Source organism: Cygnus atratus, chromosome 7 (assembly GCF_013377495.2).
Source record: "Cygnus atratus isolate AKBS03 ecotype Queensland, Australia chromosome 7, CAtr_DNAZoo_HiC_assembly, whole genome shotgun sequence".
NCBI classification, from domain to species: domain Eukaryota; kingdom Metazoa; phylum Chordata; class Aves; order Anseriformes; family Anatidae; genus Cygnus; species Cygnus atratus.
This window is the reverse complement of record NC_066368.1, coordinates 32,348,262-32,420,350: the sequence shown is the minus strand read 5'-3', so window position 1 is coordinate 32,420,350 and position 72,089 is coordinate 32,348,262.

Genomic DNA, 72,089 nt, shown 5'->3' with positions numbered 1-72,089 from the left:
AGATTCCTCTTCCTCTGAGGGAAGAATAACTTATAAGGAAAAAAAAAAACAAAAACCTCTAATACTGATTATACTGATTTTAGTGTTTTTTTTTTTTTTTGTACACTTGATTTGAATTTTTAGAGTTCACACATTTAATGTGCAAAACATTTCATTTCTAAAAGATGGTGTGTAGCATACTCATGCAGTTACCATTATAACTTGGCTAGTAACATTAATCTTCAGCACACTTAAAATGAGGATAATGCAAATGTGCATACAAGTAAATTCACATTATGTAGGACTTGTATAACATTTATAATTAGGATTCATTTTAAAAGTGCATGAAAGTGCCTTTAGGAAACTTAAAGAGACATGTATTACTATTATGCAAATCCAGTACTTACTAAATTCCTTATTCTTTCACTAAAATCTGTTATCTAAATAATTGCTTCACAACTGTAAATTACCACCAGAAGCCAAATTCTTGTCCCTCTTCCAACCCTCCCCTTCATCGTATTTATTCAGTAATACAACATCATTCAGCAGTGTTTATAAACATGCTTAGTGTTCATATGGTTAAGCTTCAGTACACTGAGCTTCTGAAATGAGCAATAATTGGTTACAAGGATGCAGTATGTAGTGCAGTATATTAAGCTACTCTACTAAAACCTGAGCTAAAAGAGCAAAGATCATTTCAAAACCTGGTTGACATTTTAAACTTTTTTTTTTTTCTTGGGAATGTCACTAGCTTTTACTTGAGTTCATAAATCATTGCTAGCCCAGTGTAGTACTGAACCTTATATTTTGCAGTAATGACTACTACTAGTAATCACTACTTAGCAGCAAGAACACAGATATCCAGACTTAATTATCAGGACAGGTCATGGTGACTTCAGTTCCTCAACAAGTGAAAAGGAGACCAGATCCTTTTAAAAGATAACTTTAGATGGAACAAGTTGAGACTCTTTTGAGACTTTGATGTAGGTAATGGTGACTTACTTCCTAACACATGGGGCTATTACAGGTTTGTATAGTGAGGTCTTAGAGTTCACCATTTAATCTTTTCTTCAAAAGCAATCAGGAGCTGAATTCATTTGATATGGACCTTGGTTTCAATTTACTTGACTCTCTTGCTGGCATTTACACAAATTTCATCTGAACGCATGCAAGATTGAACAGTAATGACTTTTTTTTTTTTTTTTTTTTTTTAACGAGGTACCAGTGGGCATATCGGTGGAACACATATTTGTGGCAAAGTAATTAGAGGAAATTTTGCTACATGTGTTCTCCAAACAATCGTAGGTAAATATTCCCAATAATGAACTGCCTGAATTATTTTAGTTATGTGAAGTAGCAACAGCTAGCCAAGTTTCAAGATGTATTTACAAAATATCAGATCATATTTCTAGATGATTGGCCTGGTACTGATCCCACTGATATCAGCATAGGTCTTGCATCCCTGTTGTTCTGTCTCACACAACTCCAGCTGTTATTAGTTCACCATACCCACTTTTATAACTATATCAGCAATAACGAATATTACAGCTGAATTATATTTGCATATCTGAAAAGGTACAATTAAATGGGAAAAATGTGCCAACCAGTGTAGGAGACCAGGATCTATCCCATTACTGTTTTGCAATTTCTTCATCCTCTGACTAACAAAGACAGAAATTTTGCCACCATTTACATATTTCCAAAAGAAAATATGAAATAATTTCTCAGGTCAGTCTAGGTTAATTCTAACCACTGAGACAAACCCTTTGTACTTGGTTATAATCTACATTCATGGTCTTTCAATATAGCTCTGATGACATGGTTCTGTTGCTATAACTGGAGAAGCTAAGCACATCTGCTATATGAATCTGGAATGGAAAAAAAATGTAGCCTTGTACTTCCCAGAAAATACTAGCACCTACTTCTACTACCTCTGTGTGGAAAAATGCTGTAGACCTGGCTTAAACTCACTTAATGCTAGCTAAATGTAAAATGACTATGAAGCCAGTCTAAATCATCTCATTTATTTCATGCCTAAAGACATAAAGAAAGAGAGAGAGAGAACTCAGTATGTTATTCATCCTATTGTAACATGCTGTTCAAGATTAGTTCGCTGTATTATATTCTTTAGGTAGTCTTTTTGCATTAACTGTAGTGGGACCCCAGTTCTCCTAGAGAAGCCCCTTGAAATACATTTGGCTACAATTGGATGAGATGATTCCCAGCCTATTTGTCTTTATAGTGCCATGGATTTCTGTTGGGTTTGTCATGAGTAAGATGTCATTCAGACTCAGTAAAATATGGCCCTACGTCCATTATTTAACAGTAGACAAGTTAAAGGGAAGATACTCTTATGTCAAGAGGAATATATTTTTAGAGGAATAGCATACAGCATATATTTGTTAGCAGGTTCTTTCTCCTAGAAGCCGAAGGTAATTTCTTAAATTCTTTAAAAATATATGTATTTTTTGATGTCTATTTTACTTCATATTGCATGTTACAACTCTACCAGGAGGAGGGTCCAAAAAGACAAGCCACTGTCTTTCTCTCTGTCATCCTTCCTGCTCTTGGTAACTGCATATGCAAAGTGAAAAACATGACAAAAATGAAGGTCAAAGCTGTCTGGGAGTTCTGAAGAAAAGTATGTGCCAACCAAAAGAAAAAAAAAATGAACATGCTGCAGCTCAACATTTCTTTTCAGTTGCCACAAAACTCATCCTCCTTTCCAAACAGTATAAATAGTAAGTATTCACTGACAGAAGGTAATTTCAGAAGCTAACAACTTCAAGACAGTTGATTCCTTAATGGCACCAAATGGAGCTTCAGTACAAGTTGGTCTGCCAGTTCAGAAATGTCACATGATGCAACCCCCTCATCTTCTTACACAAAATAAAGGATGAATAACTGAATTCTGTTAGGAATTGGGTTTTAAAATATCAACACAATGTATAACTTTAATAGAAACTCAAATGTTTTTCTACATTTTGGCATTTAATTTCACTCTGTGTGGTCTATAATCAAATTTAGGTGTTAATATGATTTAACGTTTAACTTCCTAAATGATAATTTATTCTGTGTGCATGTGTATGTGTCTTTGTGTATCTACCTGTCATTTGTTCTTTCAATATATTTTTTAAAGTTGATAGTCAATTTCAGTGAAATTGGATAGAAAGCTACAAGTCTCAGAGAAACTCAGTTCCTGCAACAATTAGCTAAGGAGAGAGGGAGAAATGGGTGGGAGGGAGGTGTTGGAAAGAGGAAAGGAAGGAGGCAGAGGGGAGGGACAAATAGATTTTTGTGGAAATTTACTCCTCAGGATACAAAACACCCAAGGCATCTTATAGAATTGTGTTTCTAATATGTGCCAATAATAACATTTACCCAGAAAGTAAGACATGCTAATAATTCAGTATAAAATTGGAAGGGAGGACTAAGGACAGGGATGGATCATTCTGTATTTGTAGGATTTCTTGAACTTGTAAGATAGTAAATACAATTCAGCTTCACAATGATGGGTGGGAGAGCTTCAAATTTCCATGGTAGATAGGCACAGCAAAATATAATATACATAGTATTTCTAACATATATAGTATTTCTAATTTCAGTAAGGAAGTTTACAGAAAGAAAATCAACTCAGCTATGCACAATATAACATTTCACAACTCAGTGCAATCATAAGCATGTTACTTGTCCAATGAATGTAAAATTATTCAATTTTGTAACCAATAACATTTGCATAATCTATGTTTGGTTTGCAAGGGGTTTATGCTACCCACCCATTATGGTAAACTACGTCTTGTCCTTTTAATATATAAACACATTATTCATATTAAAAATTCATTTAAAAATGTTCTAAGTTACTTAACTTGTATTTTCTTTCTTCATTGAAATCAACCATTGGAAACTAATGAAAATACTCTTTTTATGAGTAAATCTATGAATTTAAGATATAACATTAAGCAAATATACCTTAGAAGATAACATTGCTTAATAGTCAATAGCCTGACATAAAGACATAGCATTTTATGATAGATATTTTTCACCACGCGTTCACAAAACTTTTTAACTTCCTTTTTAAGATCCATAGAATAACAAGGGTACATAAACTACTGAGGGGAGGAGCAGTACTTTAAGTAACTGAGATCTGTAATTATTCCCTTTAGCAGGTATGTTCCCTTCATTTCCTTCAAGGTCAGTGCATTTAGCTACATTCAAATCCTTTTATGTTTTTTGAATTCTAAAATGTTGTATCATTTCAGGAGTTTCAGGAATGTATCTGCAAAAAAAATGTATCTGTAATTCTGAGGAGTGCTGCTATCTCAGCCAATGCAGTCATCTAAACTGAGGCGTCCAAAGACAACTTTGAGGGGCTCTCAGTCATGCTGACCCCTAAAATTCAATAAGCATGATATATTTGAATTAGAAATTTGAAAAGTGCCATGAGCATGATATTCCTGAGCATCCTTGCCAGTCCTGAGAAACAGTCATAGAATTCTAGAATGGTTTGCGCTGGAAGGGACCTTAAAGCTCATCTAGTTCCAATGTCCTGCCATGGTCAGGGACACTTCCAACCAGAGCAGATTACCCAAAGTCCCATGCAGTCTGGCCTTGAACACTTCCAGGGATGGGGCATCCACAGCTTCTCTGGGCAGCCTGTTCCAGTGCCTCACCACCCTCAGAGTAAAGAATTTCTTCCTAATGTCTAATCTAAATCTGCCCTTTTTCAGTCTGAGAGAAAAAAACACAATGTGGCTTACTGTATGTCCCCAGAAATCTGTAGAACTGTCTGGGTTTGTCTGCCCTAGAGCTGTTTCAACTTCTGTCTAGATAGAGTCCTAAGCACTGGGAAAACCTCAGTGATTTCATGTCATCATCAAATGTTATTTCTCCTCATAGTTTCCAGTGGGAAAAAAAAAAAAAAAAAATATGTAATTATTATTAAAGCTTTAATAATTAGATACATACATTAAAAGATTAAATTTTAATTTCTGGCACTTAATTTTTTTCTTTATCTATTTTTCTTTAAACATGCAAAGAGATTTTCATAAAGACTGATCAGTTATGATATTGCTTAACAACTCCTCTCGGTATTTTTGAGGCATACAAGCAATAAGCTTAGTAGGGTTTCAAATACAAGATCAATTAACATCTTTATCAGCTAAACAATTATTCCTATGAGCTAATGTTTCTATATCAATTAAAGGTTTTCATTAATTGATTAAATTTATTGGTTAAAATTAACCAAAACTTTGAGAAAATCTTGTCAGACTGTTGTTGCCTAAAAAGACAGGGTTTTATAATTGATTAGGAAGGATTTTTATTTCTCAAAATTTAAAGGCCAAATCTTACATAAATATTTTCTTGTGAGTATATTTAGAATTGTATTAACTAATTTGTTTGGAAAGGAATTATCAAGTGTTGACACGAATTATATTTTACTGTCCCTCTAACCACGTAATAGTGTAATGGCATAAGAGCTGGCTAAATTTGAGTTTGGCTGTATAGCAACATGTCAGGAAAAAGGATCTAATGGAATGATATTAGAGAGTCTGTGCATATATTATGACAACTGTAGCCTCAAGGATGCATTTCTGCCATGTTAACTCATTTCAGATTTCATTCACTGTATGGGTAGCCTACAACTTAACTTGTTGTAGCTAAGGTCCATCAGTCTTGATATACAACCTTTCTCTTTGCAAATTAAACAAGGGAGAACAATGAAAATAAACTACCTGAAATATGGAAGGATCCTTTGTAATAGTAACCTGGTTTCTTTCTCTCTCTGTCTTCCCTCTTCCCCTTTCCCTCCATTATTTTTCCTTAGAACATTTCTAACACATCATTTAATAGTAATACATCTATTTAAATAATTGGATGTCAAATACTTGCCCCCAAAAGTTAGTCTTCTAAGAAAATTTGCGTTATGTGCTGGGAAAACAAAATCATTACCCTCTGGATTATGTATATCCGCTGTTTAAAAGAGTGGTAGAATCTGGTTCAGCAAAATAAATGGAAAAAGGAAATTGATGAGCTGGATCTTGAGTGGTACAATTCAGTGGAGTCTGATTAAAAGCAAATTAACATCACAGATGATCTGGCCTATAACAGATTGTGAAACCATGCCTCCACCTTTACTTTGTAAAAAAAGATTAGTAGTGGGAATTGACAAGGAGGGTTTCTGACAAATATTGACTTTTTCTAATGGTAACTACTGCAGAGGCACTTTGAAAACACCTAAAAGAAGCATCTGAACACAATGCTCTCAGGAGTTGATAATACAGCTTGTGCTGTAGCTGTATGTAACTGTGACTGGTGTGGTTCTGCACTAGTAGCTCTGAGTTTTGAATGAGAGTTGGTGCAAAGAACAGGATAAATATAGATAACTCCGAGTGTTGTAGGTTAGCCTTACTGTAACTTATTCACACTGAAAAACAATTTATTGCAAATCCTGGCTTCTGTCTATGCAGATGTTTATACTGAATAGAAAAATGATTTCACTTCTAATGAAGTACTGCAAAACAGTTTTATTGCTACAGAAAAATGCTCTATAAGGCTTCAGTTATCAAAGAGTAATTGATACAGTCAAATTACACTGGACTTTCCTTTTACACGTGTACACAGCAATCACTTATAAGGTCACTTACAGGCCAATACTTATTAAACAGGAGATCTGGAATGCCCTATTTCCTCCATATGCTTGCTGTACGTTATGTATGTAAGCATCCTTCCCTAAGATGCTTCACTTGCAATTCATCAGGCCTAGCTTCTGTGGCTTAAATGAAAACTCATGCAGGTTCAGAACCTGAAAAATTAAAAATACACCACAATAAAAGAATGAGTAACCACTTGAATATCTTCTTGTTTAACACAGCAGTTCGAGGCAAGGAGGAATATCACTGTAGCACCTCATTTGCTTTATGCTATGCATCTTAAAGAGGAGATTTTGTTCATAACATTGGTCCTTACATAACAAGCATCAGTTTAATAAGAGCTGGCAAGGCTGAGGGACCATGTGAACAGATCTCTATTGGATGCCAGAGAGAATACAGGACTCATCTGTTTCTGTGAAGTTATACAGCATGTTTGTACCTAGATATACTTTTCACTTTTCAAGTAACAGTTTTTGGAAAGGTTTTGGATAATATTCTTTGGAGTAGCTGACCAAAAATTTCCTCTTACCTTTAATGAAATAATAAAATAAGCCAGGCATCAAAGTTTACAATTATTGCTCTGGTGAATGAAGAGGAAAGTGAAGGAGATTTAACTTTTTAAAATGTATTTTATAGTTATACTCTAAACTTTCCAAGTGTTAAATGGAGGATTAAATTCAGTATTAGAACTCAAAAATATGAAATTTTATCAAGTTATTCCTTCTGTCTAAAGACTCAAGTAAATCCAATTCTATTTGATTTCTGAACTATTTTAAGATTTATACAGTTTTTGATGCATTAGGACATTAGTTAGTTAGAAGGGTGGTCCTATTATTCTGTCTCTGTATCTTATGTAAATTATGACATTTTTATGGTGACCACTGTAGCAATAACACTGCAATTCTGAACTTATATTGGAATTCTTATATATGAACTATGAATATGCTTAAATATGTGGGAGGATTATTAACTCCATGTGAAGAAAGAGAAAACTTTGGAGACAAATAGGTTAAGCTGGCATACTCAATATAATTTGAGAGAATTAGCAATAAAATACAGGATTTAATTCTTATGTCCAACTATGAAATATGTAATGTAAGCCACTGCTTACAATATGGCATGATAGCGCTGTCTTGGGAGATGTAAATATTAAGTGTTACATTTTTTATTATTGCATTTTAAAAAACAAAACAAAAAAAACAAACAACTAAAATTAATTGCAATATAATAGTGTAATGCAGCCATTGCTGCTCTTGTCTGAATCAGAATATTATATGGCCTCATCAACATAACATAGAAATATACGGTCTTCTTGGCATTACATTGCATTTTGCAGAACTGGTGTCATTCTAAAAGTCAGCATTAATGACTCTGGAATATAAGTTGTACTCTGCATCTATGGGGATAAAATATGTCTTAAAGATGCTGTCCCAGATTCAGAACTGTATGGTTTACTTCTGAACTCTGACCTCCAAATTTATCAATGCATAATTGGGAATTATACATATGCACCAATTTTTACTCTTCATGGATTATATTGTGACTTTGCTGATAAATGCAAATACTTATGAAGCACAGCTTACAGTTTTACTGTTTCCAAAAACAGTTTGGCAGTTACTGCCTATTTCTGAGTTGCTCTCCAGTGCCAGAATGTAAGGATACCAACATCAGTGCTCTGCTCAAATACCCCTTCTGATATACGAGATATTGCAGGTGTAAAGCTGAGCTGTTTACACTGCTCATCTGATTTATCTTTACATCTTCTGCTTGTGGCTGTGTTACTATTAGAGACTTTACTTATTACTACTGTCACAATGCAAGTACTGTGTGCAAGGCTATAAGGTACCTGAGTCCCCTTACCAGCAAAAGTCATTGTCTAATTCTGCAGGGATAGAAGGAAGAATGAACTACAGATCCAATTTTTTTCTGCCATACAATCATGTATCTACATCCTTTTTCAGTCAGCTATTAGGATGTTGTAACAAAAACACACATAATATATCTGGTCAAATGTTTTACAACAAAGAATGTACCTGACAGAATTAACCTCTTTAACCTCTTTACTTTTTTTTTTTTTTTGGCTTCTGCATATACTTCAATGTCAATTCATCTTCTCATCCCTCCGAAATAGTTGTGTTAGAATAAGTTTGTACCTAGGTATGACTTTGCAACTGTTTGTACTAAGTAATATTTCTCTAGGTAGTAATTTAAGTCATTGATTGACTTAAATCCATATATTTTCTCTGACTGGGTGACTAAGATTCCACAAGTTGTAGTTCCTTCTGACATCATCACGTTCTAAGCTGTACTTTCATTTAACCTGTATAACTGGCTACAGTTCAAACCTCACAGCATGGATAGTGTTGGAAAGAATCATAGGGTTTAGGGCTCCTATAACTCTAGCAAGTGATACTCAACGCTGGTTTCACAGAAGATGTTGTTAAAAACAGTATGCACGAGATATTTCATACTAATGCCCATATATTGTTTTATTACTTTTAATAATAAAATAATTCAACCTATGTATGTATGTGTATACTTATATATATAAGTGCATGTATATACTTATATACATAGGCCAAATGTATAGTAGGTAGTGATCTATTTTATAACAGTCTGAATATCAGAGAGTGGATTTATAGTGGATTAATATTCCATCTTCTGAATATTAGGCAGATGATTTTCTTGCTGTTGGTATCTCCAGAAAAGCATTATTCTAAATACCAAGTCACTTTTGAGAATCCGCATTTAGTGAGCTAAAAGCACTAGAAATAATTGTGATGGTCACATTTTGAAAACTGTTTAAGGATGCTAAATTCTCTAACCCACATGCAATATTTAGAAAGCAGAAAATTTTCTCTACTGTGTAATCATCCCTATATAGCAATCAAAGCTCTTAAGAAGATGTCTAAGAACAAAACAACACTAGAGTCATCAGTTCAGGGGAACTTTAAATAATTTACTATAAAGGCTCGTAAAGCAATACAAACCTATTGCAAAAAGTAAACCCCGAGGTGGGAACTTGGACATGCAGTGTATGTGCTAGAGGGAAAAAACTGAAACAATAGGGCAAGAAGTGTTCTTTAGCACTCCAGTGACTAGCTAAATGCTCTCCCCAAAGCTCTATTTATATCTTTCCGGGAACAGTTCTTCATCACCAGTATAAGCGATATTGTCTGTGTGTCACATGGGGAGTAATGAGTGCAGAAGCAACAGAAACATGTAAGACCAGCCCTTGCTGAAAGCCGATTTTTAACTCAGATGAAAACTACTGGTCTCCCACTGCAATGAAGAATCAGAAAAAAAAATCTCTTAGGAGTGCTTCTATGGATGTACTTCTGTCCTTTCCAGTTGTGTGTAGGGGGATAGATGGCCCCATGTTGCTTTCCACCTGGGACATCAACCTTCACATTCAAAACCAAGCAGTGATTATAGTAAACTCTTCTATCCCCTCTATTTGTTTCTTTACAAGCAGAATAGAATCTAAAAGAGCATTCTGTCAGAGGAATGTGAACTCTAAGTTAAAAAAAAAAAGAAAAAAAAGAAGCCATGAATAGAAAATAATTTACAACTTAAAACAAGTAGGAAAACAGCCATGCTTAGTGATAAAACTTTAACATTTCTAATAGACTAGGAACTCAGTGCTTAAATTTAGCATTTAAACATCTATGAAGCTTATAGATCATTTTTTAGTGCAATATATTTTCTGCAGACCACTAGAGTTAGTCTTTGCTTGATATTACCTTGTAAATTATTGAGGCAGTTTCATACAATGCATCACCTTTATTCATTATTAAGAAGACAAGCCACAGAACTCCCATATTTTCACTTGGGTGCTATTAATAACAAGATGAGAGCTAACCAAGGCAGGACAAAAATAAGGATTGTACAGAGAGAAATCATTTCAAGTGAATTTTCTTCTCCACTAGAGAAAAAAAGGATAAACATTTAAATCCACCTAACAACAAATACTGGAATAAATTAACCAAAGCTGACTGTAGCTTTCATTGATTCATTGATTGTTTTATTTAGCCAGCATTTAAAAAATATATAATTGCCAGTGTACTAGCAAAAGAATTGATGATTCGTCCATTATTCTGTATTATGATAACAGGAAATGCAGGTTTTTTGTTCAGTTTTGGTTTTGTTTTTAACAGAAAAGATGGGAAAATCCTTTATTTCAAATACTTATTTTCATGTACATAGATTTCATGCAATGTTTAAAAACTTTTTTTTTTTTTAATTTTATTTAGTTATTCCTACTTACTCATGTTATATTCCAGGGTAGATTACAAGGATGTATGGAACATAAATATTTGATTATCAAGTGGAAGTGGACAGCATTTGTTTGAAAGACAATATATGAAATTGTGTATCCTAATGCCAGAGAAATCTGGAGAAAGAGCAAAGCCATGTTAAATTGTTGAGCCTCTCATGAAACATGTGAAACTTTCCACAGGTGTTGTAGAATACTTGTGGCACCCTGATGTTTCCACCCTGAGCTCTAATTCTGCATTGCAAATTGAATGTTAAGCTCTGTGATCCCACTACCATTTTAGATGCCCTAGGTGTTACTGACAAATAATGTATTTGTTTACTCTCACCATTCTCCAGGGATGCTGTGATACTTAGCACTTTGCTTCATTTCTGTAACACCTTATAATTTAACACAGATAAAATCAGTCCAAGACATATATGCAATTCATTATTATATTTTAAACTTTTTGTATAAATTCACGTGCATTTATAACATCAAAATATACCAATAAAATCAACCATAAATATCCAAGAGTCCACATTTGCTTCCTAAGTGTAGCTAATATGTTTTGATAAATGTTTCTGTCTCTGAAATCACCTTAGGAACATGGTTTTATAAACCTTACACAATTTTTTAAACCTTTACAAACCTTATATGCCTTACCTTTTTATAAAACTTTACCCCTTTGCCTAATGAGGCAGCCACAGAGTTCTGCACCAACATTACAGGTGGAAAACATTTGCAAGGACTTTTTTTATAAATTCTTTTTTGCTTTTCATCTTGTTGTTGAAAACTATGTTCATAATATTTTTTTATTTCTTTGTGTGTACATTCATGCAATATTGCTTAATTTAAATGCAATCTTTTACATGTGGATAAGAACCCTTCCCACAAAAATAATTCCCTTTTCAGTAAGCATCGCTTTACCCAACCAGCAGAAGCAATCCAATGGAACTTAAATGTTTGAACACAAGGAACTGGAGCAAAAAGTTTCTGAAATCTGGAAAAAAAAAGCTAAGGCTGAAATATAGCTTAATATTTCACTTGGCATTATAAGAAAATCCATAAAACTCTAAATCTGAATAGGAAACTTTTCTGAGAGAAAAAGGGAAACATTAATTAGATCATCTTTTTTGTTCATACCTGCTGAGAAAAGAACAGTCAATACTGCATTTCTTTTTAAAATTGCGTATTTCCTACCTCGGGTGTGGCAATAGCTCTAGTATTAATATAAAGTATTCTTTTAAGCAATCAAAATTGTGGATTTACTCTAAAATAATTTTTAGGGAGGTTAATACACACCTTCTTACTTGCACGAAACTAGAACATGAATTTGGCCAGAAGAGGAATGAAGTTGTTGCATGATGGGAGCTCAGCATGAGCTGTTCAGTTTCAGATAAGTTTTTCCGTGATTGCTGAGGTAACAGGTTGGCCTTAGAATGATCTGCTTGCCATGGAGGTTTTGATTTGAGGTTTAAAAATTGGTTAAAAATTGTTATTATTTTTAAACAAGCAGTTTTGCGTGACATTTTGGAGGTTCATCTGAATGATCATTTGTTTTAATTTTAAATTGTTGATATAATAATAAGATGCTTCATAATTTTAGTAATTGCATCCCTCCTGTTGAACATTTGGTATTAGGAACTCTGGTTGTTCCTCAATTAAAGTGAAACTACCAACTCTTTATAACTAAGTCTATTGAAGACTGTCAAAAAGGTGCAACGGAGATTTAAGCTGTATAAGTACCTAAGTACATGACACATTTTGCTTATGTAGCAAGGATTAATGAATTTTTCAATTCACTAAGCACCACTTCATATGGCATGTGGTACCTTATCTTGTCTTCCATCTCTGCTTATAAAAAAATCCATTAATCATTATTAGAAATCGAACAAGATCCTGAAGGTAAAGGTAAGAATGTGACGTAGGGTATCAGGAGGGTTCAAAATGGTTCAAAAAAAAAAAAAAAAGATTGTTTCTCGTTTGTTTAACTGTGTCTTACAGCATGAGAAGATTGCTTTTCAAAACTGGTCTGTGAAGTAATTTACATATTCTCTGAGACACATTTTGGATACAGAATTGCATTACTGGTTGAGATTTGTTTCCTTCATTTTTATATTCCTCTTTACTTGTGTTTGTTTTTAAAACAGTTCCATAAAAGAAGAAAACATTTAAATATTTTGTGCCTTTTGAAAGAAAAAATGAAATAAAGAAAAGAAAACTGGGAACTGCTCTTCTTTTTGTTAGCTTTTAGAGCGTTCTTATGAGATCAACACTTGAATCATTTCTATGTTTTAATTGAACTACCATTATGTTTTTATGCTTAATATTTCCTACTGATAGATTTTAATTAACTTATGGATTTTATCTATCACATCTCTATTGGGTCTGAATTTGCCGCACCTTGAATTGAGTTAGGTTTTGTTGCCTGGTTTTATGCTGCAGAATCTCAAGATTAAGACCAGTTATTGAAACGGTTGGGAAAATGCTGGAATGCAGAGCCCAGACGAGTCTGTTTGCAGACTGTTAGAGAGAATTATTCAATTTTATTGACATCAGTGAAGATTGATTGAAATGGTAAAACCATAAGTCAAATAAGTTGGAGTGACTGTGCAAGTATTCATGGTATGGTGGAAAGATATTCATTCATCTTTGTCAGGAGACTCAAAATCTCATGATTCTGGAAATAAATAAAGAAAAACTAGTATGAATAAAATTCAACATATTACCAAATAATCCTTTTTGATATTTCTGTTGGATCTGCTGAGGGGTATCATTAATGATCAGCACAACAGAACTCTAATAAATTATTTTTGAGTTTCAGCTGGAAAAAATGGTTCTCCATGTTAATGCTGATAATAAAGCCTAGGACAGCACAGTAATGGAAAAATACAAAATATCAAATAAGGACATAGCAATGATGATAAAAGACCAAATTGCTCTTAGAAATATGGTTTGTATTTATTCATAGTCAGAGGAAGTTCTGCTGAGTGACTAAAAGTCTTGGCTAGGTCTGCATTAAAATATATAAGTAATAGCTATAAACACATAGTATGCATAATAATAAGGAAAAAATAAGTTCAGTCCTTTGTAATAGAAATAAACAACAAAAAGATACTAAAAGAAATAAGAAAAAAATAGTAGTGAGCATTCTCAGAACTGTAAAAATATATGGCATGAATAAAGTAAGTGGACTTATTTTGAGCATAATCAATACTGTGAAGAATTGCTCAACTTTTCCACCTTGATTATCTCATTCTATTCACTATGTCCAAAGCCAACTTCCTCTCAGCTGGTGTTATCAGAAGGACAAATTAACTGCTGGTGTTTTTCCTGGAGTCCACAGCCCTCTGCCTCAATGCAAAAGCCATTGGGTTGCTGGAGAAAAATTGTGAAATGGATTAGTTATTTCAGGGGATACGGTGACAAATAATTTGCTTTGGCAAAGAAAACACATTTCACCAGTGATTTAAGAAATTAACCTTCCTAGACTATTTCAGAGATGTTTTAAAGATTGCTTAGTTTGGCAGCCACTTTCCTTCTCTGAAGGGCATCTGCCTGCTGGGCCACATTTGCCAGTCAAACTGCTTTGACACTCATTGCTTCAAAGCACTGCTCCGTGTCAGATTGGAGGTGACTACTTACTGCAGGGAGACAAGCAGCTGAAACAGCACTGATGAAACTACAAAAATGATAGTTGATAAGCTAGGTCTGCAGAGACTTTGCTTCCATTTTTTTCCCATATTTCCAGTTCAGCCATTCTTTCTGCCAGCAGGAGGAAGAAGAGGAATTCTCTTGGGAGGTGATGCAAGAACAGCAGGTCTGTTTTCCTTGAAGAAATTATTTTGCTGTATCGGCAGAATCTTATTAAAGATTCTGTACATTAGTTAAGATTTAAGTTCAGGTGTAGATTGCCATATGTATATCACTAAAACATTCACTACTATTGATTGTCCAAAATAGGAGCCTTTACATCACTTTCTACAGAATGTACTTGTCTCCAGATTGATGCATTGAAGCTGTATACCTCTATAAGAGGATGTGGCTACAAGTAGTACAGAGGTACAAGGGTACAAGATCCTCTGGTTATGCTCAAATTATGCCTGCTGGGAAACGCAATTTTAACTTTACTAAAAGTCAAAAAGTCACTAAAGGACATCTTGAAAAGCAAGCTTTTAGATTTTAAATCTCAACTATTGCTCTTAAACTAGAAGTTTAAATTGAAGACCATCTGTGCAACACTGGCAATGTTTTTTAGTTGGTTTGTACTGTGTGTCATGGTTTGCACAGATGTCAGTAACAAGATTCAGCCTTCTGCTGCATGTCTGTGAGTTGTTCCCCTCTCTCTCCAGGCAGCCGTGACAGGGAGTAGAGAAGGACAGAGAACAGGGATGTTCAGAAGTTCAGGGCTGAATATGTGAATTGGTGTTTTTATGGACATTCCTAAGGGGCACCAAAAAGGCAGCGCAAGTCTGCATCTCTCCATGAACTGTGTCTGAAAGGACTCCTTAAAAGCAAAATATAGTTTAATCTTAGTAGCACCGTGAGGCCAATATAACACAGAAAGGATAGTCTGGATTTTGTTTTCTTCTTACTGGCATAGGTACCATCAAGCCTTGTACAAATTAAACTAAAAAGAATAAATGTTGAAATTTAAAAAGAAAGAAAGAAAAGCAAATAGGGGCTGGGGGGCAGGATTCACCCTCAAGTAAGCAGATCTAACACAGAACAGGCATTTTTTGTAGATCTGTTGAGGCAGAAAATATCATTTACATAGCCATTTTTCAAAGCAGAACCGTGCTGTCAGAAGTAGTGGAATTTTAAATTTCAAATCCATGATTCATCCAGTCATTGTTTTTCCAATCTGTTCAATGCTCTGCAACTCTCCATATCTTGTGGATGGTCCTTTACTTAGGCAACCATTTGGAACTCTTAAATAATTTTGTAATTTTATTATTTATATTAATAATTATAACAGTATATTTTATAATAATTATATTAATAATTATAATAATAAATATAAATAATTTAAAATATAAATATAAATGTAAATATTTATGTATTTATATTAAATAAGTAATAACTTGGTCTGCCCTTCCTTTCTCAGTCTTTAGAGACAGCCACTTATCTGATACAAGACTGCTACCCAAATGTAGGGGAAAACATACATCAGCATGCATTAATTTGATTGCTTACATCAGCCAGTGGAGGGTGCTACAGAACAGAGTGGTTATGGAGGAACAGACTACAGTTTTGACTGGTGTGGAGAATTCTTTGTACTTTAATCAGCAAGTTATATCCAAGATGATTATTTTCCATAGACGAGACAGTGTGTAGTTGTGTGCTGTAACTAAGAATTCTGGAGTTTGAAAATGAAATAGTAAAAGCCCTTTTTGTAGTGTTTCACTCAATCAAAAATTTGATTGCACACTTATTGAACTAACACATATCTGAGCTATTAGAACAGATCTTAGTATTTTCATTAAATCAAGTAGTCTTTGTAGTGATTTATAAAAATTTTATAATGATTTGTATTATAACATTCCAGTATATCAAACCAGGGAACCCAGCATTTGTTAAGAATCAGGACTGAAAAAAAAAAAAAAAAAAGGAAAAAAGAAAAAAACACACACAAAAGCTATTAATAGAGACCTGCTGGCACTGAGAATACAAATTGAGATCCCTGTTGGAAATCCAGGCCTAAATCTCAGGAACCACTTTCTATGCAGGCAGCCTGTCAAAATAAACTGAAGTGGTGGAACACCAGCCCTGAGAAGATTAATGCCTAAGCTTTTTCTGTTTAATTTAAGCTGAGCTTTCTAGAGAAACCCAAAGGACTCTGACACACAGTTCCTGGGGAAAGTGAACATCTGACTTCCTTAAGCCTGATTGAAAATCTTAGCAAGAGGGCCCACTTAAAGTCTAGCCTCTGATATTCTTCCTCACTACCTACTCCTGCTTAGGCTGTGTCTCAGTTGTCTTGTGCACAACAGATAGAAATTAGCAAGCTGTGATAATATCTACCTCATAGAAGAACACATGGATTAAATTAAAATGTAGTTTAAATGGCCTGTGAATATCTGATTTTCAATTACTCATTTTAGAGGGGGTGTTGAAGAACACTACGCATCCTTTTGCTTTATTTTAGTGGATTAGTTGTCATGAAACCTGTGCGCCCATTGTAGACTGCTGGGATGTCTTAAAAGAGAGAGGCTGCCAGAAAGGATGTCAATTAGTGCTTGTTGATGGAGTGGGGGTTGTTGTTAATACCTGCTTTGGAGAAGGTGCTGTGAGTTCATCATCTCATCTGCCATCAGACCACAAACCACCAGTAGATTTCTTTTGATCCCTGCTGCCCTTGAGTGCGTTTCTTCTGACAACTGCAATGTTGAACTGATCCTTTGTTGTTGTGTAGGATCCCGATTCAATTCCAACAGAAGTCAGAGTGGACTGGAGAAGGCCCCAGGATGCTAATAGATATTAAGCACATCTATAATTGAATTGCCTTTTATTCTCCATTGGATTAATTCATTATTGTTTTTACATTTTGTGATAACACATGCTACTGCTATTCTTAAAGAGTAGAATAAAATAGAAATCCTTTAAGCCATTATATCTTTATTACCATTTAAGCCTAAGGACAGATGCATTATTCATATAAGTTTCTAAGGGTAGCAATTAATGTTTAAATATATATCTCTTTAGGAGGGGTTATTTAAAAAATATCACAGGGTCAACTAGCTGTAAAATCCAGGATCACTTACTGAAAGATTAGAGGTTGTTGATATTAATGGCTACAGAAAAATAGATGAGGCTGCTTGTTTTGATGAGGGGCATAATAATATGTGTGCACAACTGAGTCCTTTATAACATGTTGAAGCAATGCATCTTTCACCAGTGAAAGCCAAAAAAAAAAAAAAAAAAAATGGAGGGAATCTCTTTCAAGACTGCTTGATAGGCTTCTGATCAGTGCCAGGTTAATGAAGCACCGAGGCCATTAATCCGTTTTCTAAAACTTCCATTCCCTTCCTTAAAGCCTTTGGTTTTAGGTATGTCAAGTTATACAAAAAGCATAGATGATACGGAAAAGGAAACATTAAGATACCCCAAAAGCTGCAAGAAGCTTGTAGTACAAATGCACTGGGAAGTGGACTGAGACGATACACTTTTCATTCATATATGTGTGATTTGATATGTGCATGTGCACATCTTGAGTATTTATTCCAAATCTTTATGACTTGATTTCTATTTCTCTTTAAGAATACTTATATCTTGTTGCTATGGGGGAAAATATAATGAGAGATCTCCTTTTCCAAATCGAGTTTAAAATACTTTTAGCTGAACAGTCTAGTGCTAACTATCTTCATGGCTTTAATAATGATCCTGTACAGATTTACACCAAATGAAGATCTGACTTTGTGAGTTAGATTGGAAGATTAAAAAAAAAAAAAGTTACTAAAAAGTTGCTAAAATGCAATGCATGTATTCTCCAGCGTGTCATTTTCTTCCTCAAGTCAATTCCCACTGTTTGTTTTTATAAGAGGATGTCAGATAAAATATTGTGAAAGAGCTAATTAGTACTATTATTTATATTGCAGATGTTGATATTATTGAGATGCATGCTGTGAAAACGCAGGTTCAAGAGGTTGGCTTGACGTAACTGAATAGCATTTATGGTATCTTGGTATTTAGAAACCACTCAACTATAAAGATTATGGTGACACATGCTGCTTAGAAAGTAAAATTAAAGACATGGTATATTTAATGAGGTGAACTATGCAACCTATGGCTATTTTGGGTTAACAGTGAAGAACAAGGTTACTACAGTACTTACTGTAGTAAATATGTCTAGTAAAACAATATTTTTTAATGGGCTCTGATTTAAGTTCTGTGAAAGTAATATAAGTACCTAATAAGAATTTAACTCCAAAGAATTAGCCAATACAATTACATTACACTTAGCAAATGAACGTGTAAAAAGAAGGTATTTGGACACTCTTTGCTCTGTTTAATTTGATAACGGATACAATAATAAATAAGACCCCCAGTGAGTACTTGGGCCTTGTTTACCCATGTAGTATAGTGAAGAATGCACACTCTGGTCTGCAACCAGTGTTGTCTTACTGATCACAAATGATAATTGAAGAAGAATACCTTTGCTGCTGTGCTGAGTTAAGTAGATGAAAATCAACATTTTTCACAGAGATGTGATTTCTCTTAGGCTCTGTATAGGCAGGGGAGACGTCTGGTGGTTCTGAGGATCAGGAACTTGTCTGCAACGTACTGGGGCTTCCTTCCAGCCCGCAAGCCCAGAGTAAACCAGGACTCATTTCAAGAAAGGGTTGCTAGTCTGCATCCTGCAGTTCAGATGCAGTGTAAATGACTTAATTTGTTCCACTTTGGAAATCTTTGATTAACATAATCCTGCTTCCAGCTTTGTTCTTTCCTCCTCATAAAGGAGGAGAAAAAGAAATCTTGTGCGGCACAAGAGCACTGAAGTAAATCTAAGACTAACCTGAAGCTAATGCAGCAGGAGTCGCCTAAACATCCTTCAATTACAATTTCATGCTGAAAGCTTCCAACAAAGATCAATTACATCCCAAATCACTTTTGCACATCCTTCTTGCCTTCAGCACAAGGAATACTGAATTCTGTTTTGTAAGACTTGTTCATCACGCTTCAGGCACTTAAATTTTTCAGGAAAAAAATGTAGAAACAAAACCTGTTAACAATGCAAGGCCCTCTTTTTATTCTTTACTCCCTCATATATTTTCAAGGCTGACATGTCATAGGTATAGTCAGCAGATCTTAATGCCTTTATTCTTAAGCAGATCTTAATGCCTCTATTCTTCAGACACAAAATACTAAATTGAGAGCAGGGTTTGCTCCTGGCTTCACCTTCTCTTCCCATCGTTATCTCACACACTCATTCTATGGGAGACAGCTCAGTCAGGTGAAGGGCAGGCTTGCATTGCTGGTGCTTGACAAGTTTTATTTATTGTACGTGTACTGGGAAATATAGCGGCCTTAACAAGAAAACTTTATAACGGTACCTATCTGTTTCAACAGTTTTTTGTTTGCTCTATTATGTGATTACTCTGAGTCCAAAATATTCCAAATCACATATTTGGGTAGGCTGAACAGTATGGCAAATGAAAAGATAGTGATCTAGCAAATGTTATGTAGCAGTAATCTACAAGTCATGGGAAGAAGGATGTCAATGCAACCTACTTATACATTATATATGTTTGCAGAGCCTGCCTTCTGCTTAATTAAATCCATATTACTTAATCAGAACTGAGACACAAAGGAGGTATATTCATGTATCTCCTCTGAGATCCAATTTTGCTAAAACAAAAGGAGCCAGAGCAGTAATAGAAATTTATTAACAAATTTCCAGTTTGGCACCTATTAACTGGACAAAAAATTCTATTCAGTAGAGGGAAAGCATCAGCCAAGGGCTCAGAATATGCTTCATAGAGACAGGTATTTAAAATTTGGCAAGCAAGGCAGGCTTTTGACTGAACAGAGGGTCTAGAAACAGGGACAAACACATTTTCACGCCTTTTTTTTTTTTATTTACCCTACATTAAAAAGCTTGGATTGAGTACTTTCCTTTTAAAAAAAAGTATTAAAAACATAAAATCATGCATGTGATCTCTGTACACACAATATTGTTCTTCACCAGAACTACTCAAGATGAATCTGTAATACTAGTGGAAACCAGACTTATGCATGTCTTCATTTTTGAAAGCATCTAACCCTCTTGCAGGATATGAGGGTATTACCACAGAGAGGGGCCAGAAACAGAAAAAAACATGTCAGACCCACCTAGTTGTATTACTTCTGTACACTTTTATGGACCTTAAGAAAAAAAAGAGTAATTAGATGCTTGAAAAATGTGTTTGCTAGCCCAGGTCTTGCTGCCAAGAAAAGCTTCCACTCAAAGAAATGAAACTATTTTGATGTAATGATAAACTGAAGGGGGAGGAAGGGAGTTTTAAAATGCCTTTTTTTTTTTTTTTTTTTTAAGTTTTAAAGTTTAAAGTTTTAAAAAGTGATGAGAATAGCTGCTTTTTTTTTTTTTTTTTGACTTTTCTTCTGACCTTGCCACAGAAATTCTATACACTTTTACTTTGTTCCATCACTGTGATTTGCTATAGGTAAGGCATTTCTTTATTGTGGTGTTTAGGTTATTTCTAATCGATTTTCTCATTTCATTCATCTCAATATGCACAGCATCAGTACTAATTCCTCCTGCATTGACTATTTTCTGACTATCCTTACTAGTATATAGGGAAATAAATTTTTATTGCAATTCTCTTTTCTTTGCTTATGTACCAGTCACATACATAGACACCCACATATTTATACTTAGTGAAATTCTTTAGTTTTATACTGAAATCTACTTAATCTGGTTGCAATTTGCAACAAGAATTTATCAGGGGAAAAAATCCTGAATATGCACTTAATTAAATTTAGACTAGCAGATTGGAACCCTTCTTTGGAAAACTATTTGTAGTTAAATTTCCAGTAATTTTTACATTTATTATTTCTGGAGGTAGACAGTAGAGACTACATAATGACTATCTCATTATTAGCAAGTGAAGAGACTGAAAACTGTATTTTACTGTAAATTAATATAAATTAACCATCATGCTGAATATAAAAAATGAATATTACTTGGATGTTATACCATTCATCAAGTAGTTTAGTTCATCATTCCATCTCACCAATAATGGTTTCACATTGGAAAAAAAAACTTTTTGATTGCTATTCTTTTAGTGACATTTAGGTGGTGATTTATTTGACAGACATAATATCAATTCAGAAAACTGTCATATGGGTAAAAATAAAAAACAAGCAAACAAACAAACAAACAAAAAAACAACGTAAAACCACACTCTAACACAAAACAAATGTCCCCTATAGATGTGATACTCTGACTGCTGTAATACTGATAATTACCCATAGAAGCTAAAGAGTTTATTAAAATTTCTACAAATATGGAAAAACAAACATTTTTGCTGCAAATGTCATGATTTCATGTTATAAGTATCACTTCTAGACAGGAAGATAAGTGGCACCATGACAACAGAAATTGGTGATTTTGAAAAATCCTGGTATTGGAATTCCTTCTACTAGGCAAAATAATACATATCAAATAACTTAAAAATCATAATTGACAACTTTAGTTGAAAATAAACATATAAATAATTCCCTCCTAAAGGAGTAACTTTAAGATTCAAAGTTGTCCAGCTCTTTAACAATAACTAATAAGTCCTGTTGAAAAAAGCACTTATAAGCAAGCCTTCATCTGTAGGTGTGTCTGCTCAAGACAACTTCATTAAATCTTTGTTTGGAGGATAAATGCATACTGCAGCTATCATTACAAACACAAATAAAGGGACCATGAACTGGGAAACTTTATGGGGTTTGAGCTGTCAACCTGGGATAGTACACACCCTCCCTACCACCTGACAACTGTCCCACCCTCTGTCCATTGTCACTCTTGCACCTTCCAAAATTCTGATTGAAGTAATGGAATGAGTGAATGAATAAAATAGTTTTAATAGTATCTGAATGAAATAATGCTTTACTAAAGAAGTAGTGCTTTAGGGTCACAGGCAGGTCAAGGCTGTAGAGTTAATACATTTTATTAGACAACTGGAAATCTGAGAGCAGCTTTTCTATATTCCAGCCCTTCTTGAGGTCTAAAATAGTTGCAGATTTCACGGTTGAATTAAAACTGAGAACCTAATGATCAATCTATCTGGCAATTTGTTCTGTAAATTCCATAAAATCAGACAAATATCTCGGCTCTTGCCCACAATGGTTTGATTATTCAGCTCTGACTATGATAAAAAAATGTTAACTTTGTCTTATCTAGATTAACTGTATAGAAATACACCTGTAAGTATGCAAAGGTATCTTCTGTGAAAGGACATCCAATTCTTATTCAGCCACGTTTCAAACTACTCCAAGTGTCTTGTTTTGCTAAAGCATGGTACAAATTGAGCATAAGGCCGAGAAAATAATCAAGAGAAGCAGGAGTAAAATTCTAATATGCACATTTGAGGTTAAATTCTTATTGCAACACACAAACAGATCTGTTAGTAACTATGTGGGGAATATCATATGCTAAAGGTAATCATTCTTGTTCCTCAGGTACGTTTTCAAAGACACTCTTTCATCCTCTTAAAGAGAAAATCAGGATGCAGTGGGCATGAAGGCAGGATTAGTTTTTCAGTACCCTGTAGGGCTCCATGGGGAGTTGAGGGCAGTGTGGAGCTCTTGTAGCCCTGGTCCGTCAGCTCTGCAGATCCACTTCATGCACGAGTCTGCAGCTCTGGCACTTTGGTGCCTTGCAGGAGCTTCCAGATGTCACCCATCCTCTCCAGCCTGTGCTCTTCATTTGCCTCAAATGAGCACAATTTTCTTTTTTCTTTTTTTTTTTTTCATTTTGTTTTGATTTATTTTTTTGTTTGTTTTTGTTTGCAATATATATTCTCATTTATATCTTCTACCTCACTTTCAGTTCTGGTTCTCCTCTTCTGAGTGTATACTCTCTCCTGTTTTTTTTTTTTTTTTCCACAGAGCACTTTATTATTTATTTTATTTTATTTTATTTTATTTTATTTTATTTTTAGCATTTACAGCTCTTTCTGGTTAAAAATAAAAATGATAAAAACCTCTCCAGTTGTTAGTGATATCTCAAGCAGTTCCGTCTTTCAAGAAAACTTCAATGAAGATATTGTGGACTGGTTGATGAGAATATTTCAGAGTTATGCCACACAAGCAATTGGAGACCTCAGGTCACATTTTGAAGAGTAAAATGGTTGTAAAGCAAAGCTTATTAGCGTGAAGGACAGTCTTTCCTTTGATTCTAGTAGATAGATTACTGATAAATATTTCCTTTGAAAATATGTGTATTACACTGACATTTATCATGGTTGCGTCTCTTGTTTTGAGAATTGAAGAGTTCATCTCTTGTTTATCATTATAAACAATATGTGCCTACCACTTTGTACTTAAAAGGGAAAAAGATAATACAGGGATTTATGCAGTCATTCTAGATATGTATCCTGGAAAACTGCTCGATAACTGCGCTGTCAGCATCTGTATTTTTTAATGTGCAAGATTATATTCTGTTAGGCAGTGTCAGTTTGAAAAAAGACAGATAGATCACTGGGCTGGAAAAAGCTGGTCCCTGAAGTTGTTAATTAATTAATGATTAATTATTTTGGTTCGGTGAGTAATTTTAAATGCTTCTTCTAGTTTGAGTTTGCACATACACTTTCATATAAAACAATTAGAAGTGAGGAAGCTAAAATAATAATACTGACCAGAGCTCATAAGTTCAGGTTGATTTCAGTGTGAAGAAACCAGATCGTACATTAGCATGTGATTCTTTTGAAATAATCAGCAATAGGGCAATGTTGACCCAGATACATCAACAGAGGGACTGATCTGAAGTTAGTGCAATCAGCTGGAAAAAAAAAAATAAACTTTAATGTCTTTCAGATCAAACACACAGTAAATTAAATGTTATATGCTGAATAAAAACATATTGCTTCCTCATAATCCCTCTTTGTGTAAGCACTGAAAAACTTTCTCTTTAAGGAACTAAATATGAGTGCTAAATTTCAAAATGCTGAGATTGAGATATAAATTTTGAAGGAGTATTTTTCTTGTACAGAGAAGTTCTGAAATCCATTACTAATAAGGATTGACATTTGAATATGGGTACCCTCATTAAGTCAAGGCATATGATGTAATAGCTGTTGAATAACCAAACAGTGACCAAACATTAGTGGAAGCAATTCATGATTACCGAAATATTTCTATTTCTATGATATTTGTGAAAACATACAGTTTTAAACTGCAGATTTTATTTAGATTTTTTAACTTTGGGAACATGCAGTAATTTAGAGTTAATGTGCACTTAGAGATGAGAAAACCACTGATTAAGTTAAAAAACAAAACAAACAACAACAACAAAAAAAACATGCTAAAGAAGCTCAGCTATTCCAGGAGAAACACACAGACTAGTAGCTCGATCTAACACTAACTTGTATTTCTCTTTCCAATCTTCATGTCAGTGACTTATCACTTTGTGCTGTGCTGCAATTTTCTGCTCTTTCTCCTGTCAGTCATATTCATTGGTGTGAATCCAAAGTAAGTCTACAGGCTTCGATGGCATCACTCTGTATTTACAATACTATATCTGAGATCGAAATCCTGCAGTGCTTTATCATGCCTTCCTCCCAGCGAAGCCTCTCTTCTATACTGATGAAGTTCCCAGACTGCACGTTCTCTAGGCTGATGCTTATGGTGTATAAATAATTTGGCAGGTGCATCGTATTAATATAAATGATCTGTCACAGTAATGATTTCCTTGCAGCCCAAGTGATGTGTGCAGGAAAAGACAAAGTGGCAAGTGTGCCTGTTTAACTTTTACTGCTAGTGCTGTTTTAAGTAGGGCCACATTTATTTGCAACTTGTGGGAATTCTGTTCCTTTCTCAAGGCTTTTTAGATGCATTCTGTTTCTTTTATAATCTAAGTGACCTTTTCTGCAGGTTAATATGAATGCCTCAAGGATTTCATTCTTATTATGTCTTTTTCTTTTCCTTAAGAAATTGCATAGTCACAACAGGTCAACATGAAGGCTGAAATGAAAGAGAAAATACAAGGTTGTACAACGAGATATGAAACTTATTTAAACTTGATCTGATGAAGAAAATTTAATAACTGCTTTGAATAAAATTGTAAGTGCTTAATTAGCACTGTTTTACGTGAGCCAGTAAAATACAGTGTCACCTTTATTTTTACCGTAGTTCTATTTACCCCATGGACATAGGAACTTGCCCTAACACATAATACAGGCATTAAGGCCAAATTCCTGGTACATCTCCACCTTTAGGGATAGTTTGGAGGATGTTTTCAAAACCATTGGATCATGGTTCAGCATTATCCTGCTTATCTAGATATAAATAGCAGCAATATGCTACAAGTTCTAATACCATTCTATATCTTTCTAAAAGCCTCTATAAGGGTTTAGTGCCACCTCTGATACAATATCACCTGTGTGCATCACAAGCTTTTTGTCTTCACAGTTCTGAGTTCCTCCTTTGCTGTTTTTCAGGTGGCAGAGCTGGTGCACAAAGAATCTATAACTTGCTCAAGGTCGGCCAGAAACCCATGGCAGAAAGTAGAATTGCAATACCCTTACAATTACGGTTGCATAGATGTAAGTAATTCAATTTTGGTGTATGTAAGAGCAAATATTTAAACTGGATAAATTATTCACAGCAAGCATGTTATTCTCAATGTTTAAATCCTCTTCTATGTAGTTTATTTTCAGATTGTTATAAATGTGTTTATTTTTCCCAAATGCTCAAGCAACATAGTCTCATACATAATATTTGCTGAGGTTATTTTCTGCATTCACTGTTCAGCAGTTGTTCTCAACCTGATTTTTTCTGATGCTGCCATTGATTTAATGTTTTTGAATCTTCTCAGTGTTTTCAAGATGATGGAATCATTTTTACTTAAGCTCACACATGACCACACATACTCATGAAAATAAGACATTTTCATCATTTTATTAACACTGTTGAAAAAGAACACTTGAGTATTGTCATGGAAAAACACTTGAGTATTATCATGGAAAAAAAATAAAAATGAAGTTACCCAATGTTATCATTGCCAAATCATGAATTTTACTCATATATTCACAACTGCTTTCCCTCCAATATTCTCTCAGTCTAGTGTATAGAATACATATATATATTCCAATATTTTGCTATTGCCTGTGACAAAAATACAGTTAATTAGGCATGCTGAAAGAAGAACTTAGCTACTTTAATATGCATTGCTTCTGTCACAGAATGTTCAAACAGTGGTGGTGAATCAATTTGAAAACTCCAAGTAGGCTGGTTAATATAAATTAAATTAAAAGCCCAAGGCTGCTTGATATGCACTTTGGCTGAAATCCTGCTTAAAAAGTCCCTGCCAGATTCAGCCACAATTTAAAAAATTATCATATTTCAGCAAACTCCTATTTAACTGTCATGAACTTTTCTGTATTTGCTTTCCACATCATTACTGATTATTGAGATATCTGTGTATAAACAGAAGCTCTCTCTTCTATTGGCATGTCCCTGATTCATTCATTGACATGATCATATTCATTTTTGAAGAAATGGTAGAAACATAGTGAAAGAAAATCCTCCAATGTTGCTTGCCTTCATTGTTCTACAAGTGAATGGAATAATGGCCCTGCACTGTAGCTTCCTGGTGAGGAGTAAATATTACGTATGTTCTCCTTTAGCTTTGGATTCTGCTTCTGTCGGGTAACCCTTAAGAGTTTCAAAATCTGAGGAGAGCATGGTCACACTTGTAAGCTTTTACTTGGAAAAGAGACATTGGAGACACTTACCCCCCACCCCCCCCCCCCCCCCCCCCCCCGCCTTCTCTCTCTCTCTTTCATTATTTTTCATTATTTCTTTCTTTCCATTTTTGGTCTCCAAATTTTGCCTGATTTTGGATCATTTTCACATGTAGGTTTAAATCCACTTCTAACAGCCATCATCCGACTGCATCTCATTTAATGTGAAATCTCAGCATGTGTGGAATTTTTAGAGCATCACTAAACCTATTATGGAAAAATAGACTGGGAGGACCTTACAAGGTTTCTTTGACCCTGAATGAGATTAGTAGAACATGTGGGATCCTAGACAGATGTATCAAGTCTTTCTGTGAGTATGGAGATTTCAAACCTCAGAGGACACAATCTACTCTGAAGAGATCTCTGTTCTTGCTAAAGGCTTTTTTGATGTCTAGCCTGAACCTTTCTTCTTGTCCCATCCACATGGCTATAAAAATATTGTATTCCCTTTCAAACAGCCTTTTGCATATTTTGTGTTTATTAATATTTTTTTTCCTTTTGTCTTTTGAATCCCCGTTCTCTTAGCTTTTCTCTGCAGGTTCTGTTTTCTAGATTTCTCACATTTCTATTTCCGTACCCTGGGCTCTCTCTCTCCTAAAGTGCCATGCTTTCACTTCTATCAGGTACTAATATCCTGCTGAGGCAAGTTCAATGTCTAGTACCAGGCAGAGCACAACAGTATCACAGCAGGCTGTATCCTGATACACTCCAAGATGAGAGTTTATTTATTTATTTATTTATTTATTTATTTTAGAATGACATTGCATTGTTGACTCATATTCAGTTTGTGATTCAGTACAACCACAGACTGTTTTCTGCAGAATTGCTACCAGACCATTGTTCCTACTTCAGGTTTTGTGAAAATTAGAAATGCCTGACTAATGACCTTCCACTTGTCCCTGGGAAATAGCATCCCATCTTTTCAATACATTACCCCAGCTTGTCAAGATGAATCTTCCATGTACTGAAAGTCCTCCTTAATTCATATTTGACACACATTCTCATTCTTCATGAAAATGCTGTATAGGACTGGACCCAAGGAAGAGCTTTGAAGAGTCCAAGAGTACATCCTTCATCTCTTTTATGAGAATGTCCTCTGGGAAACACTAGCTAAAACTTACCAGCATCTGAATCTTCTAGTTCTACCCCATTCATAACTCCAACAAGCCAGTAAAGAATTTTAAAGGAGATTAGACTGTTCTGACACAACTTGTTCCCAGGACCTCCATTTTTACCAGTGCTCATCCCCTTGTTATCTCCAGATGTGAAAGTATGTGAATGATAAGTAATGCAGTACTGTCAATCACTTGACATATTTGTTTGTGCCGTTACTTAAGAAAACCAGTTACAGCTTGACCTGGTCAAGCATTTTTATGGTTTTATTGTAAAAAATGTTTCATGTTATAATGAAAATTTGTAAAAAAGCACAATTTTTACTTAAATTATTTGTGTTTCCACCTTCTCATGCTCTATTTCTCCCCTCCTTTCTCTATCAGATAATGAGATCTAAAAAAGGGAAGCAAAACTATAAATACTATCAAAAATGAAAACTAAAATTTGTTGTGTAATTTCTGGGAATAGCGAGTATACCTGGGGACAGTATTCCTTTTTGCAATGCATGCAAATAATATTGGAATGAGCTCTCCTCTGTTTAGCCCCTGTTCATGAACAAACAGCTTCTTTTACTCATTAAAAATAAATAAAATATCTGCATAACTTCTCTGTCTTCTATATTTTTAAGGAAAAAAAATATACTGTAGAAATAGACCTTCCTTGGAATCATAAACCATGCATAGTAATTCACGATAATGTGTGTGTATCTAGTTCACATTCAGAACAAAAGTAAGGCAAATTAATCTCTGCAATCCTCTTTCCATTAAAAAGATGGTGTTATGTTTGCATGAGCAAACACTGAAACATTAAACTATGTCAGTACAATCTTAATTTGGCCCTTGTGAATATGTTTTTAATACTGCCTTTAATCATATGATTGTATATTATATTTTTCATGGAAATCCTGTCTCATTCTGCACATAATGAATAGTATTCTTACATTTTCACAACCTGCTATTACTTGGATTGTTCCCCAAGCAGTTCTTGAGTTGTCTTAATCCTCTTTTAAAAAAATCAACCATGACTCAAATGCTTTCTTGCAAACAGTTGTTTTATCCATGAACTAGATAAAGGATTTTTATGTTTCCTGCCCACTCCATCTATTTGCTAAGTAAAGCAGTTTAAAAGTATCACTAATGGATGTGGCTGAACACATATAGAAAATATCCCCATCTGGCTCTAAAATGTCTTACTACAATACAAATTTTGGTAGAAGATGTGCTTTTCTACTTTTTTTTCTTTTTCACATAATAAATGATAATGCAATAAGGGCAGCAGTGCACAGTCTCTGCTCAGCACACTGCAGTCTCCTGTATTTCTTCCACTGCAGGCTGTTTCCATGCTGACTCACATTTTCTAACAGGGCACTGTGACACAACAGCCCACGGCACTCAGAGTCTGCAGGTTCTCTGCACAGCAGAACTTACAAAAGAGATGCATACAGATTACAGTATTTACAGGAAGCACCTATTTCCCAGGGCTTCAGGTAATCAGGCAACCCCTAAATGAAACCAAAGTTCAAAAGCTCCATTTTCCTACTAAGGCTTAATATTAAAGCAGAAGGCATTGAGGGGATGGGATACAAATACCACTGTGCCTTGTTACTAGTCCAGGAACAGCTGTGTTGTATAATGGAGAGAATAAAAAACTCTAGGTTGGCAGTGAAGTTTCTTTCCAGGTCAGCTTGGATTTTCAGTAAGAGGATTTATCTTTGAATCCATTTAGTTTCTGAATTGGCTGGGGTAATGCTTGTGATGAGCATGCTTGTTTTTATGAAAAGTAAGTCTTTGAAGGGTGTATTGATTGTATCCTTAGTGCAGGGAGGGATTTCAATGTTCTCTTTCCCTCTGGGGGGAAAACCACTAAAAAGATCTTATATTAAATACTCATATTTGTGAGATATAGGTAGAAAGCTCTCTTAATAGTTGCTAGCAATTTTATGCTTGTTAACACAGGGAAAGTCAAAGGAGTCTTAAAAAAAAAAAAAAAAAGCACACTTAGTGCATTAGCTCCAAGCACTAGAACTTCATCCTCTCTCACTTTATTTTCAAAGAAAATTCAGGTTATATTATTGCTTCATAATTTGTAGTCAAATTTCTAGTGACGATGAAAAAAATCCTTTCACTTTGTAGAATTTGGTAGTATTAGCTTCCAAATTTTGCCCCTTTTTTTTTTTTAATGTTTGTATATGTTATTGATTGCCATTTAAATGAAGATGGTAAGTGCTTACATAAGATATTCTTGTATTCTCAGTGCACAGCGGCTTGAATTAAGGCAACGTGGACGCTAAATGTGTAAAACATAGCATTATTGTGGTCTTGTTCATGTTGCATGGACTAAAAGACCATTGTTGAAATAATGAGTTGACAGCAGAGAAAAAAATGTATGCTCTTATTTATTGGGGTGGAAGAAAAGAGTGATCATTGTAAACTAGACAAGGCAGAAAGTTTTGTGTTGAAAAGGCTGAGGCTTATGGGGATTGCCTGAGAAGCTTTAGCTGTGTTGCACCTGGCAGGCTGATGCAGGATCTTTGCATGGTGTTGGCAGGGAGGTTCTTAAAGCTGATGTCTGACTCAATGTCTAGGTGAGTTGACATCTCTTATCTGTTTGTTGCCATGTTGTTTGAGAAATCAAGCCCTAGCCATTCCATTACTTAAGTCGTGTTGGGCTTCAAAATGTTTCCCTGATTATATAAGACAGCTTTAATTCTAAAAGAATCATGTGACTACAGGAATAATTCTGTAAAGAGTATTATCTTCTTGTATTGTTGTCATGCATATAGTTTTTCTCTTTATATAGCAGTGGTAATGTTTTTTTATCCCCAGCTTCAGCTTCCTAATATTAAGTTGATACAATTGAACTAGCATCTTTTCCTGATAAGAAATCGTTGCTATTTTAAAACTTTCCAAAACACATGTGAATTCCCAAGTCTTGCAGATAGCTGCAAAAAGAAAGTAGTTTTTCAGCAGTTATTCATTGTCTATAAGCTGCCTCCTTTCTTATTTGTTGAATGAAATGTTCCTAATACAGACTCAAAGCATTACCTCTTTTTTGTGCAAAGTAAAATACAAGTTATTGTTATTACTGTTTTCACTGTATGACACTTTCTTGCTGTCTTTGGTATATGGAAGTAGCATATGTAAGACCTCCCCAGAACTTCTTTTTTAAATCATCCTGGCCCCTCACAAATTACTTTGAAGCCTTTTCTTAAAAGCTGTTTCCTGGTGTTTTAGGTGGCAAATATTTTTGCTGACTTTTGTCAAGTACTTCACAAAACCTGAAATAGACAAATCTTGCCTTTTGTCACAAGGTGAAAAAGACATTTTTCATTGACTCAAGTTTCCAGGGTAGATTTTAATTTCCCTAGAGAGAGCAATTATATTGATTAGATGAGAAATTTGCAAAATGGTGATGGATCTGTGACATCTGCTGAAAGAGTTCAGAATATTGCACTGCAGACATTCTCTATAAAATCTAGGGTATCTTTTCTGTGGAGTTGCAACGATTTCTCTTTGGCCTTAAAAGAGGTTATGACTGGTTTTCTGATGAAAACCCTGAACAGGGGGCCTCACTATCACTGCCAAAGAGCTTGGCTGACTTGCTGAGCATCAGTCAGCTATATTAATCTTTATAATACCTAACTCAGCCAGTCAGAATGACTCAAATGAGCACAAGGAGAAGTCTGTCCTTTAGTTTTCTCTCACCTTGCTTCTCATTTGCAAAGTGAAGATAATACTTTTCAGCCTTATAGGATTGTGAGATAAATGTGAACATGTATTTATGGCCCCATCTGCGTGGACACATATAGATGTTCCTGGCTCCATGTGGCTACTTGCACGCTAATTCTCTGAATCATACTCTTATGAGGTAGCTCCAGCTGAACTTTAGCAAACCTATATCCAAGATGAACCTTTCTGGACATTTCTGTGCTTAGCCTTTTTCCACTGATGAGCACAAAACAGATAAAGCTATAGAGTACAGCTGTTTAGCAAGCTTCCACTGCAAAGAATAAGTGGTACTTGTACCACTCTCTTTGCATTGAGGGCCTGGTTTGCATCAGCTAACAAAAGAGTAATGTCAATTTACTGCAAAACTGACAAACAAACAAGCCTGTGGTTACTATAGAGATGTTCTTTTTTGAGTCAGATTGCATCTTATGAAAACCTAATTAGTTCCCAGTCTGGAGTAGATAGTTGTTCTTAAGTTTGTCATTTTATAGTGAAGGTACAATAATGGCTTGGTTTTGTTGTGTATGGACAGCATTCTTTAATGGGATATAGCTTGACTGGAATACTGCCTCAGCAGGCTGGCAGAAATAAACTGGAAGGTTTTATTGAAACAATAGGTCAGAAGCTCAGTGTGTGCAGATCAACACAGCTGACTTGGGAGTTAGCAAAGCACCATCAGTTTATACCAGCTATGTTGTTTCAGTTTGGGAACGCTTTTTTTTAGCATGGTAGCTAGAAAATGTAAACAAATCTCATCTTTGTTCTTGATCTTGTAAAGTCTGATAATTCATCTGTTTTGCCTGTTTAACATTTCGAGAATCTGTTATCCATGCTGCATGTACTTTAGGTTTGCAGCAGAGTGGCCAAAATTCTTTTGGAAAGCAGTATTTCTGCTTAGAAAGCAAATTCTTTGGTTTTTACTGCTTTAATGCAGAACCTTGGTTGTTATATTAAAATCTATGCAAACAGACAGTATGAAGTCTCCTATTAAAGGAAGGAAAAGAAAAAAAGACCAAAAAATTAGGCATAATCCTTATAAGTTTATTTGGCAAAAAGTGTTTTTCACTCATTTTGTACTTTCTTTGTACTTCTTAACAATGACAATGCAATAAGATTTGGTCTCAGTATTTTCTTTTTCTATTTTCTTTCCTCATTTAGAAGTTTAAAGAAATGCTGCACATTCAAAATACCATCTGAACATCCAAATACTATCTTGTGTTCTGTAGGGAGCTCTTCAACACTTTTTGTCAGCAACTGACATCGATTTTATATATTATTCTTTACAGAAGTCTTATTTATTGTGGCAAATCAAAGTGCTTCCAGGATGCTCATCTGCCATGGAACTAATTTTTCATGTCTGCTGTGTGAACAAGAAATGAAAAAAAGCTATCTTCAGTTATAGGCCTGATTTGTGTGTAGAAGAATGTATGGGCTAAACTCAAGACAAATTCACTTGTGCATGCATAGTCATGCTTACAGATATATACATATACACATGCATATGCATAGGGTGAATCCTCTGTATTGCATTTTCCACAGTAGACATCAGAGTGCTGAAGGCTGGCAACAGAATGGTTTCAAAGCTAAAGATAGGTTTTTTATACTGAACTAGATAAATATCTTCAAAGAAAAAAAAAACACCAACCCACAGAGTAATCCTTAGGCCACATATAAAAACAACATGTCTTTGTGGTTGCCCCTTCCTATTAGGTGGAGTCATTTGCAAGTTTTTCATCACGGAAAAGGTTTGGATTGCATCTGGTTTTGGCTGGTTTTAGATACCTTGAGCTTGATATAGATATGTATTTGAAATGCTTGTGTATTCAGTATTCCTTCAGTCTCTCTGTGGCTCCAGAATCCATCCTCTGCGGTGCACGGCCTGGAAATTCACACTGCATTGCTCCCCAACTTAATACTGAATTTGAGTACTAAAATTTTGTGCACCTTTTCTTTTAATGTGATTCACTGAGATATTCCCCCAAGGCTTCCATTTTTGCATACTCTTGTGGAGACACCTGTGGTAGTCAGCAGACAGCATGCCACTGGTCTGAAAGTGGACAAGGCACTCACCTATTCAGGGTGCAGTACAGAACAAGCCATCTGACATATTGGAATGGATGAACAATTGTATAAATATTTCAATTGCATAGCAAAAAGGTGTAAAATGTAACAACTTACTACAGTGGTGGAAGTGAACTTAGACTTACTGAAAAGTAAGGTTCAATCTACTAAGAGTATTACTTTTTCTCCTTTGACATTCTAAATTTCCTTAAATGGGATAGCTTCCAGGGAAGAATAACTGCAGAGAATGAAGTGTAGAAGACTGACCTCAAATTATTCACTCCAGTCTTACCACCACAGTAACTGGAGAAAATCAATAGCCTCTTCAAACTGTTCTATCTTGCAACTTGGATGTATAATTGAGGGAAGTTCACCACTCTCAAGATGTTTATTCCTAAATTTTATGAAAGATCAGATTTGAACCCTAAAGCTTAGAGCGCATCTTTAGGAAGCCTATAAGTCATAAGAGGGCTTTATTAAATTAATGGGTATAATTACTCAAGACCATTCAACCTACGCCATAGGTTTGGCAAGACATCCTCTCCTGTACATCTTGTTGTAGACTAAAATTGTACTATTTAGTTCAACAGTTTAGGGTCCAATCAAATTGTAAAATTTCTGACTTTTTACCCATCAATGGGGAGAAAAAGAAAAAATCCACATTAGTCCTGGATTATACTGAATCTTTACAGGCAGAACTATAAAGAAAGCTTAAGGGAAGACAGGAGTTGATTTCATCTTTTAATCAAATACATAAATTTTCTGTAATTTTAGATTGAAGTGACTCTGTTCAAGTGGAATAAGAAAAAGGTACTTTTTCATATGTGTAACTAATAAAATTAATGAAATTCAATATCTGAACATGTGAAGGATGCCAAATTATTAAATCAGGTAAAAAGAAAAAGTTTAAAATCATGGAGGACAAGTCTGTCAAGGACTGTAAATTTAGCTATAACCATCATAGATTGCAGACTTCTGCACTACTCTTATGTTGCTATGGCTGTTCCTCATATCAAGTCCACTAAAAAACAAAGTATAGCTCTTGTCCTTGATTGATGAGAGATTTTCCCCCCCCCCCCCCCCCCCCCACAAAGATAGTGCCTATGATTTAACTCTTATCAGGTATGAGTCACATTTTATTGCAAAGTTGAGAGCTATCTCATATTATAATGTTGTTCTCTAACACCTCACCATGGAAAAGTTTGCAATTCCTTCCGTTTTAAGTGGTATCTAATTTTTATGAAATCAGTGAAGAAATACCTGAATGTCCTAATCATGAGAAAATAACGTGTATGTGTTAAAAATGAGAGCCCAGTTATTGCATTAGAGTTGGAAGCATCACTTTATTTTGTAACTGCTGAGGATGCATCATATTCAGGTCTACTAGGACAATGTAAATGTCCGTTTTTTTTTTTTTTTTTTTTTAGTATTTAAAATATTATGAGTACATTTATGTAATGTATTAAAGGAAATCTTCATTTGCCACATAAATTTGCTTCTATAAAACAAGAATCAACATTAGGAATGTTCAGACTTTGGTTCTTTCTTTTTTTCTTTGGGGGATCAACAATATAGTATGAAAGACATTTTTGTGCTATTGCTTTTTCTTTTGTTACAGGAGCAAATCTAAGTGAATGTGAGGGGCAATAGCTCAGTTTCTCAGTGATGGGAGACAATACTTGCTATTACATTTGAGCATCTGGTGGCCAACCATTAGGTTGCCTTAGGGAGGAATGTCAGCACTCAGCTAGTTTGTAAATCTAGTGAAGTCAGAGGACTCAGAAATGAAAAAAGGTTGAAACTACGTTGGACAGTTTCTTCCCTTCTCTCTTTTCCCTCTGCTTTCTCGGTCCCTCTTGTGGTAACAAATGCAATTATCGAAGAGGTGCCGCATTGTTTTGATCACTTTAAGGATCAGTTTGTCCAGGCAAAGCAGCCATCTATACAAAGATCTCCCAATAGCTAACGATGATGATCACCTATCTCTATTCATAAGGAGAGATTCTGAGATTCTGATTCTTTCAGGGAGACTGTCATCTCTCATATATAATTATATTGTTTTCTTCTATGTTTGTAAATCAAAGGAAATTATTTTCCTGCTATGAGTTACTTACAGATTGTGAGTCATAAAGAATTCAGCCCAAGTGTCAGTATGAAAACAAACCTTTACACTCTTTCTTCAAGGGTTCCAATAATATTTTTCTAATGGAAATGAAAATAAATCCTTGTGACACAGTACTAAACATAGCAGGAACTGTACTTCTTCAGAGAACCTGAAATATAAAGTCAGTTGTAGGCAGTATCACATTTTTATAGTACTCTAATACTGATCACCTTTATGCATTTTTCTATTATTTTTACTCTCCAGCCTTCCCTCTCTGAGCCTGGTTGCTGTTGTCAACACAGTTAAAAACAACAAAAAAAGTTTCTTCAGCAGTGAGATTTTTCTGTAGAAATACTGAGAGACAAGCAGTCTGACAAACAAGGAACAGGGAAAGGAAAGACTTTGGCTTTTGCTTTATTTGTCCTCTCTTTCTAGTCACTGAACTCTTAAGCTATGAGAAGTAATTACCAAGTGCTGCTTCATCTCACACATTTCTTAAACATGAACAGCTGCAGTAGTTCTGTTTTCACAGTATTTTATAGATACTTCCCAGCATTCCCAGTCATCTGCAGTAACAGGTGTCTGTGCTGGATTGTATGGCTAGAACCCTACAAACGTTCTGTCCAAGAGCGTGATGAATCTATTCCATCACATAAATTAGTCACAAAATATTTTAGTTCAGAAATATTGTAAAAAATAAAAAATACAGTATTAGTAACATAATCTTAAGAAGGGATCATCGATAATTAACAACACAGTGGATGAAGGTAATACTTCCACATGAGACATACTCTTTTCCATAAATACGTGGGAATCATGAGTAAAATTTGAATGCATATATTTAAGCTCATATGTTATGATAAGTGACCTCTGGTACTAAACCTAGGACATTATCATAGCCATTTGGTAAAATCTGCTCTGAGAATCTTCATTGTATTACTATTCTCTTTTCTTATATTTTTTCTTCTATTTGCAATCATATTTTGTGACAGTTACATAAATAGTTTGATATCTGTGACTGAAAAGTTAAGCATTGGGTAAAGAATTTATCTCCATTTTACAGCCTGTGAAAAGAGAAGGAGAGAAAGGAGAAAACTTAATGTCATACAGTCTGGGAAAGAGGCAGTGCCTTGCAGTGTTCTGTGGACCATATTGCTGTCATATGGTTTGGACTGAGGCAAGAATTAGAGACCAGGATTACATGTTTAAAATGTCACCTTTGTTGATAAATACTCTTTATTAATAAAGTCTATAACCACAATTAACTGTTTTAATTGTCAGAAAAGAAACACCAGTGTACATGAACCATAAGATGTGTGTATCCAAAGTTAAACATTCAATGAGATTTACAGTTGCTCTACAAGCCTGCTGGTCACTGGCCTATAAGACACATAAAAGAAAAAAAGATAAAACAGTGAGAAGTCTGCCACCAATTTTGTGGTACGTACCCCATGAGTGTGATCTGTATGCTAATTGGAATGAAGTGGATGTGAACACTTCAGTGAATGCCTTCTAAATAGGAAACAGAGACCAAAGAATTCTATTTGGCTCAAAGATGCTAATTCTATACACTCTGAACTAATAGAATGTAGTATTAAACCTTTGTTCATATGAGTTTTCCAAATTTAAAATGAATGGTCCCACAGCACTGACAGAAGTGTTGCATGACTGAAACTGTATGCATTATGCATAAAAGCATCGCTTGCATCCACTCTTCCATTGCTATCTAGCAAACTTTTTTTTTTTTAATGTAAGGAAGAAATGAGCTTTTAATTTATATATCTTCCCAAGTTTGACATCTAACATATAACAATTGTTCCCAGAGGAGGAAAAAAAATCACAAATTTACACACACACAAAAAAACCCCACTAAAATATGTCTAAAAAATTAATCCAGAACAATGTAAATAAGTGCATTTGCTATCATGAATATCAAGAGGTTCTCACTATGTTTCTTTAGCTTGCCTCATGAATTGGTCTATAAAGGCTGAAAACTATGAATTTTCTTAGAAACCTTAAGACTATATTGTACAGCATCATAGAAACACTGTTCCAGTGGCCCAGATTAAATTACTGAAAGTGCATCTGGAGGGTTTAGCAGTATTTCACACTGACACGTGTAGCTCATAGTTTTGGTATGATCTGTATTTTCCCTGTATTGGAACTAAGCCTATCTTCACACGTCCTTTTAGAAGAATGTAGCTTTTGGTTACACTGAACTATTGACCATGACTTTTGTCCTACAAATGTCACTGCTGTCCAAGAGGAAATGTTCCACATACATCAGTCTAATACGATTACCTTCAAATTAGACACAGAAGTCTAGACCTACTACAATGTTTTGTTAGAAAAAAAGTCTTAGCATACTGGATACCTCCACCAAACCCTCCTAATTATCTCTGTATGAAAGTCTAAAGATGGGGGTGGGGGGGGGGGGGAATTAATTAGAATTTAATGTCAGTTTCAACTCAGAATAACCTAAGCATTTCCTTTCTTCAGGATTACAGAATCTCTAATACTTAGGGTTAAAAGTGAAAGTGGATGAAACCAAAACAGTGAGGTCATGATCCTGATACAAGAAGATAAAAACTAAACACCCCCCTCCCCCCCCCCCCAACCCCCATACTTTTACTGAGTTGGTGAATGCAAAATGTTAACATGGAGTAATCCTCTGATGCATTGACAGCTTCTTCTCTCTTTGAACTGCATCTTCATCTTGCATTTTTCACAAGTGAGTTTGGTACTGCAGCAATACTCTTCAAATATATTAATCCACAAGGTGTGCCAGTGGCAGACTCCTGAAGCAATACACTTGACACGCTCTGGGTTCAACTGTTCCAGAAGCACTGAATTGATCTGCTTAAATCTGAATTTAAGATAATGCATGGCTGTGTCTGCCAGTGTTGTCTGAGCATTCTCTTCCCAAGACTTGTGTAGAAACTACTGTATGATTTCCCTATTCTCATTAACTTAGAGAGAAACAAACAAAAACTCTGCGTTTTTTTCCTATGTACAAGAATTCCTCCTTGCCAATCAGGTCTGCCCTGGAACCAGTGCTGCTCTGACTTTTACACACTTATTAACATGTTAGACACAGGTAATTCAAGGACTGCAGATGGAAGTAATGACTTAATAGATAGAGAAGAAGCAGACAAATTTTAAATAGTAAAGCTAAACCTTCCTTCAATTCTGAAAGATCACTTGAGTTTATTTCAAACCTGAGAAAGGGCTTGTTTATCCAAAATCATGTTTGCTTTTTGGCAGCATAGCAGTTGCTCTGACAATTATAACATACAAATCTTTTCTATTCTGTCGTTCAATCACTAGTAGCTATAAACCTACAACTATACAACTTGCCACTACAGAGGAGTCCTGGATATTTCTGAATTATACTCAAGGCCTGAGGTACTCTGGCTGTTTTAATATTTTATTATTCCATGACAAATTTCAAATTGCAATGAAACAGATAATGGTTAAAATTGTAACTACACTAGGGTTTTTCACCCCTGTGTTTCTGAATAAAATTTTCAACAGAATTACAAATTAAAAATAGAAATTATCTTCTTGCTAACTGGATTCTTTGCTGGAAGTCTATAGTGATTTTGTTTAACATTCTAAAATGCTTTCAGTATTCTAAGCATTGCATGCTGTTTTTTTAGTGTTAAATAAGTAAATATTATGGATGTGGGTTGTTGAATGATTGTTTTGCAAATACTGCAGGTTCAACCCTGTTTAAGGGAAGAGGAAAAAGGGGGATAAAACCACATAATAATGTTGACAATAATATTCACTGCTAGCCTGAGTGAGGGAACAGAGTAAATATTTTCCTTTGTGTGTTAATTCTAGTGCATTCTTGGATATTATTTTCATGGCATGACAAACTTTAAATCAAAAGTCTCTCTGAAGAGAAGAGTGAAGAACCCTGCATCTAGTTATGTAGGTACCCTTCTGTGGATAATTGCATGACATTTGAAGGTAGGATTCCATGTTTAGAGGTGATGCTACAAATAATGATGGGAAGGGAACAGTGTGGATGAAGTGTAGATGCATAACAAGTCTAGAAATGCTGCTTGGCAACTAGCAGTTTGAAAATGAGCATTGATCCTGACAGCTGGAGGACAGTAAATACCAATAAATGAAATGAGGTGGCACATAATAAATCTGGCATCATACTGCAGATAATTGAAAAAATTTGGGCATTTCTGTAGAATTTTCTGCTTCAGCCAAGTGTGGAGGTACAGAAAAAAGTACTAGAAACATGGGTAGGTAGAGTGCCATCTAAATGAAAATTTAACAATGATGAGCTTTAAAATTCTGCATTATAATTCACTCAATAATAAAATGAGAAAAAAGAAAACATAGATATTTGTGGCAGTTGTCCCACTGCTGAAAACAAGCCAGTATTAACTAGCATTTCTTCTCACTTTAAAATTTAAATGTCAGCATTTCAGCTCAGGTGCTTGGTGTTTCAGCAGCTCTGAAAAGCTCAGCCATCCCACCCCTCCCCTCCTGTCTCGCACTCAGCAGCACTGTGTAACATAGTGTGTTTAAGTGTGGCCAATCTTATAGCATATACTGCAGAATGAGAAGTTATATTGCAAAATTACAAAGTAATGATGGAAATGCCATTTTTGAATTACTAATTTTAAGGAGGATTTTCATGGACTTTAAATAGTGGGATAACTTCCTTCAAAATAGCCCTCAAAATTTACAACTGTATGAAAACTATGGTTCCAAGAGATGGTGGATTTCTTGCAAGCTTTTTTTTTTTTTTTTTTTTTGCTTTCATCCCTTCTCTCCCTTGCTTCTTCTTTGTCAATGCTATGTCTCCCTGTTTTCTTCAAGGTTTTCTTGTTTTCTTCATCTTAAGACTACAATTATATCTGAGTGCTCTGAGTTGCGTCTTGATACAATTATTGAGCAAAGTCATTTTTCTGCCATTTCTGTGGATCAGTGGCAAATGACAGCTTTCCCGCAAGCACCAAGTTGCCTGCAGGTGTTGGTGCCAGGCAGGAGAGGGACCTGCAGGCCTTGCCTGCAGCCACTTTGTCTCTTCCCTTTTTATGCAAACTGCACTCACTCACAGAAAGGGGAGAGAAAGAAAGTGTACATCCTTATTCCTTAGTGTTCTTATTCTTCTGTGAAAGCTTATGTCAATACATAGTGAATACTCTCTCTAGACTTTTTATGGACCACTTAATCCACAGCAAAACATTTGAGTTTTAGAGTAAACACTTGTAAAATTTTAAGAATAGTCCTTTGCAGGAGGAGAATAATGGACTGCAAGAGGAATTGTGAACTGCATAATGCCTGCTGAATTGGACATATACCATCCAGTCAGGAAGCAGTAGCAAATGTAATATTTTTCCTGTTTAACTGTAATTATTTAAAAAAAAAAAAAAAAATGCACATCTCAGTGTTCATGCTATCTTGATGAGTTAGATATGTTGCTCAATATTTTGTAACAGATATACGGAATAGAATAAACAGGTATGTCACCTCCCACCAGAGTACCTGAGCATCTTTCAGGATATGTTACATGATGGTTTTTAAAGGTTTTCATGACACTTCTGTTGTCTAAGAGACAGCAACAAATCAGTTGGAATATTTTTATTTTGAAATGATGCATGTTCTTTTATTGATTTCTGTTGATAGGGTCTTTGCTTTGATATAAGTGCAAGAGTATGTGTGATCAGTGAAATCATGTTACATCTGAGGCAGGTATTTTTTAATTTTCCTAACAATTCATTCCCCATAGTTGGACTGGCCTTGTGAGGAGCCTTGTCCTTCATTACAGAAGGACAGAATTTAATATTCACATGAAGGAGAGTCATTTTTTTTCTGGAGACTACGGTAAAATTTTGTTATATTATATTGTTATATATATATAATGTTATAATTTTGTTATATCCTAAAATTTCAAATAACTTCCTTATCTAAGCACACATTGTAACAGCATTTGAACTGATTTAACTTTTTATTTTGTCCGTTAGGACTACATTATTCTCCCATGTAAATTTCAGATCAAATATATTACTTTTCTGGCTTTGATTTTCCTTCTCTATTTGAATCCTGAGACATAGTCACGTATGACCCGTATGACCCGTATAATTTTGGAATTATCATATTTTTAGGGAAATGCCACAGCCCTGGGAGATTCAGCACCACTGATTCCCATTAAAATCCCAGGCTCATAGGCTGATGTCATTACCCAAAACTGGTTTCCTCTCGTACTGAACATGCTCCGAGTACTTTAGAGGATCAGGAACACCCTTCTGACTGGGACAATACAAACAATAACAGAGGAAACAATGATTGGAAATTTTGAAATAATAAGAGAGCAAAAGAAGAGATGATGATAGGAGATAAGTAATTAAAAGGAGAGGGAAAATTAAATGATCAGATGTTTCATTTGTTTGTTTTCTGTAAAAACAAGCTGAGGGGTTTGGACAGAAGGATCTCTAATTGCCTGCTGGAGCTTTTTCAAAATGTACTTACTCAAAATGATTGCAAACAAATCCAAAGGTGTGATTTCCTGTAAACTAATATCTGTTTTCACTATGGATTTTTCCATAATTTATTCTTTTTTGGTTTGTTTGTTTGTGGTTTTGTGTGTGTTTGGATGTTTTTGAGTCTTATGGATTTCTCTTGTAAGTATTCATGAAATGATTACCTTATCGCATGATCTGTATTTATACTTTTTACTATTCCTTGAAAGACTGTAATTTTATAGCTAGAGTTTTTGATTATTTGTCTTTTTTTTTCTTTTCTTATTTATTTTAATATAATACTCTTTTGTCTATAATAATACTCTTCTATATATATATAGGATTTTGGTCAGGATTTACAGTATCTTTTTTATCCCAAATCTACTTGGGATACTGTAATAGCTGCTGGCTACACTATCAACTGACAGTTCTCAACCTTGTATCTGCTAATTTTCCTTCATTATCAGTGCTAAGCTCATACTGCAAGAAACTGTTCTTAGTGCAGGCTGACCAAAACTATACTCTCTGCAGAATGTTTCTTGATGGAAATGTTCCTTTTTATACACAGTTTTAGAATTATCCCTCTTTAGTCTGTTTTATGAAGAAAAAAACAACCCCCCTTTCCCCCCTCTCCCCCCCCCCCACACACACACATGCACACACACAAATTAAATTGTAATGCTACTCACTCACTCTTCATTGCGACTCAAGGCTAAGCCAGACCATTAGAAATACACTTAAAAGTCTAGTGGCCAGAAGGTGAATAAATGGTGTGCTCATCAAATTGCCCATATCTTCCATCGACAGAGAAAGTAAAAGGAGAAAATATTTTGTAATCAAAAGAGAATTCCTGATGAAGAAGCATCACATTTTGTACGGTTGGGGAAGACAATTTCTTCACCAAGACAGTGACCTTTCAATACACCCAGTGTATACCAGGGAAAAATGGCTTGCCACAAAAGTGATTCCAATTTAAAATCATGTCACAGTGGTTTCTTATGATCTGAAGAATTATCTTTACTTCAGAGTGATTGTTTGGAGCTGGCCTTAATACTTTTAACATTCAGTGCGATTACCATAAGGTTACTGAGGGAGGGGAAAAAATATTTCAAGCAACAGGGTAAGAAGAATTAAAAGGAGAATAGTACAGACAGTTGTGAGAAAATGTCCTAACCATGCAAAGCTTATAGTTAGATGATGCGTCCCAAATTCATGTTTCTGCCTTAAATCTTTACGTTGTCTATTCTCAGTTCAGGAACTGGTATAGAAAGTAGGATCTGCAAGTGGCATACATTATGACCTCCAGTGACAGCAATTTATATCAGTTACTAGTTTAGTTTCTGAAGTTTATAATAGGCAGGTAAACAGAGGGAAATAAATATATCAGGTACATTCCCTATGTCAATAAGTAGGTTTCATTTGGTAGACATCTAGATGATGCTTTAAAATATTAATTTAATAGAAATCATAGTAACAGTCACCCATATTTAATTTAGAAACAGTCACAAAGAACTGCATGAGAAAACCCTGCAGTATCATTTTACCAAAAATTACATATGTTTTGGTAGATATCTTACTGAATGTAATAGATAATTATGTTTGTATAAAATATTTTTGAAAACTTTCAAACATGCTATTCAAAAGTATAACTCTAAAATTGAATCTTTTGAAGCCAAGAGAACTCTTGCATTAATTGCTATGGTAAAGTTGAATGCATTCATTATATACAGAAAATCTGTAAAAATAACTATTATTCTACTGGAAAAGCAGTATGTAATTTTTATGTATTTATGTAATTCTTTATTTATGTAATTTATATAATTCTTAGAGATTTCTGAGAAGATAAGATCGATAAGCTGTTTCTATGTCTTTATTTCTTTGCTGGAATGAGTGTAAATTCCTCTTGTCTCTCCCTTGTATGAACTTGTATGTGAAATTCATTATGTCCTACTACAGGAAATACTTACTGTCTCTCCCTACACATAAGGATTAAATCTACAATACTACAGAATATTATACTTAAGACTATACCAGGCTAAGAAAAATTCAAGCTGCCTTCTCCCTCAGAATAGTTGAAAGACTGGTCTGTTATTTAGATATTATTTCACATTTAGTGTAGAATATGAGACAGTTTACTTCTGTTAAGTTAAATACATAAAACAGTGGAAATAAATTCACTTATTACCTTAGAGATTTTGTCAAGGTCCTTTTAAAATATCACCATATCCAGTTTCAAAATATCTTAATTATGTAAAAATGTACTTTAAAAGAACTGCAGTCATACAGTTGATAGGACATGATAGAGATTTTAAAACCATGAAAGGGTTTTAAAGTTTTTTTTTTTAAGGGTTTTAAAGGGTTTTAAAACCGTGAGAGGGTTATTTCACTAGTGCTAGAAGAGCTTGTTATGGTTTTGCACTTTCTATTTTTGCACAGTCAGAATGTAAAGAATCTCATGCTGTGTATGAAGAGTTATTTTTCTAATTCTTTAAATGGGAAATGGAGGGATAGAGATATGAGTAAAGAGTGAGTATTAAAGTATATCATGGAATCATTAAGGTTGGAAAAGACCTCCAAGATCATCTGGTCCAACCATCCCCCTACCACCAATATCACCCACTAAACCATGTCCCAATACCACGCACCTTATGATAAAATAAACAGATTTCTTCAGAATAGCAGATTTAGAGCCAGACTGAAAATTTCCCTAAATCATGTTAAGAATTAGCATTTTTGTTCAAAAGTACACTTTAAGTATTTAAAAATATGTGTAGTCCTAGAACTGGGAAATAAGGAAAGATAATGATCTCCTAAAACTTAATGAAAGTCATTAAGGAGATAATTGTACTTGTGTTGGTAGGCCTTCAGAGTAGATAAAGGAAAACTGATTTTCTTCCTTCATTTTTGTTTCCTGTATTTAAAATTAAGGTGGTACCTTCTGTACATTTTCTCACATCTATAGATGCCAAATGAGGTTGGTGGTGCAGTAGCAGGAATAATGTCTAACGAGAAATACTCAAGATATCATGGGACAGTTTGTTTCCTCAGTTTTAGTCTTCTCTGATAAGTATGTAAACAACTGAGACTTTTATTTAACTGATTTTTCCTTTAGTGAGATGCATCTCCTACAGAAGTACAAGTCTATATAGCATTCAGGTTCTATGTAAATCTTATTTTCAGGGTGGAAGATGAAAAATACCTTCTGTATGCTTTTAGGGGAAAGGTAAAGTTTACATCTGAATGTGTCTTCCTGTCACCTCTTCACAGTAAGAATAGTGGCAAAAGAGGCAATATAAAAGAAAGTAATCTAAATTTAGCACAGATTTTAGATATTTTCTTTTTGTCTTTGTGTTTATTATTATTATTATTAGATTGTGCACATGTTGAATTCAGTGTTAAATTTCCCCCAGTTTCAGTCACACAGATGGGTTTAAAACTGCAATCCTTAGTAAGCTGAGCTCATTTTCTGTCAGGAGCAATACAGAAGGAAGAGACCAGAATGGAAGATACACCTTAAATGGAATATGCCATGATTTTTCATCTTTTTCCAGTGCTAATTATAAGCTATGTTAATTATAAACTATAGTTCATTTTTAAGAGAAAATACCATTTGTCCATTCTTCTAAGTCTGTGAAAATGGTGTGACATTTAAACAAATAAATCTTTTTAGCCTTCTTCGTGTTAAATGTTTATTCTTAGAAAAGTGTGAATTGATTCTCCATGTGTGTGGACTTTGAAACTAAGAGATTTACTAGAGGAAGTCAAAGCATAATACTGGGCCTGTAAAAAATTTCAGAGCAAATCTGTAATTGAAAAGCTGTAAGAACTGTCAATTTTCCCATAGCACTACAGCATATTTAGAACTATAGAATGACTTGAAAATAGAGATGCAGACAGGATTTATATATATATTTTTACAAGTTTTGGTGGAAAAAAAAAAAGTGTGGCTGAAGTGTTAACAACAACAAAAGCTTATTTCTAGAACATAAAAACATTGCTGGGATATTCAACTTATTTTGCTATTGTTCAGTGAAATGTTGCTTGCCTTCCTACTGAGCACATCGTGTTCAATCTGTAATGCAAACAGATTCAGTTCCAATTCATTTCATCCCCATGTTTTACTTGTTTGTATCCCACAGAGCCATTCTTTTGATGCCAGATATCTGCTCATGTTACTTCATTTATTTTTGTTTATTCATTGCCCTGCTGCATAACCGAGCAGCACATTCTATCTGTCAATAAGGTATATCTGAATACGAGGCTATTTATTTAGAATAATAATGGTCAGCTGCTATTAAAACTGGCAAGATGACGTCTCACATAATTTGCATGATTTTATTGTGAGACACTCATTAATTCTGACCTTTTAATATGGCTTTGCAGATTAAATATAATGGCTTTAAATGTTAAAAATGCTTATTAAAAAGCACTCTAGGTTATCTACATTTACGCTACGTATTTATGTGTAGTATATTTATCTTTCCCTATTTTTCATATGAAGCAAAGCCTTTTTTTTAGAATTTTCTCTCAAAGTTATGAATATAGATGCACGCTCAGATTGCCTTCAAAATTAGCTGAGTATCATTGTGATGCGTTAAATTTAGTATTGATTAATTCTTTTACTGACAAAAAAGTAGGATCTGTCAAAAATATCTACGCAAATGCTCACTGCTCAGTTCTGAATCTGAATCCTTCCAACACTATTGAATGTCAGAACCCTGGACTACTCTAAGCATTTTGCTACTCTTTTCAGCAAGCTTTCCTCTTCTGAGTGGAGTGCTATGAAGGAATGTTTGCGTAGTTCCTTCCTTTATGTTCCTCCAGCTGTGGGTGGTACAAACCATTTTTTATTGGTTGCAGATATTTATGCCCTTGCTAAATAACAATGAAGAGTTATTGAACTCTCAATGGAAAATTCCTTTTTGCTGTAACTTCATTCTCTTTAAAACCTAATGTTTTTAAAGCTTGAGCTTTCAGGATATTCAGGTGATTTTTGATGGACTTGCATCATTTATATGCAGATGTTAGGTTAGATATTAAATATTTAATTTAAGCTTTTACTCAAAGTCATAAAATCTTGGCAACCAAGTCTTAATAAAGCTGACCCACACAGCCATTACTGGGTATTGCATGAAATTCTTTTTGTTTTGATACCATAATTAACTCATTTGCCTTCTGCACTAATGCTTAGTTTGAGGAATGTTTTGTGTCGTTTACCAACATTTTAGCCTTTGTTTGCATCCCAGTTAAGCAAAACTTAAGATACTAGCAGGATTTATAGTACACTGTTAGTAAGATCTCTAAGTGCATGCAAAAGAACTGTAGCTGTAGCAAAAAGGTGACTTGCCCCACCATCCTTTTAAAGGCCAGGACGAAGGATAAGAGGTTTATGGCCTTCATGCTATAAGGAAGCACCAATGTGAATAAAATCTTTTCTGGATTTCACTATCATGGTATCCTATTTGTTTTCGTTCTTCCTGACACCAGCAAGTGCAGAGCTCGGTAGCTTTTGCTTAATCACCACTTCAGCTGCTCAGGAGAGTTCCCCAGCTAGAGAGGGGCTGCTGAGCGAAATGCATGTTTCTGAATACCCAAAGAAAATGTATTTGGAAGTCAGACACCAGTAGAGATGCAGACTCCAACTGCTAAGACTTGACACTGCCACAGGAACTGCATGTTTTGGAGCCTGCTGATTTTTTTTATTTTTCTGACATAGTCTGCTGTACACACAAGGTTAAGATAAAGCAAAATATATAAGTGTATATATATATATATTGTCAAAATGTAAAAGAGAAAACATAGTAATGCACATTTGTAAAGACATTATTGGCAGCTGGTAAGAACATTATTCAGAAGCCCCAATTCATCTTTTTTCTCAAACACCCAGCTGGTAGCTACCTTGTCAGGACCAGGAATGCACCAATATGTCCTGCAAGATCTTTTCTTATCTGCAAGGGATTCAGCTGTCTGTGTTTGAGCTCAGATCAGGTATGGTGCAGGTGTGTGACCTTAGATCTGACTGCTCTGGGAAGAAACAGCTGTGAGAAGCATTTTGGAATTCCTTTCTGCTGTAGTATGAGAGCTGCATTTTACTTCAGTCTCTTCACCTTAGCCCTTGCCTGACACAAGCTGCAGGTTTGCTTGTGCCTGCTCTAGTGCCTTGCCTGGTTCACTTCAGACTGGCCTCATTGTTTGATTGGTCAGACAATCGGGCTGTTGGCTGGCCATGGTCACTGTCACAAAACCTGCACTGCCCTTCTTACTCAGGTACTGTGCAACTTCGCCTTGTGTTAGTGAAGATGCTGATGCTTCTTTATACTGCGGATACTTAGCCAAGGACACAGTCAAACATAATTTTAATGAATATCCTGCAACCCCAGTTTTCAGATGAAAACTTGAGGTTGGAGAAATTTCTTAGATTTTATTTGTTCCTTGTTTTCCTTAAAAAGTGACATCTAACCTTATCCTCTTTCATTTTGTCTTTGATTTTTCTGACCTCAGTCAGGAAGGGATTTCAAGTCCTCCTGCAACCTTCCTCCTGTTTTGAAAATTAAGGCCCATCTTCTGAATGGACAGGTGTGGTTATTACCTTTCCATGCAGTAAATGGATCAAGTAACGTTGGATTAAACTCTGTGCATGTTAAACCCTTGTGATGAAGAACGTCCTTTCCTGTAGAAGTGAATCCCAGCTTTTGGAAATTCTGAGCCTTACATTTCCTATGTATGTATACTTTATTGGATGTGCTGTCTGTGATAATGTAAATGAGATTATATGCAGTACAGCATATAGGAGGATGATGGGCCTGGGAGTATCTGCTTCAAATATTTTATGAAGTAAACTATACCAGCATAATTTTGAAAGTATGGATCATATTATCAGTTGTTTAGCTTCTAGGTAAATAACCTCCTGAAAGAATGCTTGTTCGATTTTCCCGGAGCCAATAATGAAGTGTCTATGTTACATTCTGTCCGTAGTCATTGCTATTATGACACTAGCATATATCCTAAATAAAGATCCTGCTAGTTTCAAAGCTATTACCCATGTGGGATTCTCCATCAAAGAAGATAGAAAATAAAACTGTGATTAAAAATAAGAAATAAGTAAGAGTGAAACAATAAAACACTGCAGGAATTTTATCAAAAAAAAAAAAGGCGGGGGGGAGGATACTGATGTGTTGCAAAAGGCTGGCGGGTTTTAGTTTTTGCTTTGTGTTTGGGTTTTCTTGCACACTGAATTAAGTTCAAAAGTGAAGAATAAGTGTTCCCTGATAGGTTTGATCATTAAAAAACTAAAGAAACTTACTAGGATTTTGTTGCTGTTGTTGAAATATCCTCTTCATATACAGCCCTATTTTTCTATTGTGCACACAGGCTTACATACTCCTTTCCCTTGTGGCTGTCTCATCATAGAGAGGTTCGTTCATGTAAAATGTGGGGAGTTTTTTAACGATTGCAGTCATAACTAGAAGATGCCAAAATTGCCTTTAGAGGCACTGGGTGTTTATTATTCCTGCATGTCAGACAATTAACATCTTGGCAGGTTTGACCAGTACCTTTTAGCTGAGCTGAGGGAACAAGGAGAAGAAATCTTCCAAACCCCTTTCTTCCACCATTCTACTGTTAATATAGGACTCCATGTCTTTCAGGACACAGGGAAGGAGGAAAAAAAAAAAAGCATAATATATCAGATTGTGTAAATATAGGCTACACATTGAAGTTGAGGATTCCAGCAAAATAGTAAAATGTCAGCCTAATGTGTGATTTTCTTTCCACAAGGATTTGCTCCCAGACTTTAGCTCTCTATTAGTCCATGTCTCTATTGCAACCGCTTTAGCTTACAAAGTAAAGCATGTAGTTAAGTTCTTGCAGAATTGTATCTTGAATACGAAATAGTGTGGAATATTTATTAGGATTTTTAGAATTATATTCTGAAGACAAGGTGTAACATTTTTTTCTCTCATTGTATTTGTACTCATGAATCCCCCAAACCCTTCTGTTCTTACTTGTAGTGTTTCATCTCCAGAAACAAATTTTGCTTACATGAATTAGTATTAGTAAAAAAGTACATTCTAAAATCACAAACTGGGGCTTTTACGTCAGAGAACGTACATTATAAATGGAATATACCAGGCTTTCTAAAACTTCTCAACAAGACACTCGTTCATAGGCAGTCAGCCAGACTCCTTGTACTCCTTACAACTAGAACCCCATACACAGAAGTAATTACATAATTTTCCTTATTGGTATCAGACTAAATGCTCTAAGATGCTCTACCTAGCTAGTCAATGTTGTCATGGTCTGAGTTTTCTAATCATGAGGTCTCAGCAAGAGCTGTGGCTGGGGGGGGGAAGAAAAAGAACAACAAAAGGAAAGTAAAGAAGTTTTAACAGATTCCAAGGTTTCCAGTCCTTCTTCTTTAATCTGCCACTTGCCTCTTTTTGCTATGACTACTGAAATATTGAAAACCCCAGTGGTTTCTCTAGCTTTCTCTTCTGTTTCTGCAAATGACATCCAGTCGGTACATTGTGATAAAGGAAGAACAGAAGTAGAAATTGAAAATCGCACTGTAATGTTCACACTTATTTCACAGATTAAACATTAAAATTAAAAAAAAAAAATCACATTAGAGAAACAAAGCTACCAAATAAATCATAGTTTGATTTTTAGACATGAACACTGAGATACATGCTTTCTTTAGAATGCCTTGGGATTTAAACACGTTGCATGTTTACTTTCACTACATATGGCTGTGACTACAGACCAAGAAAATTGATGTTTGTTTTTTTCTTAAACAGAGTAAACAAAGCTGAAGAATTTGATCAATACCTTGCAAAATCCACAGTCTATCAGCAGAGATAAATATTTCCCCATCAAAGTAATAATCCTCTGAAATTATGCACTGAAATCTTCTAAAAAGTTAATGATTTTAAAGTGTTTTTTTTTTTAAATATATATATATATTATTAATGTGTAGATAATGTATCAAGGATTCATGTTCTTACATGAGATTACTTAGAAGTAAATCAGAAGTAAGTCAGAATCTTTTATATTGTGTTTGATTGAAGTCATTTTAGTCTTTGTCTCTTTGTTCTTTCATGGAAGTCAATGGATGTGGGACCAGGTCCACAGAGAGAGATTTCTTTTATACTAATGGAACTTGTCCTACCTTTTTGAATCCTGAAATACAGGATATAGTGACCAGTGGGAAGTCTCAGCTAAAGTAGAACAGAATAATGTAACTGAAATCCGACACTGAGTCACCTGAGTTTATTTATTTCTTTATTTAAAGTGGACCTTTCAACTTACATAGGCTTACGTAGGCTTATATGAAGAAGGCTCTGAGGTACATGACCTTATTCTTAATCATTGTCTCATTTCTCTGACAAAATTACAAGCCCTGTAGAAGTTCAGCAGTTATACAATCAATACATCAGTCTGAAGGTTTAAGAAATAAATAAACAAGAGTAAGTTTATTTAGCTAAGAAGGATAAATTATTCTTTAAGTAGAAAGCAGATGGGCACTTGATTAAGTTTAACAAAATATGCTATTCCCATGGACTTCAACAAACTGCAGCATATTAGGCTTTGGCTAAAAGAGTTGTTAGGTGTCCAAAAGCTGGCAGAGGCAGCTAATTAAGTTTGTTCACATTTTTAGAGAATGACATGGCAAAATGTCAACAGGTGAAATATTGGATGGACTCACTAAAAATAAACAAAGAAACAGAACCTACTGTTTTTTCCATTTGCTTGAAAAAAAAAAAAAAAGAAGGCAAGCAGGTGAGAGAAGAGAGGTGCATAAGTTAGAGAACTTGATTTGTATCCCTGAGTAAAAGTTTATTTAGACATTGTTTGCCTTAACCATTTTCCATCTGTAATGTAGTGGATGTTATCTTCCAGAAAATATAAAGATCTTAAGTGTGTCAGGGAAGAACTCTAACGTTTTGGGCTAAATTTTTAGAAAATTCCAAGGACAAAAGATATATTGGTTGGTTTTGTTAAATGGACAATTGAGATTGTAGAGGGAAAAGTAAAATAAACATTTTTCAATTTTTATTGATAAATCCTAGACATTGAACTAAAGCTAAGAAGGAAGCAATTTGGTATGTGTATTAGAAAGAGACAGTAATCAAAGGATAAGGCAGATATTTTTTTCTACCAAAGGCAGTGCATGATTCTATCCATGGTCTTAACCATGCTTAAGTGTCCACACACTAGAAATATAGTATCACTAAGGATATGATTAGCAATATAATCAATGGTTTAGTAAGTATTTGAAAGAAGTTATAATAATATGGTAATAGAAATTATATTCAAATTGCTCTCTGGGGATATTTATTCACTTCATTCAGGTCAAATATTATGAAGCAAATAGGATCAACCATACTATTCTTGTGAACCCTTGTAACATGAAATACCCGTCAGTGACTAGAGACAGAGCAAATCTTTGCTTTCCAAAACTGTTTATTTATGTATAAACTCCTGAATGATTCTGTAACTAAATAGCAAAAGACAGCCTAAATACATAAAATGCCAATAAGATCTGAATGATGTCTTCACCTTCTGGATAATATCTCCAGTAATAGTCGCTGGAAAGTAATATTTTATCGAGAAGCTTCTATGGAGCCTAATAAAACCTGCATAAAATTTTAAGCTGTAACAATTGCAATTTCCCTTCTCTGGCAGATTGATGAAGAGAATTTTTCATCCTTTCATAGGTAGCTTCCTTAAATTCTTCCTGAAAATATGTATAAAAAAATCTTTTTTTTTTTTTTTTTTTTTTTTTTAAGATCAAATACCCATATTGGCATACAAAAATAGTAGAAAATATAGGTGAAAATAATTTCTCATGCAGCCTCAATCATCTCATTCTTGAGAGCTGAAGTTGTGATCGAACTGTAATGAGAGGAGTTGCTGTGTCTAGGATTCCATATGCAGTGTATCTAATATCTGATTTACTCAGTGCCTTTTCATTATTACCATTATTTATCATTATTATTAAATTATACTGGTATACCAGGGGTATACTAATCTGTGAAAATTGTCCTCTGTTCCCTCTACAATGATCTTAACTGAAACCATAGTCCACATAATTGAATACATTTTGTTGGCTGTTTGCTAATAGTTCATTTTGTATGATACTCAAATACAGAAAAATGATATTGTATATGGTGGGGAAATAATTTGCTTTAGTTTTCTCTGTGGTAACTCAGACTAGAACTGCACATCTAGACTCAGTTATTTAGAAGAAAACGTAATATTGTAAGCCCATAGGAGAAGGCTGACCATTGCCTTAGCTGGGATTTTTTACACTGAATTCGGTGAGGGTGGTATCCCATTTCAGGGTCTTTCCTTTGATGCGAGTAGTTTCATGATCTTACTGAAATTCTGTCAGATGCATCCTGAGAGCCATCGATTACGATGCTGATCACTTTCAAACAAGCTGAAATAAAAAGAAGTTTTGAAACCGAAACTTTATAGATAAAGCCAGTGTGATGAACTTGGCATTTCTATTCCAAGAAACCATGGAATATTATTGCACCGTAAGGGTAACTTGAACAAGTTTCAAAGCACATGTAAAATAAGACAACGCTTAGAAAGATTAGACCTCTCTCTATGGCTCAGCTATCACACCTCAACATCCCTTAAGTTTAAAGATATCATTATGTCAGTGCAAAAATAATCTACTATCTGACCAAACATGATGTCCTGTTCACTTAAGCTTATCTGGTTTTACACAGAGTAATGAACGTTGTTCTTGTACATAACAAAAGTAAATTTAAAAAATACTTTAAGTACTCTTTTTTTAAAAAGTTACTTAAAGTACAAATGTAATAAATATATATATATATTTTTTTTTTTTTTGCAGGTGTACAAGCTTATCAAATTGGACAGAATTAAGGACACTATGACAAGGAGATTTCAGGACACTAAACTAGTAAGTACTCCAGCACTGTGCAAGATCATGAAAGTGTTTCTAACAGAAATTACTTTCACCTGATAAACAGAATTTCCAAGTTTTACAAACAGTGTAGGCAATCTGAGAATTTTCAGCTTAAGTATGTTGATTAATTTTTGTGCAGTCTCTATCAAGTTAAATCATTTGGGTATCTTTTCCAATAACTATGTTTTTAAAACACTTTTTAAAAAATATATTTATACAGAAACTATTTGAAATCCTTTTTGAGAAGAAAAGTGTATCATACCTTAACAAAATCCAGTTTTTAATGCCAGCAAGATGAATATTGGTTCAGGCGTAACCCATAGCTTTACCAAAAGTAACATTAACAAACACAGAACGCGGATATATGCTTTTAACAAAACAAGCCAGCAGGTTATTTGGAATTTGTTTTGACAAACATCAAAATTAAATTCTGATTTACCTAAAGATCTTTAAGATTTAGGGTTATAGAACTTCTTGTGATTTGATGTGTTTTATCTAGAAACATTTCACGACCCATTTTCAACTAAGTAGTCAAAGTAGTACACTTTAAGATCTTATTTTTTGTTGTTGCTATTGTCTCCCCCCCCCAGTAAAAAGTACACAATAAGTGCACAATTAAGTTTTAATGTAAGGTTTGAGGTAAGCAATCTTTACTGATAAAAATTATGGAAAAGAAAAAAAAAAAGTTGAAGGTTTAAAAATATTTTCAGTAGTATGTGGAACACTGCAGAATACACTCTGTCACAGGATCAACATTCAGAACTGTACAGTCTGTCCACTATCGGCCTGTCCACTTCATTAAGAAGATGAGGCAGATTAAAAGGAGCAGAAATAAAGGGACCCTCTTCACACAGAGCCATGGCTGACCATTGCAGGCCAAATTCTCTCTTGGAGGAAAGGGAGTAGCTACTAATTGTTTTAGACAGCTGCAAACCATTGCAACTGTGAACAACGTTTGGCCAGGAATTTTCAGGGAAAGTCTATCAAAGTGCAATGCCAGGGGTTAAAATGCAGTGTCTTCAGAATTTATTCTGAAGTCCTCTAATTTATCTTGCTGCTCTCTGTTCTTCACCATCCCATGTCCTCCAAGCAAATACTTAAACCCTCATCACTTTCCCTACCCATGTTCACATATGAATTATTTTCTTCTCTGGCTGAGTATGTTCATGAATAGTTTAAGTGAAGTTAATTGCATTCTTTTGTCTGGGTATAATTTGCAAATATAGTACCAGAACTATAAAAGAAACTGGGTGGTATGCACCTTTCTTACTGTCTCTCTTCAGTGGGAGTTATTATGAGGGTATGAATAGGGCAGAGACTTTTCCCACAATTTGTAGTAAGCAGTCTCAGGAAACAAATGCCATTTAAAAAAATATATATATATATGTATATATTTCTACAATTATGTAATTGCTGTTACTGGATTCTTCTTTAATTTTGCAACAGTTAATTTGCTTTATTGCAAAAGCTTAAGAAAAAACACCTCTCAATGCAGAAATGACCAGGCTCCATTCAAGTGCTTTTAAGTCATGTTCATCATATCATCATCTTTATCGTCATTCTTCCAGGAATATAATAAATATTTCTAGTAGTGTTTAATTTGTCAGCCTAGCATTATTACAACATTTTGTAGAAGATCAATAGCAGGAAATTAATTGTACCGGTATGATATAGTAAGGTTCAAAAATCTTCTTGCCTTCAGAGGCTTCTTTATTTATTTATTTTTGTTATAATCACTGTTTAGAGAACTTGCTTGAAGAAGAAGATAAGGAAAAATGCAAAATTGCTGTGCTATTGGTTTGTGATAAATATTTGTCAAAGGCAAAGCTAGTTAGGTCAACAAGCACACTAAAATCCTGACGTTTGCCAAGGCGTTTTCTTCACAGTGATGAACGACATGCTATGATTCATGCCATAACCCATAGTGTAAATGAGAAAATTGTACTTCTAGCCTATTAGCAGCAGTAATCCCAATGTTTAGAATTATTAGACACTGAGTTGTGCTACAGACAGTGCAGGCAGATCACCAATACAAAGCACTTGCTCCGTAGAAGCTTACAGTGAAACAGCAGTAATAAAGGGATACAGCAAAAAGACAGATTGGCAGTGAGCACCAGCAGGCGCTAAAGCAAACAGATCTTTCACAATTAAGTGCCAAGTTCCCGGTGCTCTGCTGGCCCATACAGCAAACTCAGTATTAACGTCAGTTATGAAGAAAACAACTTAATCTTTGAAACTTTCTCTGATGCCCCAAGGCTGGTGCTTCACTATTCTGTCACTTTTCAAATTGGTCCAAGTTTTCAAAACCAAGCTGAACTAAATGCCTGCACTACATTTTGCTGTCAGTCCTTGTTATTTTAAAATGTTCATTTGGTTCTCTGGGCTTATGTCCCATTCTATTTGTCCTCTACATTTTGTCAAATTTCTAATTACCGCATATGTTTCCCCTACACACAAGTTAGAGATGAAAATTTTCCTAAATTTCTTTCAGTATTAAGAAATGGGTTACAAAATCCACATTGCTTTGTATGTCTTTCTGACCTTTCATGAAGTTTCTTCTGCATAAGCTTTGAAGATCCTAGCAAAAGCAACTCTGTGGAAAGTCATTGCAATGAAATGGAAACATCTTCATTCCATTTTAATATGTTACTGTTGCCAGATGTTTTTTTATTAATATTATCTGTTTTGTTTTTATTATTTATTTATTTATTTATTTTCCTCTTCTGGAACCAAGTAGAGGAAAGACTTGGCAAGACAGAATCACAATTCCTCATCCATATCGGTCCAAATTTAACTGTTTCCCTTTCATTCAGTGCTTGAACAAATTAATCTATCTTCCAGAGAAATTATTTGCAACTCCATCAGGCAGTCCTAAATACTGTAGATAGCTTCAGGCTTTGGTTATCTGTTTGTTCATTTCCCTCCAGAAATGGAAAATTACTGATGTATACAACAAGTGCTCCTCAGTTTGGTCCACTTTTTTCAGAACATAAACCAGCACCTTTTGTTTTAAGAAAGGCATGAAGGCTTATCATAAACTAAAATAACTCTCTGCAGTAATTCAAAGATTTTTCATAGGGTAGGTTGAAATTAAGAGGGAGAAGAAAAAAAGTCTACTATAGCCTACTATATACCTTCCTTTTGTTCCCTACCCATTATCCAGACAGAGCAGAGGGAAGATGCAGGGTTCCCAAGGGCATCAGACATGCCCAGTTTCTCTGAAATGTTTCTGGTCCTGGTGGCTTTGGTGACAGATTCTCATTATGAAAAGGAGCAATGAGAATTAGTAATCTGCAGGCATCATTGACACAGGTCAAGAAAACTTTTTCTAAGTGCTTTCGTCACATTTTAGGTGAAATGCTTTGATTAATGTTGAGACAGGCTATGTTTGTGGTACTGTGCTGGGACTGGCACTTTGTCTGATTCCTGGCTGGCAAACTGTGATGACAGCCAAAAGTGAAAAAGTGATGTTTGCCACTGTGTGGATATTTTATACTTAGGTTAGTATTAATTTTTCACCATTCTGCTTTCCTGCTAAGGATGAACTATATTTGCCTGTTTTTGGCACGTCATCTTCTTCCTGAATAGACTTTTAAAATGAACTAGATTGTGCAGTATGTAAAGGTAGAGAGATAAGATTGTCACCTAATTGCTGGACCTGTGTTTCGGTGCTAGTGAAATTTCCACACTTTGTGTGCAATTAATTCAACATTTGAGGAAGATCTTCTCTTTCAACAGATAGTTTTGAGCTTTCTGTTGTGTTAATTGAAATCATCTGACTCCAAACTACTTGCCTTTTGCAGTTAAAACAGATAAGCTAGAACACTACATTGCTTATTCCACAAGCTTTATTGAACTGTCTTATCTTTTGTGTATTTCCATTTTCAGTGTCACTAGGGCCTTTCATAGTTAGAACAACAACATAAGTCTGGATATTCATCAACATGTACTTGAATTATACAGCAAGGAATGAATCATCTTTCCCGGAGATTTACAGAAGACAGTTAACATGTTATGAATCAACCCAAATCAGGTCATTGTTCAAAAAACAAACAAAACCCACAAAAAAACTAGAGGTAAAACTTTGTCTTAAATTCATGCTTTAAACCTAGTTGTGTCTTGCTACTTCATCAAAAAACAGAGACAGATGTGTACTTAAATTCTTATTTGTTAGCTATTTCTTGAGGTTTCTCTAAGTTTTCCCTTTAATTCTCTAGCAATTGGATTTACTTTTATTCTGCTCTACTAAGTAAACTTTCATGCAGCTCAAATTATCTGTGAAGTAAGAAGTCTATCTGGCAGGGCTGATAGATAGGGCTTTAAACTAGAGTTGAAGGGGGAAGGGGAGAAAACCAGGCACACCGGTGATGAGCTAAGGGATGGTGTGCTAGAATCAGAGGGACTGTGTGCCAGTGAGGTCCTTCGGTCAGCTCCACTAGGTGCTGTGCGTAGGGAAGCACATTTGAAGTGCTTCTACACAAACGCATGCAGTATGAGGAATAAAATGGACGAGCTGGAAGTCTTGGCCCAGTCCCACAGCTATGACATCATCGGCATAAGCGAAACCTGGTGGGATGAGTCCTGCGGCTGGTGTGCTGCAATAGATGGTTACAGGCTCTTCAGGAGCGACAGGCAGGGTAGGCGAGGTGGCGGGGTGGCGATGTATGTGAAGTATGGGCTGGACTGCATGGAACTTCAAGTTGGGGATGGCAAAGTTGAGAGCCTCTGGGTAAGGATTGAGGGACGAACAAATAAATGGGATGTCGTTGTGGGAGTCTATTACAGACCACCTGGCCAGGATGACAACGCCAATGAATTATTCTTTGCAGAACTAAGAGATGCCTCGAGATCAACTCCCCTTGTCCTTATGGGGGATTTCAACTTGCCAGATGTCAACTGGGATCACCACATGGCTGACACGAGCAAGTCCAGGAGGTTCGTAAAGCACCTAGATGATAATTTCTTGATGCAGGTGCTAAGGGAGACAACTAGGAAAGGTGCCCTCCTTGATCTGTTGCTGGAGAACAGAGAGGGTCTTGTGGGAGACGTGGCAATTGGCGGCTGTCTTGGTCATAGTGACCATGAAGTGGTTGAGTTTAGAATTTATGGTGACAGAAGGAAAACTGCCACCAAAACTTCAGCCCTGGATATGGGGAAAGCAGACTTCAGGCTGCTCAGGGAACTAGTCAGCAAGGTCCCCTGGGAAGCTGCTTTTGAAGGCATAGGCGTCCATCAGTGCTGGTCAGTCTATAAGCACTGCCTCCTGAAAGCACAAGATCAGGCGATTCCAAAATATCGGAAGGCAGGCAGGTGGGGCAGAAGGCCGGCCTGGCTGACCAGGGATCTTCTACTGGAGCTTAGGTGGAAAAAGAAAGTGTACGGCTACAGGAAGGAGGGTCAGGTGACGAGGAAGGAATACAGGGATGCTGTTCATGTTTGTAGGGAGAAAATTCGCGGGGCCAAAGCCCAACTAGAGTTGAAGCTGGCCATGTCTGTGAGAGACAATAAAAGAGTTTTTTTTAGATATATTAACAGAAAAAGGAGAACCAAAGAAAACATAGGTCGACTACTTGACGGGGGAGGTCTCCTCACAGACAATGGCATAGGCAAAGCAGAGACATTTAATGCCTTCTTCACCTCTGTCTTCAATGCTGATGATGGGCTTTGGGACCCTGGGTGCCCTGAGGGGGAGGACCATGACGGTGGGAATGACAAACTCCCAACTGACCCTGGACGTGTGCGGGATTTGCTGCTCCACCTGGATCCATACAAGTCCATGGGTCCGGATGGGATCCATCCCAGGGTGCTTAAAGAGCTGGCTGATGTCATCGCAGGACCTCTCTCAATTATTTTTCAACGATCTTGGGAATCTGGAGAGGTCCCAGTAGACTGGAAGCTGGCAAATGTTGTCCCAATTTTCAAGAAGGGTAAGAAAGAAGACCCTAGCAATTACAGGCCTGTCAGTCTCATGTCAGTGCCTGGTAAAATTATGGAGAAGATGATTCTTAAGTTATTGAGGCGTACCTGGGGGACAATGCAGTCATTGGTCCCAGCCAACATGGCTTCATGAGGGGTAGGTCCTGCCTAACAAATTTGATTTCCTTTTATGATAAGATCACCCATCTAGTTGACCAAGGGAAACCAGCTGATGTGATCTTTTTGGACTTCAGCAAAGCTTTTGACACGGTTTCCCATAGGATCCTACTGGACAAAATGTCCAGCATACAACTTAACGAAACCATCATACAATGGGTGAGCAATTGGCTGACGGGCAGGGCTCAAAGGGTTGTGGTAAATGGGGCCACATCTGGCTGGTGGATGGTCACTAGTGGGGTCCCTTGAGGCTCCATTTTAGGGCCAGTCCTCTTCAATGTCTTTATAAATGATTTGGATATAGGACTAGAAGGTGTTTTGAGCAAATTTGCCGACGACACCAAACTTGGAGGAGTTATGGACTCTGATGAGGGTGGAAAGGTCTTGCAGAGAGATCTGGTCAGATTGGAGAGCTGGGCGATCACCAACCACATCAAGTTTAACAAAGGCAAGTGCCGGGTCCTGCACCTGGGACAGGGCAACCCTGGCTATACGTACAGACTGGGCGATGAGATGCTGGGGAGCAGCCCTGCAGAGAGGGATCTGGGGGTAGTGGTTGACAGCAAGTTGAATATGAGCCAGCAGTGTGCCCTGGCAGCCAGGAGGGCCAACCGTATCCTGGGATGCATCAAGCACGGCATCGCTAGTCGGCCGAGGGAGGTGATTGTCCCGCTCTACTCTGCACTGGTGCGGCCTCACCTCGAGTACTGTGTGCAGTTCTGGGCACCACAGTACAAGAAGGACATTAAACTGTTGGAGAGTGTCCAGAGGAGGGCGATGAAGATGGTGAAGGGCCTAGAGGGGAAGATGTATGAGGAGCGGCTGAGGGCACTGGGCCTGTTCAGCCTGGAGAAGAGGAGGCTGAGGGGGGACCTCATTGCAGTCTACAACTTCCTCGCAAAGGGGAGTGGAGAGGCAGGTGACCTATTCACTGTAAACACCAGTGATAGGACCCATGGGAATGGTGTTAAGCTGAGGCAGGGGAAGTTTAGGCTGGACATCAGGAAGAGGTTCTTCACCGAGAGGGTGGTTGCACACTGGAACAGGCTGCCCAGGGACGTAGTCACTGCACCAAGCCTGTCTGAATTTAAAAAGTGATTGGACTATGCACTTAGTCACATGGTCTAAACTTTGGGCAGACCTGCGCGGTGCCAAGAGTTGGACTAGATGATCCTTATGGGTCCCTTCCAACTCGGGATATCCTATGATTCTATGATTCTATAAATACAGATTTGTAGCTATGTGGAAAAAACAGAACCCTGCTAGTTAACCATGTTTGTTTCATTTTGGCTTTCTCAAGTTTTACCTGATGCATTTATTCCAAAGTTCCAATACAGTGACTTTCAGTCATATCCAGAAACTGGGAAATATTTTATCCTTTGTTTCTTTCCAGCAAGTTTCAATGTTTCAATGTAGTTTCCTTTGGAGATTAAGCCATATTGTTGTCCTTATTTTGGATTTTTTTTTTTTTTGTACCAACAAAGAAGCTGACTCTTGAGGATATTATGATTACTGTAACACTGTAGCTTTTCTATGGTTTTAACTAAAACTTGAATCTTAACCAGAAACTTCTCTTCCTGTGACCATGCTATCCAGCTGCTTCTCACAAGTAAAAATTCAGTATGAGCATTTTATTAGGGTTCATTTACCCTAGTTACAGTAATAATGGGACAACCGAAGTTTGATTATAGTTGTTTTTTCAGCCCTTGTAGCCTTTCTGATCTTTCCTAGAATGTAGTATTTGCTGTCCTCTTACTTGAGAAAGGAGAGATAAACTTCCAAAACTATATCATTATTTTCTTGAACTGGAATTTTAATCCATTGGAATTCTGTGTTATATATAGACAGTTAATTAATCTAATCTGAAGCATTCATATAATATTACTCTTTCACCAGCATGTCATTACCATTCCTGTACTGTGCCATTAGTCACATTAGCATTTCTAATTTTTTTACAAGGTCTATTTCTAAATGTTCTGTCAAAATGAAATCTGCTTACAAAAGAAAAAAATATACATGTGCACACACACACACAAAGCAGATTAAATTATTGTCCACAAGGTATTTGACTGATGAATCTATTTATCAGTTTTATGGATTTATCTCAAGTACTTACTAACAAGTTTTTAAACCTTGCACAATTTTTAGTCTCCATTCTACAGCCTGAGCCTAATCTGAGTATGTTTCCTGGTTGGATTTGTAGGAATTAACATATAGGAACAGTATGGTCTATGGTTTTCCCTTAAAAGATTATTGGAAATGAACACATCAAAGAATCCCAATTTCTGAAGAACAAAATTATGTTTATTTGCATTTAGATATGCTTCTTGGGCTAAGGAAATTGCAGAATTTAACATTTTGGCTGCAGCCAACTTGAAAAATCTGGCACCTGCTGTTGTGATTTCTATGTGGCCATTCTTGTTTTATCTCTGTGACAGAAAGAGCAATCTCACAACATTAATATATATACAGGAAACTATGAATTTGTTTGAAATAAAGCTGCAAGAACATGAAAAGACTACTTGGCAAGGAAAGCTTCTTTCCTTTTAGAAACCAACACAAACAAACAACCATTCTCTGAGCCTATTCTTTCCAGCCAAACCAAGATGATAAGTCTTGGCTTCTGTGTGGCATGGCTAGCGGGACAGTTCAAGGTGGACTCCCCAAACAGCAGCTTGCTACTGCTTGGTTTTAAACTTCTCAGGTCATGAATACACTAAAACTTTGCTGCAATGTGAGCATTACAAACTCTGCATTCTCTGTTAGTATGTAATTTGGTAAAGCAGAAGCTTCCTGAATACATGACAGAAGCACCTGTTAGCCAGGTGCGAAGTGTTGACCCTCTCATGACAACAGAGCAGGCAATGCCGGCCAAGCATGATGCTAACTAGAGATAGAGGTCAGAACCTTTGTTTGAAAACAGACACAGCTCCACAACAGCCCCACAGCACAGTTGTGCCCTGCACTAATCTTACATGAGGGTGAGGAGTGGCAAGTTGCAGGCTTAGAAAAGGTTGTGCTGAGATCGGCACTGGTATGGCTCATTTTTAGGTGAATTCTTGTGGCTTTACAGTTTTGAGAATTGCTGGTCTGGAGTGATTTCCAGCTTTTTCTTCCATACATTTGTCCTTTAACTGTTGAATTGACACATCTTCCAAACCTAGACAGCGCTACAGATGTCAACAGGGGGCAAGCTTTATACATTCCTTTTTTGTGTTTCTGAACAGGACAAGATTCAGCTAAAGAATCATTTAGTCCCATATTACTTAGAAGAGAAGTGCTCTGAGGCACTGTATGATATCTCATTAGGTCAGAATCATTTATAGGCTCTGGGAGAAACCATTTTTTTCTAAGTAAAAAGATAAGGGGATTGAGTGGCTGAATGTTTATTTTTAGTCAAAAGTCTTACCAGAAACTAACCCTTTCTGGTTAGTCTTCTGGTTAACAACAGTAACAGGAACAAGGGAGAAAAAAAGAACACAGTTAATATGAGTATTTCAGATCTAGACCATATTGTAGAAGGTCAACTATGATTTGGAATTAAATTGTTATTTATCAAGAATTTGTATCAAAAAGTAGAATTAGAATTTAGGTTTTGCATATTTGTTTTTCATGGGGTGATTTTGGGATATCCATGTACTTGATACAATCTGCATCACTTTTTTTCTATGCTTTTCCTTGGCCAGAGCTAGCTTAAGCAATCAGGGTAGACTATCTGGCTCAGCAGAAGTCATATATTGTTAGGTTACAGAAGTTACATGCTACAGCAACCCACTTTAGGATGCAATAATGCTAAAACAGTCTTGATTTCCTTTATATATTAGACAGTAAATTGCAAGGCATCCTAACCAGCAAAACCATCCATATTAGAGGGACATGCAAAGACTCAACAACTGTCCCACGGTTTGTCATTTCTTTTAATTAGTCAGACCTCCCAGTTTCCCAAAAGATGGAAAAAAATAAAATAAAAATATCTTTTCTTCACCCTGTTCACCATCCCCACCCCATGCATGGTTCTGGTGCATCAGGAAAAGAAAATCGCACAGCCATCCTGTTTATCTGATTGTAGTAAGTAATACCTTTGTTAATTACTGTTTTCATTTCTGTCACTAGGAGCTGTTCTGTTACTGTTTTCTTCCTTAAATAATAGCTTTTGATGAACTGAATTGAAAACCTGAATAGGAAAACATGGACTTGAAATGCTCAAAATGCGGATTACATTTTGTTCAGTCCTCCTCTCAGTCTCTCACTGGGCTTCAGTTCGTAACATAAATGAAGTTTTAAGCCATTATAGAGGTAGATACTAATCACCTTGAGATTTGGGCTGGAACCTGGTGACATCTTTTGTGTTTATGTATCATTATTTCCAGGCTTCTTGTTCAACAAGAATTTTATAAGAGATTTTTTTTCTAGCTGCCTAAAATAAAAGTACTTATTGTATTAGCCAGAAAGATATTCAACACACATCTGTGCAGCACAAATGTTCTTTTTTACCCAATAAAAAACATATGCTAAGTGTGCCTAAGTATGATATTACTTTAGAATGTGTATTGCATATCTGGGAAGGTATTTCTCTGTTTGGATTCCTTTCTCATTTACCACAACTTGAAGCAGTTAAAGGCTACCAAACTGTAGCATTGAAATTATCTTATTTCAGCAATGGTGTTGTTCCTTTATTTTAAAAGTTGCTATAATGCAACCTACAGTGTTACTCATATATACTAACGGTTTAAAGTAGTGTTTTCATCAGATATTATCAATAAGGAAAAATTAATAATCTGATTTTTAGAAGATCTTCGTAGTGTCTAATTTCCATAAACTAGAGAATCATATTTATAATTCTTTATAAGAAATTGAGTCACACCAGGGTAATTGAATAAGGGCAATTGAATAAGGAAAACTCCTGTCATATATTGTTGCTATGAATTACGGTATTTGCACTAGTTGCAAGTAGTTTCAAAAGTTTGGGAATCACCATCGAATTATTTTTAGCCTTGACTTTTTTTGTTGTTGTTTTGTGTCTGGGTAAGAATTTTTATGTCAAAATAAATCTAACATGCACAAGATACAGCTGAAATAAAAGAGTAATAAAACAAAGGTGATACATAGTTTATATGTTGTCTTATTTTTTTTTAAAGGAAACAAATTGACACGAGTAATACTGCAAGATGTAAATGGAGTCTATTTCTTTAGATATCTACAGTCATGCTTTCAAGTTCCAACTCTTTTCAGTGGTATTTTAGAAACTTAACGACTTTAGTGCCCTGTTCTCTTCACAGACAATTCTGTGTTTTACCTTATTAAGACAATTTATGTTCATTCTAGTGGACTCCCATCCACTAGAATGGGAACAAATCCCCGCCCCCCCTCCCCGCACTCCCCCCCACTTTTTTTTAATGCTAATAATGGTTGTAATTCTTGTAACTGTAATCACAACTGGTTTTAATGTTGTGACTTTTAAGGTTTTGCATTTCTCATGTACTGTGTGACTTTTGAGTGTTCTGATGTTTCTCTTCACAGTAGCAGGAGGTGAAGATCATTCTAACACAAATGTGTTGTGTTTATTTCCACTGTAATTCACGTTTACTTTTCAGTATTATAACAGGCTGTTCTAGGCAAGGAAAATTTCATTTTTGAAAAGAGAAGGAGCACATCATCTCTCTGCTAGCACCATTACCATTTCTCACAATTTTATTTCCATATTAGTGCATCTTACTCCGGTAAGATATCTCTTCTCCAGAGGATAACACTTTATGATGTTCTAAGCATCTTAGCTGGCATAAAAATGGTACAGCAGGGCTAAAACTGTTGCTCAAAATGCTACAAAAGACTGCAGTTCACAGTAGGACACTGCATAAATGAATTGTTATTTACATGTAATAATTTTCTTGGCTTTGAATTCAAGTTTTGTAACAGCAAAAACATCCATGATACCCATTCCAAAGTGGATGTTAGTCTCTAATCTCTAATCTGCATTTGTGCTATGAAAACTGCAGATTTTTGGTCTGTGCTAAGTGTTAATTTCTGGAAGCAGCACTGAAAAAAAAGCTTCTCAAGAAATCTTGTAAGCTAGCTTTCCTTTTTAATGAGCTTTCTATTCTTCATGTATAAGCAGCCTACATGCAGAACTACTGCAGCAGTTGCACTAGGCAAGGTAAAGTAAGGCCACAGAGGTGCCAAATGTTCATACTACATAAAGAATTAATCTTTAATTGGAAAAATTAAAGCACTGAAATGATTAATATAATCTCATTTTACTCTATCAGAGCTACATAAAAAGTGTATTTGATAATGATTTTTCTTTTGAAATGTTAGGCATCAAAATATTTCAAACTATTTTATTTCAGGTTTCCCTAAACTGATCAAATGAACTTGGCATGAACTGGCAAGATATTTTCGTTGATCCTAATTTTATTTTTTTTATCGTGCTCCATTTGTGAGCTGTGTGCCCTTCTGTTTGACCTGTGAAGATGTCCGTTGGAAAGGCATGAACAGACATTGCTGTGAGATCAGTTCATCTCTCTCACTATGGGGAATGGCAGATACAGCCATACCAGAGAACTATAAAGTTTGTTTTAAGGAAAGAATTCAGTATTGACCTATTACAAATCATCACATATGGTCTATTCAGTGACGTTTTGCAAATTTCTTAGTAAATAAAAGATTTGCAAGAATAATGAATCAAAAGCTGAACTCCTTAATTTACAGAGGATCATATCTCCATGGCCGAGCTTTTCTCCTTTCATTATGTCCCTTTTTGACTTAAAAATGTTTTCACCATTAGACCATTTTCAAATAAGTCAAAAGTATAGAGGGGTTTCTTGTTCTGTCTTGTTGAAAGTAGTCTACCACTTTTTTGCTCCAAAAAGTATTATTGCCATAGTGTAGACATTTCAGAGGCCATATAATTAAATTTGTTTTTTAAAAAAGTTTTTTTTTTTCTTTCTAATTAACTCTTACAACAAATCCTGACTATACCATGGGACTCACTGGACAAGATAATTAAGAAGGGCTTTTTTGTTGTTGTTCAGCTGGGCATAATTGTTTCTGTCAGGACACAATAAACCTAAGATGATAACTTTTCATTTCAGCTGAAGAAGTTATGGCCTCTGGGTAGAACAACACAAAATGAAATAAAATACATGTTGTAAATGACAGATTCAATGTACAGAGAGTTGATTCATTACACTACATAAGCACAGAAACAAAATCCTAGAAACTGTTATTTTAGGGGAAAGAAAGATCCAACATTTCTGATGTAAGCTGGTTTTGACAGTTATCTGTTAACGGTCATAACTTTTAATGGTGCCTTTTAATATAAGTATACAGGAAATTTGTAATAATAATTTAAAAAAAAAAAAAAAGTGTTTTCAACTGTCTTTTGTGCACCATACAAGTTCCCCAGCCAAGGGAAGGAGATCTCAGCTGTCAGCCATCCTTATTCTGAATTCTGTAAAAGGCAGCAGCACCCAGGCAAAGGTCTAAGGTTAAATGTTTGGTGGATCACGTGACAAAAGAAAACGATGTTACGTTCTTTTTCTGGGATTTCTTAATTGCATATCCTCTTCCTGTGATATTCATTTCAGTTCTATGCTATTTAGCAAGGTCTGAATTCCTTGATTTTTTTATTATCAAGAACGGTGTTTTCTTCCTCGTGCAAACTCATTCCCAGAGTCTATTTTGCAGTATTTACCAAGCAGATCATGAAATGTGGAAAATACTCTTCTCTAACCAGAGAATAATGCTCATCCATTTTGTATTTCAGTCATATCACTAAATATCTTTTCCAAAGTAGGTTGTGTCAAAATGTTCTAGAAGTAGTTGCATTAATTATATGTAATTAATGTTAATTACAACTAACAAATAGGAAAGAAGGTATGAATTAGATGTATGGGAAAATGATTAAATTCATAGTAAAAGCATTTTGTCATAGAACTATAGAATGCTTGGTGTCGGAAGGGAGCTTAAAGCCGATCTAATTCCAAAACCCCTAGCATGGGCAGAGACACCTCCCACTAGACCAGGTTGCTCAAAGCCCCATCCAGCCTTGAACACTGCCAGGGATGGGGTATCCACAGCTTCTCTGGACAACCTATTCCTGTGCCTCACCGCCCTCGGGGTAAAGAATTTCTTCCTTATACCTAACCTAAATCTACCCTCTTTTAGTTTAAAGCCATTATCCCTTGTCCTTTGAAGTGCACCTTCATGATTTATGCTATTTATATCCTTATAGTATTCAAAATGTTCTTTTCCTTTAAGGTTTTTATGACACACCCTGTGGATCTACATTTCACAGAATCACAAAATTTTTTCGTCTTCTCTTCAGGAGAAAAGCATGTGGACTCTCAACTTTTAATAAGGTATTAAAACTGTTTTTATAATATTTGTTTCATTTACTCTGTGTTTTATTCAAGTGAGACAAAATGTGGAGTAGATAGGGACAATTTTCTGAGTAAAGTAAAAGTAAAAAAGATGAAGTTTGTTGAGGCTCTGAAGGAATTTATTCCATAGTTCAGACCCCACAAGAATCTTGTACATCTTTACTTCTCTTTTGCAGCAGAGAGTCTCAGCATGCTAAAGAAGTAAAGGGCTTCCTCCTTGAGCTTTGCTAAATTTTTGACTTGTCCATAGAGAATCCCAAAAGGAAGGAAATGAGCATTTGAACTTTAATCAAAAGCTGGTATAAAGATAGAAAAAAAAATGTCTGTGTTTAATCTGGCTTGTTGCTCAGGAAATTAGCAAAATAATGTCACTTTGCATAATTTGAAGCTTTCTACTGTTTTGTTGATATAGCTCCACCCCCACCAAAACAAACAAATAAAAAAAGTAACAAACAAACAAAACCAAAACAAACAAACAAAAAAAAAACCACAGGTGATAAAGGTTTGGATTTTAGAATGAGGTCTCTTGGCCAGGTGAAGGAGAGAAGACATCACTGAGAAACAGTACAGTGGATGGTGTCAGAGGTGGTTAAAGGGAAGATATTAACATATGGATTGTCAAAAAATATTTGTTGCACTTTGCAAATGTGGTGATGCATTGAAACCTACAGAACTGAAGGTACTTCAGTAGCAAACTACATCAGTTCATATTTTATAGAATCATAAAACGGTTTGAGTTGAAAAGGAATATTTGATTAAATGGAGACATTGCAGGTATATAAGAATCTTGTCTTCACGTTTCTTGCATTTTTGTTAATGAATGAAATGTGTTGACTTAATACTGGTAGCATGTCTTTCTGCACACGCAACAATATTTCCTCTACTATTACTTATTTTATGTCAGTTGCTTCTTACAGTCAAAATTAATGAACCACTTTATATGAATCCAGAGAAGTCAGATACATATATGTGTATATATATGTATGCTTTCAAATTGTTTTCTAAGTGGCTTAACTGATACAATTAAAAAATCTAGTATTGCAAATGTGTCAGGGTTTAGTCTCAGTAACTGTTTTACTTTTCACATCGTCTTATACTAACTCATGGATCTAGAGGCTCATGCTTTTAAGTAACTGCTCAGTGTTGTTCTTTATCAATATTTTGTGTGTTATATGAAATGTCATGGTGATTATGCAGCCCCAGAGAACAGGGTCATGAAGTCTTAATGAATTAGTTATAAATCTATATGAAGATGGCCACAGCTTGCTCAGTAATAGCAAAGAAATTTATTTCTCTTTTAAGGGGTTACTTGTTTCATTGGACAAAGTCAGTTATGTCTGTGCTGACACAGTGAAATAGAAAAGTGTGATTCTTGCTCGTTTCTTGCACATTTCTGCCCTTTTTAATTAAACGTCTTGAAACTCACTGTGATGTCAAGTGTTAACTTCCTGCAGTGTTGTGTCATCCAGAGAAAACTAGAAACAGTTGTGTCCAAAGGAAAAGACAATATGAAGTGACAACTTACAAAGTTGTTACCTGCAAGTTACCTGCAAGAGCTTGATCGCATTAACTCCCTAATGGAGAAGCTAATGTATGTCGCCACTCTACCATGTGTAATCATCTCAGACTGGAGAGAACAGTATTTCCTCCAGCTGAATACGTTTTGATCAATTCTCAAAATATTACTGCAACATTCATTTTTATCTGTGACTGGTAAAGAACTTTAATTTACATATTACCACTTGTTGTTTTCATTTCACAGTTTTAAAGGAATTCAGTGAAGTGAAAGAATAAATGATATAAATGATAAATAGATAATACTCATTCAAAGTGTATCAGTATTTTGTCATGCTTCAAGAACCTGCCATGTAGTACATACCTACACCTAAGCCGCTGCTCACCTCTTGCCTGAGGCTTTGGGATTAAAGTAGCCAGTGGTCAACCTTACTCAGCAAATTTTTTCTTTCCAACAAAGCTAGTGGGTTACTGTGAATAACGCAATGGAAGACTTGCACCTTCTGGTTCCAACTAAACATGCAGCTACTTGAAGTTCAGTTTATATAAGAAGTGTGTATAAACAAAATGGCTGCATATTTTCTACTTAATTAGAAATGTTGAGATAATTATTTTTGTAGATGTAGATCTTTGTGATCGAACACAGCTAGAGGATTTGGTACTTCATGATAAGGCTTTACTTTAGACAGAATTTGTTCCATGCAAAGTCTTTTGAAAATTGTTACAATACTTCTAGCCTAAATGTAGATCAAGGAATCAGTGCAGGAAAATAGTATTGAAACAGTCTATTTCAATGATAGAGCTACTTGCAAAATGCATTAAAAATGCCTTTGCTTGTTCATTGTGCTGAGACTCTTTACTGTAAGAGAGAACTCAAATGGTGTCACCTGATATAAATAAAATCTTGTGGTGTTAAGAAAAGTACTAGGAGCAAAGAGATGAAAACAAGCAGCTTATAGCAATGAAAAGCAAATGGCACAGCATACCAGGTATTCTGGAAGAATACCAGATGTGTTCTGCTTGCAGGACATAAACACGGTTATACTATAAGGACTAATGGAGACACAAAATGCTGAACAAAACACATGAAATTAAATTTTATTAATTGTTTTCATTATTACTAGTCAGTGTGTATCTGTATAGATTTGTGAACGTATAAAGCCACAATGCCATTTCTGATACCTGCACAGTTCCAGTTAGACAACTGAAGAAAAGTACTGTAACAGCATTTTTCATCTGAGTTTATGGTGTTCAAGCAACTGAACATTTATAACATTTAAAAGGCAAAGATCATTAACTGTAGTTGTCCAGTGTCTTTGCATGTACC